The sequence below is a fragment of the Harmonia axyridis genome, chromosome 3 (genome assembly GCF_914767665.1).
Source record: "Harmonia axyridis chromosome 3, icHarAxyr1.1, whole genome shotgun sequence".
Taxonomy (NCBI): Eukaryota; Metazoa; Arthropoda; class Insecta; order Coleoptera; family Coccinellidae; genus Harmonia; species Harmonia axyridis.
In genome coordinates, this window is record NC_059503.1 from 37,691,436 (window position 1) to 37,763,524 (window position 72,089).

The 72,089-nt window shown below is 37.7% G+C and overlaps 6 protein-coding genes across 6 annotated transcripts; all 6 read left to right on the forward strand.

Moving 5' to 3' along the window:
• The first annotated feature begins 8,392 nt into the window (after nucleotides 1-8,392).
• LOC123675291 (piggyBac transposable element-derived protein 4-like) lies at nucleotides 8,393-9,129 on the forward strand. The gene has a single exon (XM_045610638.1). It carries the CDS (start codon nucleotides 8,542-8,544, stop codon nucleotides 9,127-9,129), a length of 588 nt encoding a protein of 195 aa, XP_045466594.1. The 5' UTR covers nucleotides 8,393-8,541.
• A 3,294-nt stretch (nucleotides 9,130-12,423) lies between these two features.
• On the forward strand, nucleotides 12,424-13,479 carry LOC123675292 (52 kDa repressor of the inhibitor of the protein kinase-like). The gene has a single exon (XM_045610639.1). It carries the CDS (start codon nucleotides 12,424-12,426, stop codon nucleotides 13,477-13,479), a length of 1,056 nt encoding a protein of 351 aa, XP_045466595.1.
• Nucleotides 13,480-14,356: 877 nt separating this feature from the next.
• Nucleotides 14,357-19,193, forward strand: LOC123675293 (uncharacterized protein K02A2.6-like). Its single transcript, XM_045610640.1, has 4 exons — nucleotides 14,357-14,555; nucleotides 14,625-15,044; nucleotides 15,207-16,589; nucleotides 18,910-19,193. Exons 1-4 carry the CDS (start codon nucleotides 14,357-14,359, stop codon nucleotides 19,191-19,193), a joined length of 2,286 nt encoding a protein of 761 aa, XP_045466596.1.
• A 14,556-nt stretch (nucleotides 19,194-33,749) lies between these two features.
• LOC123674504 lies at nucleotides 33,750-34,589 on the forward strand. The gene is made up of 4 exons (XM_045609393.1): nucleotides 33,750-33,879; nucleotides 33,960-33,992; nucleotides 34,052-34,248; nucleotides 34,307-34,589. Exons 3-4 carry the CDS (start codon nucleotides 34,078-34,080, stop codon nucleotides 34,484-34,486), a joined length of 351 nt encoding a protein of 116 aa, XP_045465349.1. The 5' UTR covers nucleotides 33,750-33,879; nucleotides 33,960-33,992; nucleotides 34,052-34,077; the 3' UTR covers nucleotides 34,487-34,589.
• Nucleotides 34,590-44,044: 9,455 nt separating this feature from the next.
• Nucleotides 44,045-47,490, forward strand: LOC123675294 (mucin-2-like). The gene is made up of 3 exons (XM_045610641.1): nucleotides 44,045-44,185; nucleotides 44,239-46,962; nucleotides 47,374-47,490. The coding sequence occupies exons 1-3, from the start codon at nucleotides 44,045-44,047 to the stop codon at nucleotides 47,488-47,490; spliced, it is 2,982 nt and encodes a 993-aa protein (XP_045466597.1).
• A 7,737-nt stretch (nucleotides 47,491-55,227) lies between these two features.
• On the forward strand, nucleotides 55,228-64,358 carry LOC123675295. Its single transcript, XM_045610642.1, has 4 exons — nucleotides 55,228-55,494; nucleotides 57,579-57,750; nucleotides 60,714-60,783; nucleotides 62,507-64,358. The coding sequence occupies exons 1-4, from the start codon at nucleotides 55,228-55,230 to the stop codon at nucleotides 62,679-62,681; spliced, it is 684 nt and encodes a 227-aa protein (XP_045466598.1). The 3' UTR covers nucleotides 62,682-64,358.
• Nucleotides 64,359-72,089: the final 7,731 nt, after the last annotated feature.

Here is a 72,089-nt window from a genome sequence, read left to right on the forward strand (position 1 = left end):
CTAAGTTGGCTAGTACTTCAATTCTTAAATCTGAGACATGACTTCATAGTAAATATTCATTTCTGTGGTTTTTTTTTCCACAATAGAACAGAGTTGCATTCAGCCAAAGTACCCAATTTTTTGAATTTCACAGATAATTTTTTTTTTTTAAGATCAAGTTATTCGAAAACGGCGCTTTGTACGAGAAAATATGAAGAATACTTTTATTTTTCAAATTAGCCAAATATTCTTCAATGAACGTTCAAATTACTATTAAGAGTTGGTTTCTTCGAATTTCTGGTATTTTTATGGTATGTTATGTTCATAACAAAGAAACAGAAGAATGTGTATGGAATCTGGTGTTCGGAGAAGATGTATCACATCAAAAAAAAGCTATATTTCAAAAATCATTTCCTTCGATACAACCATTTACGAGATATAGCAGAAAATCACATTTTTTTAACGATTTTCAACAGCCTGTATCTTTTTAACCGGGCCGAATCGGAAAAAATGGTAAAGGAAAAAAGTGTTTCTTTTGACCTCAGGAATCTTGGGTTAAAATATATGTACAAGTCAAAGACTCACCCTGTATATATATATATATATATATATATATATATATATATATATATATATATATATATATATATATATATATATATATATATATATATATATATATATATATATATATATATAAAATAATGATTAATATGTAAAGGACTCTTTAGAATTTGCAGAGTTCATAAATAACTTCCAAATATATCATTGGACGTAATAAATTTATTCGGAAACATCTCAAGAGACTTAATAATGAAGATCATCGAACAAAAATGGCATACAATAGAATAGAACACCGAAATTCCAAGAGAACTATTTATCGAATTAGTCAACTTCATTCTTACACATAACCAATTTTCATATAAAGATGAATGGTACCAACAGACTTTTGGATTTTCAATGCGTTCCGAGGCAAGTCCCATACTCGCACAATATATCATGGACGATTTGTTAAATGAAGTCATCAAAAAACTGAATTACAGATTAGCATTCCTTAAAAAATTCGTGGACGATCTCATTACTGCACTACCTGAGTCAGAAATAGAAAACACTTTGGAAATTTTCAATAGTTATGATCCAAACTTAAAATTCACGATTGAAAAGGAAGATGAAAAAAGACCCGTTTCATTCTTAGACACAAGATTACATAGAGTAGAAGGTAGAGTTCATTTAAATTGGTACAGAAAACCCACTGCCTCAAACAAAATGATAAATTACCACTCAGACCATCCAATGAAAATGAAACTAAATAGCATAAAGGAGATGAATAGAAGAATAGAGAAAATTTGCCATCCAACATTTATAAAAAACTCCAGAGGAATTGAAGAAGATTCTAGAAAAAAATTCCTATCCATCAAGATTAATATCGAAAATATTATATTCAACACACCATGACAACAGATGAAATTAAATGGAAGTGTTGGAATATAAACTAAAACTCACTATTTATATTCAGTTTAAGCCTTGTGGCGCCACCTACCCACAATATATTGAAATTGCCATTTACTCGATAAGAGTTCTACTTATATGGTCTGTAACAATAACCCTAGTAGTTCTGTAGTAGTTGTGTTAGTATGCAGGTACTTCGTTTTGTTCTCGTTAAGGACATACGTCCGGTTTTGTTCTAAGTTCGTGTTCTTAAATAAACCACACTTAATAATAATAGACTTTATTATTATACCTAAAAACACCTGTTCACCATCTCAGGTTATGGGTTCAGCTACGTCTTACTGCGTATCAGGTGTATTTTAGTTCGGTTGTGTTTATTTCGATTCAAACATGAACAGGAGTACAGGAACAAACAAAATGGCCGAGGTGACGCTACCGCAGCAAAGCGATGAAAGTTATCGTTCGGGGATAAGCATTCGAAAACTTTCTAGTGAAGAACAGTGGGAAACTTGGAAGTGGCAGATAGAACTTTGTTTAAAAGAACAGTGTATTTATTCGGTCGTGGATGGAACACGAAAGTGTCCAGCAGGTCCTGTCGGCGAAGAAGAGCCCTCCGATGCGTACAAACGTTGGCAAAGGGACAATGCTCGTGCGGCGCGAATAATAGGTACATCACTAGATGATGAGCCTTCGATCTATGTTCGCAAGAAAACCGACGCGTGTGATACATGGGAAACTCTCATATCTGTGTATGGACAATCGTCGCTGCAGAGATTATACACTCTTTTTGATGCATTCTTTGAAACGACAAAGGATGAGTGTACTTCTGTTACTAAACATACGTCCACACTGGCAAATTTGTTCGATGACCTGTGTATTGAATTGAAGAAGGGTAATCCAGATGCTAAATTACCTCTTTCCCTTCTTCACCACAGGATTTTCAAAACCCTAGGCCCCGAATACCAATATTATAGGTCGACATGGTATAGAATACCAGAGTCAGAGCGAACCACAAAGCTACTGATCGAAAATTTGCGATCTATTGAGAATTCACATGGAAATAACCATTTGGTTAATGCTTTTCTGACAAAATTCGATGAACCCAAACATGATTCGAAGAAAGATAAGAAGAAAGAGAAAAGAACATGTTTGTATTGCAAGAAGGTGGGACACATCATTGCAAATTGCCGTAAGAGAGCAGATGCCGAAAAATCTAGACTGCAAAATCCTTCCGATGCCAAGACCAGCAACTCAGGGTCATTTCTTGCATCGAGTTTTCTGGTAAACAAGGATTCCATTACAGCTGATTCCTGGATTTCGGATTCTGGCACAACCCATCATATGTCTGCTAATAAGCAACATTTTTTGACGTTCGAGAAATTTCCAATTCCACAGCGAGTTCATACTGCAGGTAGTGAGGTGATTTTAGCCTATGGATCTGGTCGTGTTGACATCGAGGTGCTCATAAATGGTAAATGGTCACCTGCAACAATGAATAATGTATGGTTCGTACCAGATGCTCGACATCAACTTTTCTCAATTCGAAAGGCTGCTGAACTTGGAAATGAAATCACCTTCAATAATAAAGGAGTAATTATTAAACGAAATGGAGAAATTTCCGCAAGTGGAAAATTAGTTGGCTCAGTTTACGTTATGAACCTCCGAGTGAAATCTCCTAATCTGCAAGTATCAGTTAACTTAGCAACTGCAGAAGAAGTTCTACAAGGTTGGCATGAGAGACTTGGACATCAAGACAAACGACATGTTCGCGAAGTATTGTCTCGATTCGGTATAGCAGTTAAGTGCTCGGACACTGCTTCGTTCTGTGATGGATGCATTCTCGGTAAATCACATAGAAAACCGTTTCATGCTCGTGAAGATCGTTCAGAAACAGTTGGTGAGGTGATTCACGCAGATGTGAATGGGCCCATGTCGGTAAACTCGATAAATGACTTTCGATATTATGTTGTTTTCAAAGACTACTACTCAAGATTTGTTCGTGTATTTTTTATGAAAAACAAATCTGAAGTTGTGGAACATCTGAGAGTCCTGCAGTGTCACACTCCGGTAGGACACAGAGTCAAAGTGTTTCGTTCGGATGGCGGTCGCGAGTTCGACTGTAACGCAGTGTTACGTGAATTACGTGAACGGGGTATAGAATTCCGGCTTACGTGTCCGTATACCCCGGAGCAAAACGGCGTCGCCGAACAATCAAATCGTCACGTAGTAGAATTGGCTCGTTCGATGCTCTCAGTGAGTAAGCTACCAAAAACTTTTTGGGCTCATGCTTGTGATACTGCAGTGTACCTAATCAACAGAACTGGAAAATCAAGTGTTAAAGGGAAAACCCCATTTGAAATATGGACAGGTAAAATTTTCAAAAGTTTCGATTATCTTAGAATTTTCGGTTCTGAGTGCTATGCTCAGTTACCTAAACAATTTCGATCAAACTTTGACGATAAAGCTTAGTTCGGGAATTTCGTAGGTTATGTCAATGACAAAGATGGGTACAAAATTTGGATTCCATCGAAACGTCGATTGATTAAAACGCGTAATGTTGATTTTCGCCCGGAAAAATTGTGTACCACGAGTAACACAATACAGCTTGAATTCGAATATTATGCTGATCCAGAGGAAGAAGTCGAAGTAAAGAAAATTGAAGAAGAAAAATCTCTCGAAAAATTAGCTCAACGTTCGAGAAACTCGTCTTCCGGCAAAGTTCGAAGACTTTGTAGTTGGCTATCAAGCTCGTCGAGCAGAAGGCAACAGCGCTCTTTCGTGTTTATCTGAAACAATCCAAGAGGAATTCACCCCAAAGAATTTTGAGGAAGCCACGGCAAGTCAAAATTCTGAAGAATGGATGAATGCTATGAAAGAAGAAATGAAGGCATTCACAGATAATAACACGTGGGACTTAGTTGATCTACCAAGTGGCAAACGTGCTATAGACAATCGCTGGGTCCCTCGTATTAAATACAAAGCCGATGGCTCCATCGATCGCTATCGCGCGAGTTGTTGGTTTCAACTTCCATAGTGAATTTGATATGGCTATTTTTATTATTTAGATGATCAAAGAAGTCTTGGAGAGTTTCGGGTCCATGTGGCCAAACAACGAAGACATCGTCCACACATCGAAGCCAGCAAATAGGTTTCAGGTGGAACGATTCGATGGCATTGGTTTCAAAATCTTCCATGTAAATATCAGCGATGGTGTTGAAATATTTACCCAGTACATAAGTAATATAAGTTGTCTTGTAGTATTTCTATGCGCGGCATGCGCAGTCGTATATTTATTCTGTGTAATTGTAAGATAGGCCATGTGCAAGCTATGCTCGCTCCCTTTTCTCGTTGGCCGTTGTTGAAGAGTATTATTGTATATTTGTCAGTGTGTTTACTACACAGTTATTTCCTATATTTTATTAAAGACTTTTAATTATTAAACAGTGCGTTTAATTCATAACAGATGGCTGGAGAAAGTGGAGATCCAATGGGTGCACCTTTCACCTGTTTGTAAAATGTACCTTGAAAGAGGAAGTACGTGTTCGACATGCAATGGTTTATAAGGGTCAATGTATCCTGGGGTATGTGATGTTTGGTTTCCAGTATTTCAAGGGACTCTTTGAGTGGAATATTGGTGAAGAGAGATACGACGGAAGATAACCACACCTACGAGAATATTCTTGTTGATGATACCTGGGGAGTAGAAATCAATTATAATAAGTAAATAATTTACTTATTATAATTGATTTCTACTCCTTTACTAACGAAGTATCAGATCTTTTTTCGCTGAAGTTGTTGATGTTCTTGTTAGTTGCTTTCTTGAGAGCTATTGAGTTGTGTTCAAATAAGATCTTTACAACTCTGTATTTCGGTTTGTACTATTTTTACATGTTTTATGATTGCCTTATTTTGACTGTTTTCTATTGCTATTGTAGAGTCCTGAAGAAGGTCCCCATCGGGATCGAAACGTCGACTAAATGAAATAAAGAAGAGTGACATTATAACACTTATCAATTTTCTCACACCCCTTATCTAACTTATTAACTTAATTCTGTATTAATGACTATCATAAAATTAATAGAAGGGGTCTAGAGAGAGACTTACGGTAACGTGAATGAGATGGACGATAATCAGCTGTGACGGGGCAAAACATTGCATCGAGTGCCTAAATATCACTACTAATGTGCATATTTTGCTCTGTAAGAAGTGCTGTAGTTGAATTAATTATCGTTCCTTGCAACAACTGAAGATAAGTAGGATCATATTTTTTATTTTTCATCATGGTTATATCATGTTCTGCATATAATTGTACGGAAAGGTTCAAGAAAGGTTGTGGAATATCTTTTTTCTCGTAAGTACTTGCGCAGAAATAATACGTAAATATATTATGTAGTACTTACATTCCTAATTCTACAGATTTCCCAGTGATTCAAAATTGAGATCTCAGTGGGTGTTAGCTATAAAAAGAAAAAATTTCCAGCTACCAAAATCCTCTACGTTATGCAGTAAACATTTTATTGAAAATGATATTGTGCGTAATTTTGGACAGATAAAACTCAGAGAAGGCTCCATTTCCTCAATATTTGATTTTCCGGAACATTTGAGAAAGAAGACTTCCTTACCTAGATCTCATAGAAAAAGACATATGAAGGCTATGGAAGATGAAAATGAACCTAGTGATAATAAAAGGCTCAATTTGGATATTACATCAACAAGGTAATTCAAATGGTGCGAATGGAGGTGTTATCAGTATTCCCTCATATTTTATTTCTCAAAATTAGGATATCAGTAAAGGTGATTGTATTGCGGAATCTCAAATTTGAAAAAAAAGCAAGATTCATGCAATTATTTCTTCAAGTACCTATGACTTTTTTGTAGGAGGCAAGTTCCTTATCATTTTGGAGATATAAAATATTCTGATTTGAAGTCAGCAGAATCGAAAATGACATGGAACATTGCCAACAGAAGTATTCAAAGAATCCGCAAGGAAATAATAAGTTACGATCACAAAAATATAAAATACAGAGCAAGATCACCACGTTAAAAAAACTGATAATACATTTGAGAAATTCCCGAAACATCTCACAAAATTGTTATGATATAATGCAGGTGAAAGAAACATTTGTTAGAATGTTTTTAATGATTAGAATTCAGTGAATGTTGAGGCAGTAAATGTAGTCAAATAGTCCTAACATTGTGTGGTAGTAGCTTCTTAGAATTAGTTAGTTTAAACTTAGTATTCGTAACAAAGGTCCTTCTTTTCAGAAATCAACTCTCATTAATTACAGTTGCATCATTTTATTCGATATTTACTTATTTTATCTGGGATAGAAATAAAAAATGGATTTGTTTAATAACGTTAACGATTTTTTTAAATTATTTTTGATCTCCCTATTTAACCTTCTGTTAGTCGCGTGCAAGGTCTATAGTTTTAGACCTACACACCTTGAGTAGCGTGCAAGGTCTATAGATTACACAGGTTGTCTCATAACTTAGATTGAAGAGTGGGGTAACACGTCATCCAATTTCTGTATCGCTATTGGCCGTCATTGACAGACATCGCCGTGGTGTTTTGTTTACCGTGTTTGAAGCTGGTTCGATATAATGAATTCTTATACTCCATCAATATCCATCCCTAAAAAAAAACCTTATGGAACTAACTTGGAGATGCAGAATGAAACATTGAACAAGATGTTGATAACTATTACTTCAATGAAATGTATTGGTAAACCGTTTCTCCAAGTTTATCAAAAAGACATAATAATGTCCATAAAATCTCTGAAGAGCCTGTTCGAAAGAATGAAGAAGAATTGTGATGTGAAATATATATTGACTCATAGATTGAATGGGGAAAATTTTTTCTCGCAGGTATTTATAATGATAATTTAGTAATAATTTGATGGTAATCTCACACCTTTTTTAATTTTAGATAAGAACTCGAGGAGGATTACATGACCACCCATCTCCATTGAATGCTTTATATAGAGTAAGAATGATCCTTCTAGGAAAAAATCCCGGTATTGTACATTGCCATGCTAATGTGGAAACTTCTCCAGGCATAGAGGATAATTATTATGTACTCGCAGCAGCATTAAAGCAAGCCAAAATGGGTGATTTGAAAATAGCTGCTGTAGAATCATCAAAAAACCTGAATGACACAATGGAGAGTGAAAGTACCACCTCTTCTAGTAGCATGAGTTCTTATTTATCGGAAAAGTATCAATCGGAGAAAGATGGGTTGTCATACATAGCTGGGTATTTAGCTAAAAAGCATAAGGAAAAATACCCACTTCTAGGAGACTATTCATATAAGAAGGACACTGCACATAACTACTGTATTCCCTCATGGATACAAAATCTATCCTTTGGAGGCTTAACACAGTCGTCAGAAGAATGGTCTCATCAAGTGATTAAAATGGACAAATATTTCCAAAAAATGCATAAGGATAAGTTTTCTGATTTAACTCTTTCAAGTACAGTGGTTCAAATTTTGAAACACGCTTTTTTTGTACGGTGCAGAACGGTGGGGTAAAATTTAAACCACCATATATTCTACCTAAAAGGGACACGGGTTTAAATCGTACACCACTATTGCGGACCGTTTATTGGGTTATACAGAGTATTATGATATCCAGAGTTTTGACTGGAAACGGTTGTTCATTCGAGAAATGCGTATGATTTGTATCATTCCGCCGCGGCCGGCTTAGGCGATATTCTTTTAGTGTGAAAACGTTATTCTTTTGAAAGATACTTTAGAAAACTAGTGGAATATAGTCTACAGGACTTATTGAAGGTATGTGTATATTTTTTTTGGTTCTGTACCTTGATTTGGTGCGTTTTGAATCACAGTTTTAGGTGTTCAAAAATTGTACCACCGTACTGCAGTGCATTATGAATAGAAGGAGTGAACCTCCCTCATTCAATTTGGTCGGAATGTCAGTAGATGAGTTTTACGATTAAATTGAGCGAATTGAGAATGGTGACTGTGTTTCGATACCTTCCAATAATGTTTCGGACAACGACAGCGACTTGGAAGACGATACGGTCGAATTACTGGAAGAGGAGGATGACAATGCAGAATTGAGCTTTCATTCAGATGAGGATGAATGGAACATGAGTGACAATTTGCCATTACAGACATTGGTCCAGATGCATAGGTCTCAAAATATAATAGAATGGGGCAATCTCCAGACTAGTGTATTCCCACCAGAACCATTTATTGCCGATACCGGTCTACCACAATTCATTAGAGATCGTGAAAGCCTGAATCCTTATGAAGCTTTCAATCTATTGATCACTGATGATATTTTGAATCATATGCTTTTTCAAACCAATCTATATGCGGAGCAGCAGTACCAAGTGTCTGCAAAACCTTATAAAAAGGCAGAAATGGATGAAATAAAAACTTTTTTGGGAATTAATATTCTGATGGGCCAAAAAAAATATCCCAGCTACAGAGATCACTGGTCTACATCTCCGGATCTTCACGATCCGTATATTAGCCAAGTGATGACCTTACATAGATTTGGATGGTTTCTCACAAATTTTCATCTGAACGATAATAGCGTAATTCCAGAACGCAGCAGTATTAACTATGACAAATTGTATAAGTTGAGACCGTTTCTGGATTCCTTAAAAAATAATTTTCAATTGTGCCTTCAACCCCATGAAAACATAGCCGTAGATGAGTCTATGATATAATTCAAAGGTCGCTCTTCCTTAAAGCAGTATTTGCCTAAAAAGCCTATCAAACGAGGCTACAAAGTATGGGTACTAGCTGATTCAACAGGGTACTGCTGGAATTTTCAAGTATATACTGGCAAGACGTAGTGGAAAAGAATTTGGGATCTAGGGTAGTCAAAACTCTGGCAGATCCACTTGTGAACAAAAATCATAAAATATATTTCGACAACTTTTTTGTCTCTGTGAAGCTAATGGAAGACCTTCTTGAGCTGAAGCTATTTGGTTGTGGCACAGTGAATACCAATCGTAAAAACTTACCCCAATTCAAATCAGACAAAAATCTAGCAAGAGGAGAATATGATTGGCACACAAGTAACACTGGTCTAACTGCAGTGAAGTGGCGTGATAAGAGGTCCGTCCACCTCTTATCAAATTATCACAATCCTACAGAAACTACAGCAGTGAAAAGAAGGGAAAAAGATGGAAAAATTGTTCAAATACCTTGCCCCGTGCTACTCACAGACTATAACAAACATATGAATTTTGTCAATAAGTTCGACCAGCAGAGAGCATGCTATGGAATTGACAGGAAAAGTCACAAATGGTGGCACAGAATTTTTTTCTTTTTCCTTGATGCTGCAGTGGTGAATACTTTCGTTTTATATAAATTGTATGATAAGTCACCTCCGCTCAAGTTGAAAGATTTCCGGAGGCAAATTAGTGATGGTCTTAAAAATATTCTCAGAAATCACAGTAAGTTCCAGTTTTTCCTTATTACTGTAGGTAATAATATGACACCCCTGTATGAAAATGTTCGTATTTACTTTCCAAAAATTGCAACTTTATGCAATTACCTAAATTGATTCGATTCATCATATTTCGAATTTGAATAAAATATTGTATATTAACATATCTATTACTATTTTGATCGTACCTATTTTAGGATTGAAGATATTAAAGGCTATTTAGGAGAGGCTACAAACGATGTACGCGATTAAACTAATAAGAAAATCCGTGAAAACCAACGATTTCATCGCAATCTAATGTTATTTATTTCAGTGTAGAAACTGGGTGACGTCACGAATGGTTGACGCTGATTGGTTGAAAGTTACGAGACAACCTGTCTAAATCTATAGACCTTGAGTCGCGTGTATCTCACAGATACATGGAAGATTTGCATAACGCGCCAAATCGTAGTTCAAGTGTCGCCACTGTCGACGGTACACTGTAGCTTCGGTAGAAACAGAGAGTGACGCATTTGTTTACTTGCTTGTGACGGTGACATACGAAGAATTTAAAAACCCTACTTTTGTATCTCATAGCATAGTATAAGGAATTCCTTTTACTAAGCTCATAGATACATGCGACTATTGAGGTATGTTTTAGCGAAAACGTGTTCATTCCATATTTGTGCTTCTGTAAGGAAATTAAAATGAATTTGTTTCATATCAAAATATAATACCTATCTATACAAAAGCATTCTTGGAGAAATATACATTCTTTCGCCTTTGTATTTGGTGGATACATGCGACCACTGACGTAATAAAATTAATTTTTTCAGGTCAAAAATTAATATGGCACTCAAAATATATGACTTATATAACGAAAATCATTGCGAAGAGTTGAGAAACATCCTATTACAAAAAGAAAGTGATTTTGAGGAGAAATGTAGAGATTGATGATGAAAAGAGCGATACTGACGATAGAGACGAAGATTCTGGGAGAGAACAGAGTGATTTTTCCGGTGAAAGAGATGGAAAAAACATCCTTTTTCCCAGAGAAAAAGAATACCTTCTCAAAATATACTTATTCAACTGCCTGGGGTTACTGGTCAAGCAAAAGGCGTATACGAAACTTGGAATATATTGATCGACGAAACAATGCTAAGAGAAATAGTCAAATGTACGAATAAATATATAGATAATATTCAAAAAGAGTTCAAGCGACCTAGATATGCTAAAATTACTGATATAATTGAAATGAAAGCGTTAATTGCCACCTCAATACTAAAACTAGATAACTCAAAAATTGACCATTTTTAGATATCTGGTCAAACCAAGTCAATGTTGTGATTACTTTCGAATGCAACAATCAGATTTCTCAAATTCGATAACGTCCACGTGGAGAGGAGGTGAAAAGTAAATATTTTCCTGATATCAGTGGCATGTAATACTAAAACCAGATATCTCAACTTGTCTAGTTCTACCATTACCCAATCACGAATTGTGTAAATGCTAAAACTGAATAACTTGATATATATACTTGTTGCACTATAATTCCAAACGCGCAATTTCAGTTGTCTAATCCTCCATGCCAAATTAGTAGTGTTGATATTGTTGATTCAGGTGGTTGCTAGTGAGTTCGTGTGAATCACAGTGAATTTCAAGATAATTTCAATACCTACAAAAACTACTCACAATACCTTGTAGAGGAACATAGGCGTAACGAGGGGGGGAGGGGATTATTGGGGACGTAACCCCCCCCATTGATCAGCAGGAAAAAATTTTTTTGGCAGAACAATAAAAAAATAACTTGGAAGATTTTGCTTTCTCAAAGTTGTTATTGTGGAATTACAGAAGTATCATTGTGATAATTCAGAGCCAATTCTGGAGATGAGGCTCTGAGAAAACATTTAGAAATAGTATCGAAAAATGCAGTTTATCTCTCACCAAAAACACAAAATGAAATTATTTTGGCTATTAACGATATAATGTTGAAGAAATTGGTTGAGATGGTCAATTCCGCGAAATGTTTTACTGTTCTTGCAGATGAAACGACATACATCTCAACACAAGAACAAGCATCAATCGGCGTTAGATACCTATACAACAATGATATTAAAGAAGATTTCCTTCAGTTTGTACCTGTTTCTGATTTAACTGGTAAAAACCTTGCGACAGTCATTTTGAAATCATTACGCGAGTTTGGAATTGATACAAAGTATTTGAGGAGGCAAGGATATGATGGGCCCGCTGCAATGAGTAGAAAATTCAGCGGAGCACAGGCATATGTAATGGAAGAGCATCCGACTGCCATATATGTCCATTGTGTATCCCATAGCTTAAACCTTGCTATAATAATAATAATAATAATGCCTTTATTGCAGAGAATAAAAAAATATTACAATTCCAAAAAAAAACATCAGAAAAAATCAATCACAGGGCGGAGTTCAGATGGTGATGAAGCCATACACCCCTGCTCTTCCACTCAAACCCTTAAAAACCTATAAGTGCATCATGTTCAATTTCTGAGATCAGAAATTGCTGTGGGACTGCAACAAAACTATGTGTGTTTTTTAACACCCCTAAAAGAATGGAGGTTATTACAAGAGCAATTGATAAACTGTTCCCTGAAGCCAAATCTACTCGTTTAAAACAACTCTGTCCAACTAGGTGGGTTGAGCGCCATGATTCAATATTACTACTTCAAGAAATGTTACCTGCTGTCCAGGAGGCTCTTGAAGAAGTTTCACATTGGAAGGATGTAGAATCAGCGTCGATGGCATCGCAGCTTTTATGTGCACTTCACAGTTCATCCTTTATGATCAGTTTGCAAGTGAAGGCTAGAGTATTTTCCTTAAGTTCACCCCTTGCTCGATTTTTGCAGCATGAACATATCGATCTTTTAAATGCTATGAACATTGTGACTAATCTAAAAGGGACGATAGAAAAAATCAGAACCAATGCTGAAGAAGAATTCGCAACCATATTTAACGCATCAGAGACTATAGCTGAATTACTCAGTACCTCAATAAAAGCCCCAAGAAGAACTGGACGACAAACTCTTAGGTGCAACATTGAAACCGACAATCCTCAATCATACTTTAAGGTATCCCTATTTTTGCCATTTTTAGATCACTTTTTAAGTGAATTAAATAGTCGCTTTCTGAAACATCAAGACGTACTGAAAAGTTTTGAGTGTCTTATACCGACCTCTACCAGTAATGCTGAAGTCACCAGAACACAGGAAGAAAGTTTTAAAACGCTCCTGAATTTCTATCAGGAAGATATTCAAATTGGTGATATCGCTGCCATTGGGGAACTCCATATGTGGTACGAGAGGGTGAAAGATTTGAAAATAAGCTCAAGAGAGGCAATCAATTATTACACTGCCTGCCATCAGGATGTTTTCCCAACTATCAACACCCTCCTGAAAACTCTTATCACTCTTCCTGTATCGACATCAACCAGTGAAAGGTCCTTCTCATCTCTTAGAAGATTGAAAACATACTTAAGGAACACAACTGGCCAGCAAAGGTTGAACGAGCTTGCTATGCTCAATACTCACAGAGAGCTAGATATCAATGCTGCTGAAGTGTTGGACGAGCTGGCAAAAACACCTCGTCGTCTTGAATTTAGACTTTCTTGAATGATTATATAGAGGAGCGTGATAGCAATTTTCACTTATGCATTTATATTTTAGAATATTTTCAATCTTTTTTAATTCTTACACGCATTTCATTGTTTATTAAGTGTAGCATTCAATAGTATAATATATATTGTGCCTGTATGATGAAATAATTTTTTTAGAAGAGTTTTTCACACAAATCTTCGAATGGAAACGATATCTATCCCCCCCCCCCCGCTTTTCACTTCAGTTCAGGTCACTCGCTAAAACTTGCCACTACCCATAACCCCCCCCCCCATGAGTCAACTCTAGTTACGCCACTGTAGAGGAAGGTTATTAGCTGAACTTGGTAAACAAAGTAAGTACTGCTGAATGGTTACTTTTTATAAAACCTTTAACAAGCTGCACATGGAGTGAGGTTAGGTGTAAGTGTTTAAAGTTTTTCCGAGATTCATTCGCGAATAAACCCATTTTCGATAATATTCTTATGCAATATCAAATATTGATTCTAGCAACACGATAAATACTATTAGCAGTCTTCCTACGCTATTTTCCATCGTTCGAGATAACCGCTTGGAAGGTATTCATGAGGAAAAGTGAAACATATTTCATTAAAAATTGAACTGTGATGTATTAAGTCAAATAAAGAAAAAGAATTGTTAGGTTGAATGTCAATTGGAAATGAAATGTCTAATTGTACACTTGTTATGGTTAAGAAATGGCGATGTGCTAAACAGATTTTTGTAATACACGTAAATTATCCGAATCTGCGTATTATTACTCTTATCCGGACACAACAGTTAATGGCGACGAGGATATAAAACCTGCAGTCGAGTCATTTTTGGAAAAATCCGTTTCCGCAATTTTCTACTGATCCTGGTGTCGACCACGCTTCACAATGTCTCAAGATAAAGCCCATCAATCCGAAATTGTGGTTGTGAGCAACAATATTTGTCAATTGAATGGTTTTAAAGTTGGCGACGACTTCGAAATTTTTGCACAATATTTTATTGCCAATGCAGTTGGAGACGACAGAAAAACTGCTGTTCTACTTACTCTGGTGGACGAAAACGTTTATAAAACGATTAAAAATTTATGTGATCCAGTATTACCCAAACAAAAAACCTATAAGGAACTCATCGAGCTATTGGAAACTCAATACTAAGCTAGAGTGAGTGTCTTCCGTAAACGTATTATATTCAATAATTTGAGACAAGGGGAAGAATCCATAAGCGAGTGGTTCGTTAAAATTAAACAACTTGCTGCCCCATGTAAATTTGGAAATTCTGTCAATGAAAGAGTCAAGGACAAGTTTGTAACCGGCTTGAGAAGTGGTCCTATTTTAGACAGACTTTGCGAGGAAACTGAAGATAAGCCCTTACCGGCGTTGTATGAAATTGCTGTTGGAAAAGAAGCAGCTTTAAAGGAGACAAGGGTGGTGGATGTTAACAAAATGAAGCCATACCACGAAAGGAAGAAATCAGTAGTACATCAAAAGGAGACGAAGGTGTCACCGAAGCACGAAGATAAGAAGAATGGTCCGAAGTGTTTTGCATGTGATGGTGTAGATCATGATTTCGCTAAGTGTAAGTTTAAAAAGTTTATTTGTAGAAAATGTAAGAAAAAAGGACATACTTAAAAAGCTTGCAAGGGGGAGGTACATTTAGTGGAGGAAACTGTAGAAGATGTGCATGTTTTTGAAATGTTTAATTTAACAAATGAGTATTCTAATCCTATTTTTGTTAAAGTTTGCTTGAACGGTAGATTATTTAAGATGGAAGTCGATACAGGAGCAGGTCTGAGTTGTATGCCATTTAATATTTATCTGAAGCATTTCAACAGTATTCCGTTGTCGGAAACTCAAGTTAAATTGAAAACGTATGATGGAACGGTTATTATTCCTAAGGGTTGTTTGAATTTGAAGGTAGGTATTAAGGGTATTGAACAGAATTGTAGTTTGATGGTAGTTGAAAATGGAAGTAGACTACTATTGGGAAGAGATTTATTGAGAAAATTTGATTTAGATTTAATTTCATTGTTTAGAGATATCAATTTACTTGAAAAAAAAGGAAACTTGGTTCAGTTGTTGGAAAGATTTGAAAATTTATTCAAAAATGAACTTGGTTTTTATAATGGTGCTGAGATCTCATTGGAGATTTGTCCAAATACTAAACCAATTTTCTGTAAACCAAGGCCAGTACCTTATGCTTATAGAGAAAAAGTAAAAGAGGAATTATCCAGACTACTAGAATTAGGTGTGATCGAAAAAGTGGATCATGCTGAGTGGGGTACTCCATTGGTAATTGCATTGAAGCCCAATAGCAAAGATATCCGGTTGTGCGCTAATTATAAGGCAACAATCAACAAATATTTAGTTGATGTGAATCATCCATTACCACTGATACAGACAATATTTGCTGCTTTACAGGGTGGTAAACAATTCACTAAGTTAGACTACAAAGATGCTTATAATCAATTGCAAGTGAACGAAAAAACAGGGTTACTTTTAGCATGGAGCACAGATTTAGGTATTTTTAAATTGAAAAGGTTACCATTTGGTACCAAACCTGCTTGTGCAATATTTCAATCAATTTTGGAAAAAGTATTAAGTGGAATATCGGGAGTAGTAGTTTTTATAGACGATATTGTTGTTACAGGTAGAACGAAAGAAGAACATTTACAAAATTTAGAACAAGTATTGAGTAGACTTGAGAAATTCGGTTTTATGTTGAATAAACAAAAGTGTGAATTCTTTAAAGACAGTATAACCTATTTAGGTCATCATATTTCAGTTGATGGTTTAACGAAAGATTTTGATAAAGTTTCAGGAATTTTGAAATGTTCTCAACCCAAAAATGTGACCGAAGTGAAAGCTTTTTGCGGAATGGTCAACTATTATCATAAGTTCATTCCAAATATTTCAGTTATTTTGAAACCTATGTATGAATTACGCAAGAAAAATACTCAATTTAAATGGTCGTATGAGTGTAATAAAGCATTTGAGTTAATAAAAAAAGAATTAGTATCCGATAAAGTTTTAACGCATTATTGTTTGGATAAGCCTTTGAGGTTATCTTGTGATGCATCATTTTACGGTATAGGAGCTTGTTTATCGCATGTAGAATCCTATGGTAATGAAAGGCCCGTTTGTTATATTTCCCGAGTATTAAACAAAACACAGCAAAATTTTAGTATTACACACAAGGAAGGATTAAGTGTTGTAAGAATGCAATTAATACTAAGTTTGTTTTTATAAGAAGAATTTATGTTAGTTTATTTTCTGTGTCTATTTCTCTGATTCTCTGTGATTAATTTTTGACATTATCTGAATCGTTCAATATATTGAGGTTATATCGCTGTTTAAAATAATAAAGTAAATCACTCGTTATAAGTACTATTTTATATAATCCAACTGGTTATGGGCCCAGGAAGTACATTTAAAATAACGAGGAATATCCAGAATTAATTATTTTCATGAAAATTCTGGTAATTTAAGCAAAATTTCACATATAACCTAAAAATGGCACATGCTTTGGACAAGTTAGTCGTCGAAAAATATGGAATAACGCAATTTGATGGGACTGGATATGATCATTGGCGATTTCGGATGGAAATCTTATTAGATCAGCACAATGTGAAAGAGTGCATCAAGGAGGAACGCATTACCCCTGACGAAGCATTCCTGAAGCTGGACAAGCAGTGCAAATCACTCATAATACAATGCATTTCCAATTCCCAAATGTAATATGTAAAAGAAAAGGCCACTGCCTTTCATGTGTGGAATGCATTAGAAAAGGTATTCCAAAGAAAAGGAATTGCATCACAACTTTACCTACGGAAGAAATTATTAACCATGAAGTTCAGTGAAGATTCACTAGAGAAATTCTTTGTAATGTTTGATGAAATCATCAGAGAACTAAAGTCTGTAGGGGCAAAACTGGAAGAAACCGATGTGGTTTGCCACCTATTATTGACTTTACCTAAAAGTTTCGACAATATATCATAGTTACAGCATTAGAAACGTTAGATCCTGATAAATTAACCCTGGAATTTGTAAAAGGCAAGCTCCTGGATCATGAAATGAAAATGATAAATAGTTCAGATCCACCAGTTGATTCTGCTGCCTTTTTGAATCGTTAACAGAAAAAAGGACATTGGCGTGGAGAAACAACCAATCATGGGAATAAAAGCAGCTCTTTTCAATTCAAATGCCATAATTGTGGGAAGAAGGGACACACAAGAAGTCGATGTTGGTTTCCAGAACCAGCGTACTCGTCGGATCATTCCGAATATATTCCTGATGGAAGTGGAGATTCTTCAGATAATGACTCACTCGATAATAACTCACTAATTTTGAACGAAACTAATAGAGAAAACATTCTAGTGGGTATGGAAGTATTTCCGGAAGTGACAGTTAAATCAAGAAAAAGTGTATTGAAACCACATAATAGTAAAAGAAATGTAGCGAAAAGAAAGAACTTGTGGTGAAGAATACGTGTCTTCCAGGAAAAAAAAGTACCAGTAGCAACAATGAAACTGCCATGCCCCGCTAGTTGTAGAAATAAATGTTCTCTGAAACTGGAAGACTTTTGATATTCAGAACATAATGGGACCTTGCAAATTATACACGGCAACGTGACTTCATACACAGTGACACAACAGAATCGGAGACACCCTGGAAAACTCGTGAGAATTCTAAACGTAATGTGTCCATAAGTTATTTTTCACCAATGAATGGAAAAAATAAAGTTTGCGAAACAATGTTTATAAATACGTTAGACATTAGAAAAGGTGTAGTCGATGTAGCAATGAAAAATCGAACTTAGGGAAATACTAGTCAAGGTGATAAAAGGGGAAAGTTCGCGAAAAAAGTGACGAATCCATCCATCGTTGGAAATATTAAATCATATATGTCTGGATGTTAGGAATTCGGTTTCTGAGCCGATATTTGAGAAAAGAGTGAAGCTCTTTCTGATGGACCTAGGCACAGAATATCTGACCTTCAAATTCGGTCAACTCTCTGTTACTACATCTTCGTTTGTCTTGTTAAAACTTGCCTTCCAAATACGCTTGAAAGAATGGTAAAAAAAGGAAAAATATATATATTTTTTTTGTTCAATTGTGTTTCGCATATACTGGCTTTGTCATTCTGCACTGTTCATAAAATTGAGAAAAAAATTTAATTTGGTTGTTCACCCCACGGATAGGCGTAGCCTTTGTGGGAATTTTGTTTGTTTGTAGATTGTATAATATTTCTTCAAATAAATTTATTATTATTGTATCGAAAAATTTCCTTCTGTACCGTTTCCTACTTGCAATCTACGTGATGAGAGAAATGAAGAAAAAGCAAGCGACACACACACACACACACAGCTACATCAACGCTAACATTATCTAACTTAGACCAATTGGTGTCTAGCTCCCTCAGACACTATTCTTTTTCTTCTTCAGGACCTGAAGATTTTATTGAAGAAGCTGTTACCGAACAACAAAATGTTTTTGAGGATAATCAGGGGTCCGGTTTCGAAATGAAGTTATTGGATGATAATGACATAGATGATCCAATTTTCGTTTCCGGGACAACATCAGACAGTGAGTCTTGCTCAAATGATTCGTTTGTAGGTGCTTGCGACGTGCGTCCGAGAGACGTATTCAATCCAGTTTCTTTAGTTCCTTATACTGACTCAGATGATTCAGAAGATTATGGAAGTACTGAGGCGCAAAGAAACGGATGAAAAATGAAAAAATAAACTGGAAAAAAAAATGTAAGGAAGAAGAAGAGGCTAAGTGGAAAAGAGTATATCAATACAAAAAATCTTGTCATCAAAGCGAAATCTTTAAAGCATCCCTGCCATGCTAATTGTCGTTTAAAATGCAAGCTGAGGTTCTCAGAGGAGCATCGTTTGAAAATACATTCTGAGTATTGGGATGGTGAGAGAACCTGGGACTCAAAAATGCAATTTGTCGTGTCATCTATAAAAACAAAAGCTGTTTTTAGTCAACGAATTCGAGATGACTCAAGGAAAAGTAAAAAAAGAGGAAATTGTCTTGCAAAACCTTTCTCCTCAATACACTGTCAATTTCTGAAACCTTCATGAGAGTTGCCTTAAAAAAAGCTAGCGAGTCTGGTTCGATGACACCAAATCTTAGGGGGAAGCACATTTCTGCAAATAAGTTACCAAGTGATAGCTTGGAAAGAATCAAAAGCCTCATTTCCAAGTTCCCCGTATATCAAAGCCACTGCAGCAGAGAAAGATCGAAACGAGAATATTTAGGCAATCATTTAAATATTTCTATAATGCACTCAATTTATGTAAATGTAATTTTATTGCGTCGTGCTCTAAACGTCCATTTGTTGTGAGAAGGATGCTCCTCGAAGATTTTCTAGATTTTTTTACTTGAGGAATAAGGACGCCCCATTTATTTCGAAGAAGAAAAATGGTGACAATGAACCATTTTTAATATCACATGCAGTGTGGTTACAGCTTCGTCAAGATAATACCAAGTTCAGTTTCAGTGAAGATAATTTTAAAACTGTCGATCTCAAGAGAAAGCGGAGAGAAAGAGGGATTGTTTTACCGGCATCCATCCCACCAATGAGATAAACGAAAAAAAAAAGATAAGCAATGAGAAATACAGAGATCTCATGAATTTATTGCAATGGGTTCCTGTAGAGTACAGATCCTTTTTTGAAAAAATTCCACATGGAGAAAAGGAAGGGAACTTTCCTGAGGATGACTCAACCGCTTTAGATTAATAGTTTTGGTTATTACCTGTGGATTTTGTCAGGCTATAAAACCATATCACAATTTTGTACACATGTTAATTTTTGTACCGATTTTTTTTTATATTACAAATATTGTTATAATGATTGCTGTGTAGTATTTATTAACATACCTTGTCATTAAGTGTCCTAAACCTGGTTTCATAAGTACAGCCAATATAGCGTAACTCCAGTCTCAAGTACTAAAACGATTTTATGAGCACAGTCAAAAAAACGTAAGTCCAGTCGCAACTAAATAAGACGTCAATTCTAAACAAAATATCTGTGTATGGCCAAAGTTTATACAAATTTAATAATAACAATAATTTTTTGCTGGCTGACTCAATTATTAGCTTTGCAACCAGACCTAGAGTACATTTCTTACAGTTTTGGTGCTCTCCTGAAAAGTTAGTCTAGTGTGACTTACGTTAGATATTTTATAGTTGAAGAAATTTCGTATTTTGACGTTGGCCTGATGATGGCAATATAGCCGAAATCGATCGCCAATAGATTTTTCAAAGAAAGTTTAGTGTGTTTTTGCGTTCCTCATTAACGGATTGAAGGATACCAACGTTGAAGAGATTTTCAATTTAAAAAGTTCATTTTTGAATGAAGGATCAGGTTATGGTTCAAGAGAAATCCACCTTAATAAAAAACATGCTTATTTCTATCAATTACAAATGCAAATAGTAGTTACTGGTGCAAACTATTTTGATTTTGTGGCTTGGAATCAAGAAGATTTTTATTGGAAAGGATATTATTCGATGAAAACTTCTGGAAAATACATAGCGAAAAGGCACTGTTGTTTCATTAAAGAGTCATCATGCTAGAACTTTCGGCAAAATATTTCACAAAAAAAAATCGATAACTGAAACCGAACCACAACGTTCGACTGGCAACGCACCAGATACATGAACTAGCAGTTCAGACGTTTCTCTGTCGATAACAGGAAATTGGTGCAAATGCAAGAATAGTGCTAATGGATCCAAGAATTGCAGTATGGATTGCTACACTTAGCAATCCATACTGCAAAATTGTATGGTTCCACCCCAAATGCATTGGTATTAAGAGAAAAATTATTAAACAGAAGTGGTTTTGCACAAAAGTAAATTTCGCAAAAAAGAATAAACTGTAAATATCAATCAACTGTTTAATCATTTCAATGTATTCAAATATCTTGTATATGATTTATTAGTATTTTATTCATCACGTTGACTGAAAAATGAAATAATGCATGAAGGAAATTATATAAATGAAATATTCAATTACAATATAATCACAGAAATAATAACATTTATTAATTATTCACCAAGGGAGGTTAACCGTCTTACGAGTGACAGCTCTTCCTAATTTTCTCTCCAAATTTCGCTAATTTTGGGTAAATTTTTGTACTAACAATCAGAAAACTCTACTAACTCAGTGTTGTGTTTGTGGAAACTATTGGTAAGTCCATTTCTAAATTTTTTCTCACCTTCCTGATTTCACATAAAGGGTTATAAAAAACGGTAGAGTGATAACGAAATAATTTAATACGAACTCAATGGACTGGTCGTCGGGGGATCCCCCGGAGGATTCTCCAGACCCCCCTGGGGATTTTTCCACCTCAAGTCAAAGCAAAATCTCTCGCCCTAAACCCCCACTCTCTCCAAAAGTATTTGATCGCTTAACTAAAGAGTCCCAATCTACTTTCTCTTCTATCCTAACCAAGGTACCTGAAGAGTCCTCTTCTCAGTATTCACTAGCAGATGTTGCATTACTTTCTAGGGAAATCAACAGTGTCATAGATATATTTAAGGATGATTCAGAATTATTTGCAGAAGCCTCATGTGCTTCTCAGACAGTTTCTACGCTTTTATCCCGTCTTTCTGAAAATTCTCAGTCTCCAAACAACAAACCCCAAAGGAAGAAAATATCTCATACTTACTCCATCGGTGACTGTGGCCCCTTTATGGTAATTGTAGAATCAAAGGCAAACGACAATATTGGAAATATGCACCCGATGAATTTTGGTAAAGAATTAGTCCGACTCAAGGTTCCAGGCGTCAAAGACGTGAACAAAAAAGGAAAAAAAAGAATTTCTGTAGAATTCACTAACCCTCTTAGTGCCAACGAATTTTTGTCAAAAAAATCCTTTCATCAACGACCCCAACATCGATGTCTTCGTTCCTTCACGAATGGTTTCTAGCAGAGGTGTCATAAGAGACGTAGGATCTGATATAACTGAAGATGATATACTAAATCACTCTCATTCCAGAATAAAAATTATTGGTGCCCGCCAATTGAATAGAAGAGTCACCAGAGAGGATGTCACTTTTTATATTCCTTCAAACTCTTGGGTTCTCACCTTCCACGGCAAAATTTTGCCTGAGAAGATAGGTATTTTTGGCGTTATAAGACATGTGAATTTGTATGTTGGTCCAGTGATCCAGTGCTACAATTGTTTAAGATACGGCCACACAAAGGTAAACTGTAATTCCCCTAAGGAATCAAGTAAATGTCGAAACTGTGGTGAAAAACATGATGAATCAGAGTGCCCCAATACATCAAACCCCAAATGCTTTTTTTGCCATGGTGATCATGCTGCCACAGATAAAAAATGTCCGGAATACTCCAGACAAAAACAAATTAATAATCTAATTGCTCTTGAGAACATCTCATACTTTGAGGCGATGAAATTAGTCCCAAAATCATATGCTGACAATCTTCCTGATAAGGAAGCAGTGAACCCAGTCACCCGTCCATCATCTTTCCCCCCCTTGGTGCGTCAGGAAAAGAGGTACAACTCCCCTCAGGATGCTACACTAATATCCGTCCAGAACAGAAACTCTCTCCTCCAACCCAGTCACCCAAGAACATCATATTCAACACAATTGAAACGAAGAAAACTTCCCCAATCCCCTGGTTACAATAGGGAAGCCCACAATAACCAGCTTCTCCACCTATCCCTTCCTCTCTCCCCAATTCCTTCAGAAAAATCTAACCTCCCAACAATTCCTTCACAAAAATCTAACCTCCCAACAATTCCTTCAAGAAGTCTTCCCAAAATATCCCTATCAGACGAAGACCTTTTCAAAATTCTAGCACAACGAATATCCAATAATTTTGATTCTGAGTTAGTTAAGAGCCTTATGAACTTTTTGACCAATAATCAACCATCGACATCATCTTCTCAGCTTCCTCAAAATATAAATAAATCTGTTAATCCTGTCCCCACTGTTCCTAATAAATAAACATCAATTATTCCTCTATACCACCTATTTTGCTGTCAGTTTCATTTCCCTCTCTAATCCTAATGTTTAAAATCCTACAGTGGAATATTAGATCTCAAACATCCAACAAAGACAACCTACAATATAAAATAGAGGAATATCATCCGAACATAATACTCCTTTCAGAAACTTGGCTGAAAATCGACCAAACCTTTAAGATACCAGGCTATAACATAATTAGACAGGATAGAAGTACTCGAGGAGGCGGTATAGCCTCGCTCATTAAAGATAACCTGCTTTTCACTGATCATGTCCTCAGTTTATCTCCCCCAGATGGTGTCAACATTCATGCATTTAAAGTTGACTACCTTTCAATTGTGAACATCTACTGCCCTCCAAATATTGTTCTTCCGTTAGATTTCTGGCATAATCTGACCTCTGCCCTCATTTCTCCCTATCTCATCTGGGGCGACATTAATGCTCAGAACCCCTCCTGGGGCTCTCACAATAGAAACAGAAATGGAAATATTCTTGAACAGTTCCTGCTATCAAGCGATTCATGTCTCCTCAACGACGGATCTTCTACAAGAGTCACCCCTCCAGATAAGTCCAGCTCACCAGATATTTGTCTCTGCTCCCCTGATATTAGGATCGACGCTTCATGGGAGGTTCTCCCAGATCCAGGTGGGAGTGACCACTACCCCACTTTAACGACAATTATGGATCTCAACTTACCTGAATTACCTCAAAACTTCTTTTCAACCTCCAAATACAACATTAAAAAGGCTAACTGGTTGTTGTTCCAGGAACTAATTATCCACGAGATCGAACGACAAGATATTCAAGGTCTGGATGATATTCAAGCAATAATTTTATCTGCAGCTGATCGTTCAATTCCTGTAAAAAAACACCCTGAAAAACTCTCCAGCTATAGGGTTCCCTGGTGGGACGACGAGCTAACCACTCACGTAAAAAACAGGTCAGACGCCTATAAAAAATACCGCCTCAATCCCACATTAGAGAATTACTTGAATGCAAAACATAAACAAGCTACAACCAAACGAAAAATCAGAGAAAAGAAGAAAACATCCTTCAGAGAGTTCTGTGGAAGCCTGTCAGTAAAAGATAGTAAAAATCTTTGGAGAAATATCAGAAGATTTCGCTCTGGAGTCTCCACAAGCCCGTCAAGACGAGCCTCTCCTTCTTGTGGCAGAGAAATCCTCTCTAGACTCTGTCCATCTCCTCAGCTTGATTTGAACGAAGAAGATAGAACCCCTCTTAGGAACATGAATCCTCCGCCAGGTAACCACTCCATGTTATTCTCTCCTTTTACTTTATGTGAGATGTCGAAAACCATCTCACCGTAAAAAGGACTCCGCACCTGGTAAAGATGCGATAACGTACTCAATGTTAAAGCATCTTCCCATTCAGGCCAAAAATGTTCTTCTTCAGGTATACAATAGATTATTTACAGACCCCAATATTCCTCCATCCCTCAAAGAAACAATAATTGTTTCCATTTGCAAACCAGGAAAGCCCCCCCACGACCCCAACAGCTACCGTCCCATAGCCCTCACCTCCTGTTTGCTAAAAATTTTTGAGACCCTTATGGCGTCAAGATTGGAGAGAGTTTATGAGCTAAACGTGCCATCAAATGAACCTCAATATGGCTTCCGAAAGGGCAAATCGGTGACTGATGCGCTGACTGCTATTACAGTCCCAATTTACTCGGCGTATGCAATGAATGAAATAACTCTTGTTGTTTTCTTGGATGTTAAACAAGCTTATGACTCTGTAAACTTTGATATTTTAAAATCAGTTTTAATGGCAGAGGGTGTCCCCCTCCAGATTATTAATCTCCTACGAAACCTCATAGTTGATAGAAGTATTTTTCTACTTGACCCATGTCTCAACGAACTAATTGGTCCGGTATCATCTTTCCTAGGCTTAGCTCAGGGTTCCCCCGACAGCTGCCCTCTGTTTAACCTCTTTGTTAAAGGTCTTTCTTCCTTTCTGAACATCCCAGGAGTTGAAGTACTTCAATACGCAGATGACACTACTGTGAAAGCTTCGGGAAAAACATTCAAAGAAGCCTTTGAGAATATGTCCCAGGCATTAGCCCAGGTTGAGGAATGGACACGAAGTAGAGGCCTAACCATTTCGGCAGAGAAATCTCAAGCAATGTGCTTCCACAAGAGAAAAATCTTGGTCAATCTCCCTACTCTTTATATATTCGATAATGCCATCCCCTGGAAAACCTCCACCAAATATCTTGGAGTTACTTTACAGGTCAACATGAATTGGTCCCTCCATATTGAAAACATGCGTTCGAGAGCTACTAGGAACATCAATGTCATGAAGTCGTTGTGTCGGACATGGTGGGGGTCACACCCTCAAACCATGTTAACAATTTATAATGCAATCGTCCTTCCCTTTCTTGACTATGGATCTGTCTTTCTGGGCAGATGCTCCAAGTCTGTTCTCTCTCGACTTGATAGGGTCCAATATTCGGCTATCAGAGTAGCACTAGGCTACATGAAGTCCACGCCTATAAATGGCCTCCTCGCAGAGAGTGGTCAACTTCCCCTGTCCTACCGTCGCATCTGGTTGGCGATCAAGTTTTTGTCAAAGCTAGCTAAGATTTCTCCAAATCCCCTTCTCCAAAGGCTGTCACAACTTTTTTCTTGGCGTCATGCATGGGGTAGTAGACCTATGCCCCCTATATTAGAAGCTCTCAATATGCTCCCAGAGACTGGCTCCTTCTATTCCTCTCCCCTCCTTCCTTGTTTCCAGGTTCCCTTGTGTGTCCACTATCTTGACGTTCCCTATTATTCTTTGAACCTTCGTAAATTGGACTTAGACAATTCAGGTTTGTTCGATGAGAGATGCAGGGATAAATTCCCCGATTTCTCTTTGCTATTCACTGATGCCTCAAAATCGCGAGACCAGGTTGGTATTGGTATATATAGCCCTGGAAATATTTCTTTCAGTGGGAGAGTCCCCTCAAGCTTTTCCATTTCATCTGCTGAACTCCTCGCGATTGATAAAGCCCTATCCATTATTGAGGGAATGACTGATGATGTCCTCATCATTTCTGACTCCAAGTCCGCTCTTGAAAAACTAAAAGGTTGGTTCCCCCATTCCAGTAACGATCACATAACTCTGTCAATTCGAAATAAAATTCACCGCATCACCCAAACTAATCGACAAATTAAATTTGTGTGGGTTCCCAGCCACACAAACATCACTGGTAATGACCAAGCAGATCGCCTTGCTAAAGAGGGCAGTAAAATGTCCCATACCCTTACTATTAAGGGCGATATAAAAGAACATTGGCCCACATTCAAACGCAATATATGGGAAAGATGGAAGACGGAATGGAAGCAAACATCTCTTCATAGAGGTCACCTTTATTCGACCATGATTAACGTTGGTCATTTTAGTAGAAAACCCTGGTTCCACTCATTTGCTGATCTCCCTAGAGGTAATATCACATCAATGAACAGACTCAGAGCAAATCACTGCTGTTCTCCTGCTCATTTGGCTAAAATACAAGTTAGGGATGATGACCTTTGCGAATGCGGAGAGAGAGGGGACTTACAGCACATTTTCTTTTCGTGCTCTCTAAATGATATCAAGTGCAGAAATTTATATGATGACCTCTGTAAGATATACGCTGATCACAACTTCCCACTTAATATTCAAGATTTGATATTCTCTGAGAATGTACTGATATATAGGTCACTCTATGGTTTTTTAAATTCATGTGGGCTTAAACTGTAATGTTTTTTATACAAAATACTAATAATCCCTTCATCCTTTCAGTTCCACAAGTGTTGTCTTTTGTACCGCTCCCCCTGCCCCGGAGCTGGAAAAATACCAACCTCTAATAGTATTGATTGTATTGTACATTGTTCTAAGTTCAAAATAAAAGATAATCTAGTTTAACAAATCTCTCAGTTACAACGAAATGTTCCATGTGTAGATGGCCTCGCTGCCAAGCACAATAAAAGAAGAAGAAGAAGAAGAAGATTAATTATTCATTGGTGAAATTTCTAAAAATGTTTACCCATTTCTTAATTAATATGTGTGCTAGCTAGCAGAATGAAATAAAGAGTATTTTTACATAAACTCTCGAAACAATTGACGGAACCAGCGATCAAGAGAAGACAATTGATGGGCATAGAAAATGAACCTGAAAACTCCCAAGCCTTAGAGCTACCAAAGAGCGATGTCCCCAAAAAAAGAAATAGGTGTGATACATGCTATACAAGCGAAGAAGACCCGATTTACTAAATATTCCTGCAAGAAATGTGAAAAATATTTATTTCTTGAACATTGTGTTCATATTCATGAAAATTTTGCTTGAATTTAATATTTCTGATTTTTCGAGTATTTTTATTTCTGTTTATTTGATTTAAAGGACCCCGCACGGTTCTTATGGAAAATGGGTCCCAGTCGAATTGGCTGAAAATTTAGTATAATGTAGTTTATGAAGTCCTGATCAAATGTCTCCATGGGCACAACAAGATCTAATTTACAGTTTTTGAGATACAGGGTGTCAAACATGCAGAGAGAGGGTTGTTACTTACCTTTAGAAAATCAATAAGGTGGCGATTTTTTTGTTACAAAAAGTTGAAGATAATAATTACAATCTCAATATTGTCGACACGACTTGTAATAAGAAGTTATAAGTTTTTTTATTTCAGCTATGTTTATACCATTTCTCAAAATCAATTCGATGTACAACAGGCACTGATTACAGTATAATATATCCAAAGTCACTTTGGGGTACGCACGCAATCAACCAAACATTCTCTACCCCTTAACCCAATTAATAGGATCTGTTCACGATGCAGGAAACAGACCCCAACCACAAAATTTTGTTCGTTAGGTTTAGTTTTTTATTTTATATCTACGTACGTTGCTAGTCTGATTTCGTGAAAAAAGAACCACCCTATGTAAATAGCCTTAGAACTTTTCCATACAAAACGTATCGACATCCCCATTACGTTTTTAATTTTATGAGACCCTCAACACCGGTCTGTCGATGGCTTTAGCTTTGAATGCACCTCAAATTGCCATGTTGTTTTGAGATTAAATCAGTTACAGTAATTGTTTACTAATGGCGTTGCGATGTTACAGTTTTACTGTTCCCTTAGTTATTCATTATTCTCATACAGAATATACATTTTCTAAATTATGTATATCCTACATACAACATTATTATATTGTATTATATATTCGAGCAAAGATCCTTGTACTTCCAGAGCTAACGCAAAGCGACACTGATGATGGAGGTACACCTCCGAAACCGGTCCTTTTCAAAGCTACTGTGTTAATTTGAGATGAGATCACGTACCAATTGTCTGTATTAAGGTTTACTGTTTCCTCAATGATTCCAAGTTTTCATACAAAAAATACATCTTTGTAGGCCACATAATAAATAATAGTCATAGCTTTTTGTAATAATGTCAGCCACATTTCTCATAATATGAAGTGTATGCAAGATGAAAAAAAATGCTCTATTATTCTATAATTAGTCTTGTATGGTTTTTGGGACATGCTTCGCAGGCCATCAACCAAACATTCGCTCGGCCTACCCCCTAACCGAATTAAATGATCCGTACAAGATGCAACAAATAGACAAGAGCTATAGAATATTGATCATATTATATTTGGTTTTCTACTTTTATGTTTAATTTTTTTATATGTTCCTGAAAAAAATTAAATTACTACAACTAAAAAAGTGGAAGACCCCGTATACCCAGCAAACCATGTTGTTATATGCGCCTTACCGTTACATAACATCCCTAAGAAATGAGGTACATACCTGATACATCTCAAAACTAATGTATCTGGTACATAACATTTCATATATCCACGAGATTATCTGAATTGTTCATGTATCATATACGTAACATTTTTATATTACTGAAGTTACATATATGATATATATTCAGGTTTCATGAAGGCTATATTGATCAGTTATATACGTGTATGTAAGATAGTTACGTATCATATATCATATATGTAACATTCGTAATATATATGTTACATTGTTAATATTACGTAAATGTTATATAAATATAGCATATTCATGATATATATTAATCAGATCTACACAAGTACGTTTCATAATTACATATAGTTTTTTCAAACCCAATGAAAAAATGAAATTAAATTGAAATTTGAACTGCTTCTTCGAGTGACAATTTAAATTTCCCGCATTCTCTAGGTGGCGCTATAAACATTGTGAACCGTATTTTGGATTCGCGCTAAAAGACAAGTGTAAATTTCCATTTACGAACTTTATCCTACTTTTCATTACTCTCGTAGAAAAGAGAAATATTTCTATCAGAGATTAATCTTTGATTTCTATTATATGTGATAGTTACTTGTTCTATTGTATTGATACAATAATAATATATAAATATATATATATATTATTCTTAGACATTAGTTGTTTTTTATATTTTCGTGAAAACGTGGACGTGAGGAATATTTGCAAGGTAAGTGCATTTATGTATACTAACTAGGTAACTACATTTAAATATACAGGTCTCTATAAAAAAGGAAAGTGAGAGATTCTATGGGCAATTTCAAATCCTATAAGCATGTGACTGCAAACGCTTTATTTTCGAGATACCGGTGTTTCTTATCGTAGTTCTAATTTTTTGTAATGATTATACCTACTAGTTTATTGAATCTTAATAAATCTCCGCTACATATTGGATAAATATAAGTACCAACGCATCGTCTCACTTTTATAATAAATTTAATCGTCACAGCTTACTCACTGGATCTTTGTAATAATTTGAATTTTCCTGAAGATTATACTAGAGAATTGTTTGAATTTTTTTTTCGAAATCGGTAGTAGGTACGACAAAACTACAAGAAACTAAAAAATGTAGCACTGGAGCAATGTTGCTCTTTCATATTTCTAAACTGCCAGTGCGGTCCACCATAAAAAAGTTCTGGAGGGAAGAAAGTGCAGGGCACTGTTCCTGAAAAAATATCACTCTGTATATTTGCATTCAAAGTTAGCATATAACATGATGAAAACTTCAAATTGAAACATCTATATATATATATATATATATATATATATATCTTCTGAAAGGAATAAGTTGCTTGAGGTGGAAATTTGAAAAAAAATTAAAGTTTAACATTGTATTTCGAAAACAAAGCGTTTGTGTGCCCACGTTCATTGGACTTTTTTTGAAATGATAATAGAAATCTGTAGTTTTCGTTGCTACCTCCCTGTATAAATGTTCAATAAATTTACAAATTACCAGATCGAAACTTCATTTTATTAAATCTATTATTCTTCATTGTTCAAAGATGCACCGAACAAAGCAAAGAAAATTGGTAACAGAGCTATCTACAGGACAGAGACGTAGATTGATAGCTGCCCAAAAAAAATATTTTCTTGGAAATGAGACTAGAACTCCTACTTCTGTGTCTGCTATTCCTGCTGATAGTTGTCCATCGAGTTCCAAACAAAATATAGAAAATATATCTTCTTTGGAACAAGAAATACATTCTAGTGATTCTAATAGTTTTAGTAAAATACAAAGTGACACTCATACTGCTCAAATCGCTAGCTCTATTTTAAGTCCATCTAATGTCGTATATAATAATAATCTTTGTGTAAATGATGATGAAACATTTACTACATCACTCCGTTCTTGTTTCATTAAACATAATATTTCGCAGTCAGCTATTAGTGATATTTTGAAAGTGCTGGTAAATCATTGTTGCAAATGATCCTTTGGATGCAAGAACTTTCATGAAAACGCAGAGGAATGTTAGTTCCAAGATAGATAATGTCAATGGGGGGCAATACTGTCATGTGGGTGTTCTGGATATAGAGTGTGCCCTCTTGAAATCAAACTAGATTTCAACATAGACGGTCTTCCAGTCTCCAAAAGTATAAACGGTCAGTTCTGGCCAATACTGGCTGCAATCCATGATGACTTTTATTCACACCCGTTTCCTGTAGGAATTCATTATGGAAATAGCAAACCCTCAGATTCTAATTTATTTTTGAAACCTTTCGTTGAGGAAATGAAAATCTTGCTTGACAAGGGTTTGGATTACAATGGTCACCATGTACAAATTAGGGTCAATGCAATAATATGTGACTCCCCTGCTAGAGCCTTTATTTGTGGAATAAAAAGTCATACTGGATTTTTTGGATGTCCCAAATGTGAGACTGAGGGTGACTTTATTGAGAATAGACTAGTTTTTCCAGAATTAACTGCGAAATTAAGAAATAACTTTTCGTTCAGAAATAAAAGCCAGCCAGAACACCACAAAATTGATACTATACTTCAAGAGCTTGACATTGACATGATCTCACAAATACCTTTGGATCCAATGCATTTGGTTCATTTGGGAGTGACAAAACGGTTACTTCAATTTTGGGTACAGGGAAGAATGGATGTTAGGATGAATAAAGCGAGGCTTGTAGAAAGCGAGTTGCGTTATTCAAAATTGAAGGAATTCATCACTAATGAATTCTCCCGTTTACCTAGGCCTCTTTCAGATGTAAATAGATGGAAGGCAACTGAATTGAGGCTTTTTTTGTTATACACAGGGATAGTTGTATTGAGGGATTCTCTGCCAAAAGCTATGTACCACTATTTTTTATCTTTATCAGTAGCCATTCGGATTTTATCCAGCTCACATTTATCTCATTTGATTTGTTATGCAGAAGAGAATTTGAAATATTTTGTTCAAAAGTATTCATCTTTCTATGGAAAACAATATCTCAATTTTAATGTACATTGTTTGATACATTTATGTAATGAAGTTAGGAATTCTGGACCAATTCAGAATTTCAGCGCTTTTTAATTTGAGAATTACATGTACCAATTAAAACAAAAGCTTAAAACTTCAGGCAAACCACTTCATCAGATAGTGAACAGATTAAATGAAGCAAAATCTTTGGACATTGAATCATCTGAAAATAAATCTTATCCAGAGTTCCATATCTCAGGTCAAACTGTCAAACTGATAGAATTTTCAAATTTCTCCATTTCTTCAAAAAAACCTAATAATTGTTTTATATTGAAAAGTGGTAAAATTATAATTATTGAGAATAAGAAGATCGAGGGCACTAAAGTGTTCATAACTTGTAGATATTTCACAAAATATCTCGATTTGTTTAGAGTACCATGTCAATCATCTTTGGTTGGAATATTTACAGTATGCCTTGAGGATTTGAGTGGAGTTGTTAATATTGAATTTACTGATGATATATTTTCAAGCAAATGCTTGCTACTTCCAGACCAAGCAAATAATAATTATATTGTAATGAAGCTGGTTCATTGCTGAATTTTATTTTTTGTGTAAACCTTTTGGGTTACGTTCATTAAATGCATATAGTAATTTTCTTTATCTGGTTGGTTGTTGTTTTATTGAAAGTCATTTATTAAATCAAATATCTATTTGTAATTTAGTTCAAATTTTTTTTTCTCTATTCATTCAAAACTGAAATTCTTTTTCAAACCTGGCTGACCTTCTAAAATGAATTATAATGAAAATTTTGCTCAGTTGGGTTTCAGAATACAAAATGGCTTACGCAGTATTCCATTTTATCGAAGATGATGTATTCAGTGAAGTTCCTGTAAGTTGGCTGAATTCAGACAATACTGAATGTGTCTGGCCCCCGAATAATCCTAAAAATGTTACAAATTTAATAAAAATGAGAGCTGCCCCCAAAAGTGACTGGCCCTCTCACAAAATAAATTTGGAGGGAATATATGGTAAGTTTATATAATATTGAACAATGTATTATGATATGTGAAGTAAATGGGCCTTATTCTATGGGATATTATCTTCATGAGCATTTACTTTTTGAATCACTCCTTTAAAACATTAAATTTTTCCAGAAAATATGAAAAGGCGATTAAAAAAGCAGGGAATAATGATTATACTTCTTCTGCTGATGAAGTTAGAGGAAGGGGGATGAGAAAGAAAATTCCTCAGTACTCTTCAAGTGAATTAGGTGGTAATTAGTGATGTGTGTTAACCTTGTTCAATAGTTTCAACTGATATTGACATTTTCAGATAGTATGACTTCACCTCCTTTCATAAACTTACAAGGGACTGAAGTGATATGGAAGCAGTCTGATAATGCATTCAGTATGACTGGCATGATCTCTGATGAACAGATTATTGATGGTAAGATTAGACGTTGCATATCAAAGGAAAATATTGCTCGCTCAAACTGTAGCAGAAATAAACTGATAAAATTATTTTCTACCGATACCCTCACATATCAAAACATTGACCATGTAACTTGTAGTTGAAATATATCTTACATTTCTCATGTTTCAGTAAATTCACTTGAGGACATTACCCCATTCCACGATGAGGCTATAAATAAAGCTAGCTCTAGTACACATCACATCACCTGCGCCAGCACTCAAGCAGATTTCGGTAATTATACTATATACTTCATTGATGTAATTGATATTCGATTTGATTAATTTTCAACTGAATATTTGATTTTCTGTTAGAACCTTATGAAAACAAGTTGGAGAAAAAAATTGGTAAGTATATAAACCCAAAAACATTTGTTTGTATGATAATCAGAAAAATTATATTGCAGATGCACTATTGGCTTTGGTCAATTCAATGTCCATAAAAATGGAAGAAATGAATGAAAGGCTCAAACATATAGAAGTGACCCAACAACCGAACACTGCCAATTTAAAATTCTTTCTGGAGAATCTTCCATGTGATAGCATGGAAGATATGAAAAGACTAAATGACCTGCTGGAGAAGGAGGAAGAGAAAAATAACTTTGTAAGTTAACTTTTAGTTCTCTATATAAAGAACTAATCATTATTTTCATCTCTTATAGATGAACTACCTTCAAACATTTGGCGGTGCACACCCTAAAGATAGGGTGAAGAGAATGATGAAAACTATTATGACAAACAAGCTAGCATTGAGTTGCTCCTGGCTGGGCTTGAGGAATAATATAAGAGCAAGTGATTTCCTCTGCATAAAAATAGCTCAAAGTAAGATTCTATGGTATTAGGTATGCTGCTTTTTTTCATTTTGAATTCAGTTCAATGCTATTAATTTTAAGGTTTTATTGTCACTCTTTTTTCTCCTTTCAATGACCTGCAAGAAATTATTAATTATTTTAGTTATTTTCAAAAGGAAATTATATTGAAATCCTTCTATAACTGATGATTTGGATCCCTTCAATTTGAATTTTGAAAAAAGTTCTAAAAATAGATCCAAACAAATATAAATCTCTACTTGAAAATAATAATGTTTTTTACTTATTCTGCAAGTCTACGAGCTTTTGCGTTTGACTGAGTTTGTTTGAAGAATTACATAAAAATTATGTAATTATTAATAACCCTGTATACGGAGTCTTATAACTTCTTATTACAACTCGTGTCGACAATATTGAGATTGTAATTATTATCTTCAACTTTTTGTAACAAAAAAATCGCCACATTATTGATTTTCTAAAGGTAAGCAACAACCCTCTCTCTGCATGTTTGACACCCTGTATCTCAAAAACTGTACATTAGATCTTGTTGTGCTCAGGGAGACATTTGATCAGGACTTCATAAACTACATTATACTAAATTTTCAGCCAATTCGACTGGGACCCATTTTCCATAAGAACCGTGCGGGGTCCTTTGGAAATAAATAAATTTTCATGATTTCATCCATTTTTCGACAGGAAATCGGCAATGTATCTATAAGATACATGCGCGACCTATAATGAAAATTTTGGGGCGCGACTAACGTAAGGTTAAATTGCGTTTTAACACAACGCATTTACGAGTACATAGGTACATTTCATTCAACGCGTTCTTATGAAGCGCGCATTGTCAAAAGCGCGTCATGTGAACCTGTTCTGGTCGGGATAAGTTCTCTTTGACATTTAGGGAAGTCGAAAAATCGCTTCAATAATTCACAGGAACCGAAAATTATCCAATCGGTAGATGGAACAAAGATTTTGAGGATGTGGCCGTGATAACGGATTGGTTAGATCTTCGAAATTTTGTATTCGCCAAATGATCTATGTATGTTGATAATGTAACGAGACATTTTTGAGGATATTCTCGTGGAAATTTCTGTGGACAGTATTATGAACATTTTTGTGGTCATATTTTTGAATGCCAGTTACGAGATTGCAGTCAAGGAAAATGGTCCAGATAAGCTTGGAATTCTTTAAAAATGCTTTTGAGCTACTGACCACCAACATTAAATCCTTGCAGAATCAAATGAAGGACAATTTGAGTCAGCAGCTAATTCGAATAGATGGAACGAGGAAGATAAAGCTACAGCCTTAATTGTTTTCTTGAGAGAAGAAGCCCTGAATGTCCTTCAAACGATGCCGCTAAACCAACAAGCTAACTATGAAGCTTTAACAATCAGGCTCCAGATGAGGTATAGTGATCCAACAAGTATATAACGCACAGATTAAGAGCCGTGCACAAAACACTAATGAAAGCATACAGGAGTTCGAGGCTGATATAGCAAACGTTTGAAAAAATACTGAGTAAAATTCTTAGAAGGATCATAGACGCCCCATGGTTCATCCAAAACAGCGACCTCAGACAAGACTTCAAAATAGATACCTTGATACAAATCAAATCCCAAAACTGTTGGAAAAGTTTGTGAATCATACTAATCAAACATTGGTAGACCCTAAACTACGACCAGAAGACCCTTCGAGAATAAAGCGTCCGAAATTAGTGCTACAAGAAGAGGGAGAACACAGTTAACTCCATCATCATAGGCGTACACTTCTTCGACATATTGATACTAGATAGATGCACGGATATTCTCAATAGATCTAACCCTAATTTAATATGAAAATAATCCATTGCATAAGCTTGCTAAAAACAATAAAACACCTCATGCTGCAAAATTTTTAAAAGAAAAGGGGGTTAATGTTAATTTCCAGGATGAATTCGGCGAAACACCCCTACACATCTCGGCGGATAATTATTGTAAAAAATATACCCCACTGTTCGAATTGCTTTTGAGAAGATAGGAAAATAGTGAATAATAAAGGAAGAACCTTCTTCGACATATTGATACTAGTTAGGTACACGGATAGAAGACAACAAATTCTGAGACATCTAATTATACTAGAATTCAATGAAAATTTTCAATTCAGTGTTGGGAGAATCCACTTTGAAGATGTATGATTCCATGTTAATTGTAGAAAAGAATTGAACCTTTTGGAGTCTCGAAAAATACCACCATTTCAACATATTGATACTAGATAGGTGCACGGATAGAAGACAATAAATTCTGAGACATCTAATTATACTAGAATTCAATGAAAATATTCAATTCAGTGTTGGGAGAATCCACTTTGAAGATGTATGATTCCATGATAATTGCAGAAAAGAATTGATTCTTTTGGAGTCTCGAAAAATACCACCATTTCAACATTTTGATACTAGATAGGTGCACGGATAGAAGACAACAAATTCTGAGACATCTAATTATACTAGAATTCAATGAAAATTTTCAATTCAGTGTTGGCAGAATCCACTTTGAAGATGTATGATTCCATGATAATTGTAGAAAAGAATTGAACCTTTTGGAGTCTCGAAAAATACCACCATTTCAACATTTTGATACTAGATAGATGCACGGATAGAAGACAACAAATTCTGAGACATCTAATTATACTAGAATTCAATGAAAATATTCAATTCAGTGTTGGGAGAATCCACTTTGAAGATGTATGATTCCATGATAATTGTAGAAAAGAATTGAACCTTTTGGAGTCTCGAAAAATACCACCATTTCAACATTTTGATACTAGATAGGTGCACGGATAGAAGACAACAAATTCTGAGACATCTAATTATACTAAAATTCAATGAAAATTTTCAATTCAGTGTTGGCAGAATCCACTTTGAAGATGTATGATTCCATGTTAATTGCAGAAAAGAATTGAACCTTTTGGAGTCTCGAAAAATACCACCACACATCAACCCCCATAGATCAATCCTCAAACACGTCACCTGAGACAAGAGACAAGGACACATCCACCACCACAGAGAAGACTCCATACAACTGTCTCGCCCCGTCTCTCACTGCAGAAGAAGAGAACTGTTTGGCATCTCTAAATAAATGTATATCCTCTGTCATGCATGGTAGGTTTCCCTATGAGAAGATAGTTAGAGAGCCTCCCTCCGGAGCTAACAAAAATATTGTTGTAATCGAGGCATCCACCGTGTCAGCCAACCAAGGGTCTAATAAGAGGAAGAGGGTCTTTTGCTCTGCTGCCGTAAATGGCGTGTGCTCTGAGGGTATTAGATGCAAACTGGCACAGTCGCCCCCACAAGCACAGTCACCACAAGCAGTGTGGCCTCCACTGCGGTCACAAGAAAACGCAGGAGGTCAGAGACTGATGATGCAACACCGCCACCCGCAAAAGTAAGGAAAATGGGACCGCCAGTCTCCTGCTTGGAATCACCAAGATCGAAGATACCAACTGGCACAGTCGCCCCCACAAGCACAGTCACCACAAGCAGTGTGGCCTCCACTGCGGTCACAAGAAAACGCAGGAGGTCAGAGACTGATGATGCAACACCGCCACCCGCAAAAGTAAGGAAAATGGGACCGCCAGTCTTCTGCTTGGAATCACCAAGATCGAAGATACCAACTGGCACAGTGACCCCCACAAGCACAGTCACCACAAGCAGTGTGGCCTCCACTGCGGTCGCAAGAAAACGCAGGAGGTCAGAGACTGATGATGCAACACCGCCACCCGCAAAAGTGCGGCAAACAAGATCTATGGGACCGCCAGTCTCCTGCTTGGAATCACCAAGATCGAAGATACCAACTGGCACAGTCGCCCCCACAAGCACAGTCTGCACAAGTAGTGTGGCCTCCACTGCGGTCGCAAGAAAGCGCAGGAGGCCCAAAACTGCGGATGCAACACCGCCACCGGCAAAAGTAAGGAAAATGGGACCGCCAGTCTCCTGCTTGGAATCACCAAGATCGAAGATACCAACTGGCACAGTCGCCCCCACAAGCACAGTCACCACAAGTAGTGTGGCCTCCACTGCGGTCGCAAGAAAACGCAGGAGGTCAGAGACTGGAGATGCAACACCGCCACCCGCAAAAGTGCGGCGAACAAGATCTATGGGACCGCCAGTCTCCTGCTTGGAATCACCAAGATCGAAGATACCAACTGGCACAGTCGCCCCCACAAGCACAGTCACCACAAGTAGTGTGGCCTCCACTGCGGTCGCAAGAAAGCGCAGGAGGTCAGAGACTGGAGATGCAACACCGCCACCCGCAAAAGTGCGGCGAACAAGATCTATGGGACCGCCAGTCTCCTGCTTGGAATCACCAAGATCGAAGATACCAACTGGCACAGTCGCCCCCACAAGCACAGTCACCACAAGTAGTGTGGCCTCCACTGCGGTCGCAAGAAAGCGCAGGAGGCCCAAAACTGCGGATGCTACACCGCCACCGGCAAAAGTAAGGAAAATGGGACCGCCAGTCTCCTGCTTGGAATCACCAAGATCGAAGATACCAACTGGCACAGTCGCCCCCACAAGCACAGTCACCACAAGTAGTGTGGCCTCCACTGCGGTCACAAGAAAGCGCAGGAGGCCAGAGACTGCGGATGCAACACCGCCACCGGCAAAAGTAAGGAAAATGGGACCGCCAGTCTCCTGCTTGGAATCACCAAGATCGAAGATACCAACTGGCACAGTCGCCCCCATAAGCACAGTCACCACAAGTAGTGTGGCCTCCACTGCGGTCACAAGAAAGCGCAGGAGGCCAGAGACTGCGGATGCAACACCGCCACCGGCAAAAGTAAGGAAAATGGGACCACCAGTCTCCTGCTTGGAATCACCAAGATCGAAGATACCAACTGGCACAGTCGCCCCCACAAGCACAGTCACCACAAGTAGTATGGCCTCCACTGCGGTCACAATACCAACTAGCACAGTCGCCCCCACAAGCACAGTCACCACAAGCAGTGTGGCCTCCACTGCGGTCGCAAGAAAACGCAGGAGGTCAGAGACTGGAGATGCAACACCGTCACCCGCAAAAGTGCGGCGAACAAGATCTATGGGACCGCCAGTCTCCTGCTTGGAATCACCAAGATCGAAGATACCAACTGGCACAGTCGCCCCAACAAGCACAGTCACCACAAGTAGTATGGCCTCCACTGCGGTCACAATACCAACTAGCACAGTCGCCCCCACAAGCACAGTCACCACAAGCAGTGTGGCCTCCACTGCGGTCGCAAGAAAACGCAGGAGGTCAGAGACTGGAGATGCAACACCGCCACCCGCAAAAGTGCGGCGAACAAGATCTATGGGACCGCCAGTCTCCTGCTTGGAATCACCAAGATCGAAGATACCAACTGGCACAGTCGCCCCCACAAGCACAGTCACCACAAGTAGTGTGGCCTCCACTGCGGTCGCAAGAAAGCGCAGGAGGCCCAAAACTGCGGATGCAATACCGCCACCGGCAAAAGTAAGGAAAATGGGACCGCCAGTCTCCTGCTTGGAATCACCAAGATCGAAGATACCAACTGGCACAGTCGCCCCCACAAGCACAGTCACCACAAGCAGTGTGGCCTCCACTGCGGTCACAAGAAAGCGCAGGAGGCCAGAGACTGCGGATGCAACACCGCCACCGGCAAAAGTAAGGAAAATGGGACCGCCAGTCTCCTGCTTGGAATCACCAAGATCGAAGATACCAACTGGCACAGTCGCCCCAACAAGCACAGTCACCACAAGTAGTATGGCCTCCACTGCGGTCACAATACCAACTAGCACAGTCGCCCCCACAAGCACAGTCACCACAAGCAGTGTGGCCTCCACTGCGGTCGCAACAAAACGCAGGAGGTCAGAGACTGGAGATGCAACACCGCCACCCGCAAAAGTGCGGCGAACAAGATCTATGGGACCGCCAGTCTCCTGCTTGGAATCACCAAGATCGAAGATACCAACTGGCACAGTCGCCCCCACAAGCACAGTCACCACAAGTAGTGTGGCCTCCACTGCGGTCACAATACCAACTAGTACAGTCGCCCCCACAAGCACAGTCACAACAAGCAGTGTGGCCACCACTGCGGTCACAAGAAAGCGCAGGAGGCCAGAGACTGCGGATGCAACACCGCCACCGGCAAAAGTAAGGAAAATGGGACCGCCAGTCTCCTGCTTGGAATCACCAAGATCGAAGATACCAACTGGCACAGTCGCCCCAACAAGCACAGTCACCACAAGTAGTATGGCCTCCACTGCGGTCACAATACCAACTAGCACAGTCGCCCCCACAAGCACAGTCACCACAAGCAGTGTGGCCTCCACTGCGGTCGCAACAAAACGCAGGAGGTCAGAGACTGGAGATGCAACACCGCCACCCGCAAAAGTGCGGCGAACAAGATCTATGGGACCGCCAGTCTCCTGCTTGGAATCACCAAGATCGAAGATACCAACCAACTGGCACAGTCGCCCCCACAAGCACAGTCACCACAAGTAGTATGGCCTCCACTGCGATCACAATACCAACTAGCACAGTCGCCCCCACAAGCACAGTCACCACAAGCAGTGTGGCCTCCACTGCGGTCGCAACAAAACGCAGGAGGTCAGAGACTGGAGATGCAACACCGCCACCCGCAAAAGTGCGGCGAACAAGATCTATGGGACCGCCAGTCTCCTGCTTGGAATCACCAAGATCGAAGATACCAACCAACTGGCATAGTCGCCCCCACAAGCACAGTCACCACAAGTAGTATGGCCTCCACTGCGATCACAATACCAACTAGCACAGTCGCCCCCACAAGCACAGTCACCACAAGCAGTGTGGCCTCCACTGCGGTCGCAAGAAAACGCAGGAGGTCAGAGACTGGAGATGCAACACCGCCACCCGCAAAAGTGCGGCGAACAAGATCTATGGGACCGCCAGTCTCCTGCTTGGAATCACCAAGATCGAAGATACCAACCAACTGGCACAGTCGCCCCCACAAGCACAGTCACCACAAGTAGTATGGCCTCCACTGCGATCACAATACCAACTAGCACAGTCGCCCCCACAAGCACAGTCACCACAAGCAGTGTGGCCTCCACTGCGGTCGCAACAAAACGCAGGAGGTCAGAGACTGGAGATGCAACACCGCCACCCGCAAAAGTGCGGCGAACAAGATCTATGGGACCGCCAGTCTCCTGCTTGGAATCACCAAGATCGAAGATACCAACTGGCACAGTCGCCCCCACAAGCACAGTCACCACAAGTAGTAAGGCCTCCACTGCGATCACAATACCAACTAGCACAGTCGCCCCCACAAGCACAGTCACCACAAGCAGTGTGGCCTCCACTGCGGTCGCAAGAAAACGCAGGAGGTCAGAGACTGGAGATGCAACACCGCCACCGGCAAAAGTAAGGAAAATGGGACCGCCAGTCTCCTGCATGGAATCACCAAGATCGAAGATACCAACTGGCACAGTCGCCCCCACAAGCACAGTCACCACAAGCAGTGTGGCCTCCACTGCGGTCGCAACAAAACGCAGGAGGTCAGAGACTGGAGATGCAACACCGCCACCCGCAAAAGTGCGGCGAACAAGATCTATGGGACCGCCAGTCTCCTGCTTGGAATCACCAAGATCGAAGATACCAACTGGCACAGTCGCCCCCACAAGCACAGTCACCACAAGTAGTATGGCCTCCACTGCGATCACAATACCAACTAGCACAGTCGCCCCCACAAGCACAGTCACCACAAGCAGTGTGGCCTCCACTGCGGTCGCAACAAAACGCAGGAGGTCAGAGACTGGAGATGCAACACCGCCACCCGCAAAAGTGCGGCGAACAAGATCTATGGGACCGCCAGTCTCCTGCTTGGAATCACCAAGATCGAAGATACCAACTGGCACAGTCGCCCCCACAAGCACAGTCACCACAAGTAGTATGGCCTCCACTGCGATCACAATACCAACTAGCACAGTCGCCCCCACAAGCACAGTCACCACAAGCAGTGTGGCCTCCACTGCGGTCGCAAGAAAACGCAGGAGGTCAGAGACTGGAGATGCAACACCGCCACCGGCAAAAGTAAGGAAAATGGGACCGCCAGTCTCCTGCATGGAATCACCAAGATCGAAGATACCAACTGGCACAGTCGCCCCCACAAGCACAGTCACCACAAGCAGTGTGGCCTCCACTGCGGTCGCAACAAAACGCAGGAGGTCAGAGACTGGAGATGCAACACCGCCACCCGCAAAAGTGCGGCGAACAAGATCTATGGGACCGCCAGTCTCCTGCTTGGAATCACCAAGATCGAAGATACCAACTGGCACAGTCGCCCCCACAAGCACAGTCACCACAAGTAGTATGGCCTCCACTGCGATCACAATACCAACTAGCACAGTCGCCCCCACAAGCACAGTCACCACAAGCAGTGTGGCCTCCACTGCGGTCGCAACAAAACGCAGGAGGTCAGAGACTGGAGATGCAACACCGCCACCCGCAAAAGTGCGGCGAACAAGATCTATGGGACCGCCAGTCTCCTGCTTGGAATCACCAAGATCGAAGAAACCAACTGGCACAGTCGCCCCCACAAGCACAGTCACCACAAGTAGTATGGCCTCCACTGCGATCACAATACCAACTAGCACAGTCGCCCCCACAAGCACAGTCACCACAAGCAGTGTGGCCTCCACTGCGGTCGCAACAAAACGCAGGAGGTCAGAGACTGGAGATGCAACACCGCCACCCGCAAAAGTGCGGCGAACAAGATCTATGGGACCGCCAGTCTCCTGCTTGGAATCACCAAGATCGAAGATACCAACTGGCACAGTCGCCCCCACAAGCACAGTCACCACAAGTAGTATGGCCTCCACTGCGATCACAATACCAACTAGCACAGTCGCCCCCACAAGCACAGTCACCACAAGCAGTGTGGCCTCCACTGCGGTCGCAACAAAACGCAGGAGGTCAGAGACTGGAGATGCAACACCGCCACCCGCAAAAGTGCGGCGAACAAGATCTATGGGACCGCCAGTCTCCTGCTTGGAATCACCAAGATCGAAGATACCAACTAGCACAGTCGCCCCCACAAGCACAGTCACCACAAGTAGTATGGCCTCCACTGCGATCACAATACCAACTAGCACAGTCGCCCCCACAAGCACAGTCACCACAAGCAGTGTGGCCTCCACTGCGGTCGCAACAAAACGCAGGAGGTCAGAGACTGGAGATGCAACACCGCCACCCGCAAAAGTGCGGCGAACAAGATCTATGGGACCGCCAGTCTCCTGCTTGGAATCACCAAGATCGAAGATACCAACTGGCACAGTCGCCCCCACAAGCACAGTCACCACAAGTAGTAAGGCCTCCACTGCGATCACAATACCAACTAGCACAGTCGCCCCCACAAGCACAGTCACCACAAGCAGTGTGGCCTCCACTGCGGTCGCAAGAAAGCGCAGGAGGCCAGAGACTGCGGATGCAACACCGCCACCCGCAAAAGTGCGGCGAACAAGATCTATGGGACCGCCAGTCTCCTGCTTGGAATCACCAAGATCGAAGATACCAACCAATTGGCACAGTCGCCCCCACAAGCACAGTCACCACAAGTAGTATGGCCTCCACTGCGATCACAATACCAACTAGCACAGTCGCCCCCACAAGCACAGTCACCACAAGCAGTGTCGCCTCCACTGCGGTCGCAACAAAACGCAGGAGGTCAGAGACTGGAGATGCAACACCGCCACCCGCAAAAGTGCGGCGAACAAGATCTATGGGACCGCCAGTCTCCTGCTTGGAATCACCAAGATCGAAGATACCAACCAACTGGCACAGTCGCCCCCACAAGCACAGTCACCACAAGTAGTATGGCCTCCACTGCGATCACAATACCAACTAGCACAGTCGCCCCCACAAGCACAGTCACCACAAGCAGTGTGGCCTCCACTGCGGTCGCAAGAAAACGCAGGAGGTCAGAGACTGGAGATGCAACACCGCCACCCGCAAAAGTGCGGCGAACAAGATCTATGGGACCGCCAGTCTCCTGCTTGGAATCACCAAGATCGAAGATACCAACTGGCACAGTCGCCCCCACAAGCACAGTCACCACAAGTAGTAAGGCCTCCACTGCGATCACAATACCAACTAGCACAGTCGCCCCCACAAGCACAGTCACCACAAGCAGTGTGGCCTCCACTGCGGTCGCAACAAAACGCAGGAGGTCAGAGACTGGAGATGCAACACCGCCACCCGCAAAAGTGCGGCGAACAAGATCTATGGGACCGCCAGTCTCCTGCTTGGAATCACCAAGATCGAAGATACCAACCAACTGGCACAGTCGCCCCCACAAGCACAGTCACCACAAGTAGTAAGGCCTCCACTGCGATCACAATACCAACTAGCACAGTCGCCCCCACAAGCACAGTCACCACAAGCAGTGTGGCCTCCACTGCGGTCGCAAGAAAACGCAGGAGGTCAGAGACTGGAGATGCAACACCGCCACCCGCAAAAGTGCGGCGAACAAGATCTATGGGACCGCCAGTCTCCTGCTTGGAATCACCAAGATCGAAGATACCAACTGGCACAGTCGCCCCCACAAGCACAGTCACCACAAGTAGTAAGGCCTCCACTGCGATCACAATACCAACTAGCACAGTCGCCCCCACAAGCACAGTCACCACAAGCAGTGTGGCCTCCACTGCGGTCGCAAGAAAACGCAGGAGGTCAGAGACTGGAGATGCAACACCGCCACCGGCAAAAGTAAGGAAAATGGGACCGCCAGTCTCCTGCATGGAATCACCAAGATCGAAGATACCAACTGGCACAGTCGCCCCCACAAGCACAGTCACCACAAGCAGTGTGGCCTCCACTGCGGTCGCAAGAAAACGCAGGAGGTCAGAGACTGGAGATGCAACACCGCCACCGGCAAAAGTAAGGAAAATGGGACCGCCAGTCTCCTGCATGGAATCACCAAGATCGAAGATACCAACTGGCACAGTCGCCCCCACAAGCACAGTCACCACAAGCAGTGTGGCCTCCACTGCGGTCGCAACAAAACGCAGGAGGTCAGAGACTAGAGATGCAACACCGCCACCCGCAAAAGTGCGGCGAACAAGATCTATGGGACCGCCAGTCTCCTGCTTGGAATCACCAAGATCGAAGATACCAACTGGCACAGTCGCCCCCACAAGCACAGTCACCACAAGTAGTAAGGCCTCCACTGCGATCACAATACCAACTAGCACAGTCGCCCCCACAAGCACAGTCACCACAAGCAGTGTGGCCTCCACTGCGGTCGCAAGAAAACGCAGGAGGTCAGAGACTGGAGATGCAACACCGCCACCGGCAAAAGTAAGGAAAATGGGACCGCCAGTCTCCTGCATGGAATCACCAAGATCGAAGATACCAACTGGCACAGTCGCCCCCACAAGCACAGTCACCACAAGCAGTGTGGCCTCCACTGCGGTCGCAAGAAAACGCAGGAGGTCAGAGACTGGAGATGCAACACCGCCACCGGCAAAAGTAAGGAAAATGGGACCGCCAGTCTCCTGCATGGAATCACCAAGATCGAAGATACCAACTGGCACAGTCGCCCCCACAAGCACAGTCACCACAAGCAGTGTGGCCTCCACTGCGGTCGCAACAAAACGCAGGAGGTCAGAGACTGGAGATGCAACACCGCCACCCGCAAAAGTGCGGCGAACAAGATCTATGGGACCGCCAGTCTCCTGCTTGGAATCACCAAGATCGAAGATACCAACTGGCACAGTCGCCCCCACAAGCACAGTCACCACAAGTAGTATGGCCTCCACTGCGATCACAATACCAACTAGCACAGTCGCCCCCACAAGCACAGTCACCACAAGCAGTGTGGCCTCCACTGCGGTCGCAACAAAACGCAGGAGGTCAGAGACTGGAGATGCAACACCGCCACCCGCAAAAGTGCGGCGAACAAGATCTATGGGACCGCCAGTCTCCTGCTTGGAATCACCAAGATCGAAGATACCAACTGGCACAGTCGCCCCCACAAGCACAGTCACCACAAGTAGTAAGGCCTCCACTGCGATCACAATACCAACTAGCACAGTCGCCCCCACAAGCACAGTCACCACAAGCAGTGTGGCCTCCACTGCGGTCGCAAGAAAGCGCAGGAGGCCAGAGACTGCGGATGCAACACCGCCACCGGCAAAAATAAGGAAAATGGGACCGCCAGTCTCCTGCTGGGAATCACCAAGATCGAAGATACCAACTGGCACAGTCGCCCCCACAAGCACAGTCACCACAAGTAGTGTGGCCTCCACTGCGGTCACAAGAAAGCGCAGGAGGCCAGAAACTGCGGATGCAACACCGCCACCGGCAAAAGTAAGGAAAATGGGACCGCCAGTCTCCTGCTTGGAATCACCAAGATCGAAGATACCAACTGGCACAGTCGCCCCCACAAGCACGGTCACCACAAGCAGTGTGGCCTCCACTGCGGTCGCAAGAAAACGCAGGAGGTCAGAGAGTGGAGATGCAACACCGCCACCCGCAAAAGTGCGCCGAACAAGATCTATGGGACCGCCAGTCCGGTTCAATATGGATATATATAAATTCAGGTTCTATAATGTAAAAATATAGTGGCATGAACGCTATCACATGTCAAGGAAATCCAATGAAGAGATATCAATTCATTTAAGAATTGCCAATGGAAGATCCCATTGAAGATCATTAAAATATGCGTATTCCTTTTTACCAATGGCCCTTTGATAATTGTTGCTTTCTTGATGGACAACCTAACCTCCTTCAAAATTCTAATCATATAACTCTTATGGATCATTGAACTATGGTGTCTAAACTGGTGAAGAAAACAGAAAAAACTGGTTGATAAATTGAAAAAGTGTAGCTTAGTGAATGGAAGAGCCATATCATAATAAGACAGAAATAAAATTCAAAGAATCCTTTCAGTATAGTGTAACGAGAGAGTGCCCTACGCCACTGCCTTTTTCTGGAACAGACCCGAAGCGTCCAGGCAAAGCTAGAACGATCAAGTGCCTTCTAGAGAGAGATGCCAGTAGTTTTTAAAATTTAAACCAATTCTAATGCAGAGGAGGACACAGTCGACGGGTTGACTCTCCAGTGCCGTACACTCCAGTAGATATAAATAGTTGAAATAAATTAGTGTAATAGTTTAAATAAATCATCTGTAAATAGTTGTTTATAGTTGTGTAACTGGAATAAATCAGTTTAGTAAAAAGTACAGATTTAATTAACCGAAAAACGTTACAATATGAAGAATTTTAACATCACAGTTTGTATTGTAACTTTCAAAATTGGAACCAATTTCTCAGCCAATGTGTAAGACACTTTCAAGTCACTATTTTTTTAAACTGTACATGACATGAATGATTGATTACAATTGTCTGAAAAATTTAGATACTATTTGTACACTCAGGTTTTCTATTTTTTTAATGAAATGCTTTTATACTATTTACTATTAAATTTCATATAGTATTTTGCCCATAACAGCTTTGATTCACTCACGAAAAGCATTTTTCCATGAAATTATTTTTAATTTGTGATTTTTAAAATTTTCTTGCATTCTGTTATTTGCTTTAAGTAGTTAAGAGGTGAAGAAATTCTTAAATTTACTCTTCTGGATATATTTTTCAATTAAATACTCAGTGAAAATTCTATAAAGCAATTAGAATTTATTAGATTATTTATTACTCATTGAAGAACAAAAAACAGATAAAAAAATACTTGATTCGAAAATAGAATATAAATAAACTAGGTATGGATGGAATGCCAAGACTTTGTTTACAGATCTTTTTCATATAGCTTGATATAATCTAACTTCAGTCGTGCTCCATGAATTTTTGAAATTCATCATTTGAGCTGTGAAGACATTATTTCAATTATCTTCAGAAAAAGTATTAATTTAGCAACCCAATTTTAAAATAATTCCCCCTTCATAGATTTATATAATCCCCACGATCACCACTGTCAAAATAAAATATCCTGGTAAAAATCCATCAATCCAGCATTCAAAATAGTGCTCCTTCTACTTTTATCCTTGGATTTGTTCGCTGATGACAGTCAAATTTATTTTGGTTTTCACCCGGATGAGGCTCAGACTGCGTGCTCTCTTATCAATGGTGATCTGCTCTCGATCATAGAATTCGCCAAAAATCACAACCTCCATATTAATCCCCAAAAATCGAGCCTAATCTTTTTTGGTAGTAAATCTGCAATTGCTAAGCCTAATATGCCAGCTATTACTATTATGGGATTAATTCTGCAGCCTCAGGAAGTGGTGAGAAACCTCGGCTTATATCGACGCGTTCAAGCCAAAACGACGTAAACGCCATTTTTTCAAAAATGAGTTTTTAGTTGCACTGAATTGTCTTAAGCGCCTTCTCCTAATAGAACCTTAGATTTAGCCCATAAAATTGACTCTTTTCCTCTATATATCGATTTAAAGTTGCGTAAGCGCCAATTTCGACTAAACAGAATTCGTCAAGTGTGTTTACTCCAGTCGCAAGCGACAGTAATGCATTGATCATTATAGAGAAAACATCGTCCTCGTTTTTAACAAACTAACAACGGAAACTGTGTGTTAGTATTGAGGTAAGTGATTCAAGTGATCATTAAAAAGTTTTTTTTTAATATTTTTTAATTATTTCTTCATATTCTGCAAGTTTTTGTATTTAATTCGCACATTTTTATCGTGTCGCTTATGCCAAAAAAGAATGTTGATTTATAGTATGGCATAAGCGCCTTTTTGTATAGAAATGTTCGGTAAGCAATTTTCGTGAGATAATTATTTACAGAAGTGTCTATTTTAGTCATTTTTTAAACTTATTTAGTGGTGATAGGTGTATTTTCAAAAATCAGTGTAAAAATTTGAAATATAAACATGTTTTATCTTCTATTTCAGCTTTTTATAGTTAGCGCTTATGCCGAAAAATGTCCTATAGAGCCAAACGGATGTTAATGCTCATCAAAGAGTCATCAAAAAAAGAAGTAACTATTTCCTCGACAGTTCCTTTGAGGGAAACATCACAAAAGAAGATGGTTCTGGAAGCTATCAACCATGATGTTATTTTTGACGACGTAATGTTGGAAAATCAAAGAATAATATCACCCCTGGGGTCTTCCAGTCTAGAGAACCATAAAGACTACTCTGAACTTGTGACGAATAAAAAATCGTTAGAAGTTCCCCAGGATGTTTCCAGTTTGAACTCATTAACGTTTTCACAAGAAGAGCATCAATTTATTGACGAAGGAAACATAGAAAATCTGATTCTGATAGAATTTCCACTTGTCGGAAATCAGATGTTTGTCAATCAGTTAGACGAAATAGACAACAAAAACCAAACAGAAAAAATTGTGACTGTCATTGAAGACTCCAACAAATTTCTTAATCCTTGCAGTGGAAAGTTTTCGATTTCGCCTGAGAAAAACATTCGGTCTCCTGGCAAAGAAAACAATTTAAAAGACCTGATTCCTAATGTAGGTGAGTTGAAAAAAATGGTTGAAACATCCGGTAAAAATCCCATATGGTATAGTGCCATATGGTAGCAGCGAATCAGAAAGTGATCAAAACCCAGATATCGAAGGAGTGTTAGTGAAGTTAGTTAGTGAAGCAAGCAATAGAAGGGCAGAAGAAATAAATGTGAATCGGATGAAAATTGAGAGAAAAATAAACCAAACAAAAAAATTTAGTAGCAGCGAATCAGACAGTGATCAAGAACCAGATTATAAAGCAGGAATTAGTGAAGCCAGTAGAGGTTTAGAAGAAATAAAAGAAAAATGAACCAAAGAAAAAAATATGCCGGAAAAAAGTACATGAATTACAAAAATGATATTCAAGCTGGAAAGAAAATGCGAGAAAATCCATGTATCTACAAAAAATGCAATAATTCATGCAAAAAATTTTCAGAAAATGAAAGGCAAATTTTTTAAGTGAATGTATTAATACCGTACAAGTTAAACGTCGCAGAATCTCAAATGTTTATTTTAAACGTCTTGTTACGCATGAGTATATCTTTTTAAAGAACAATAAAAAAGCAAAAATATGTCAGCAGTTCTTGTTAGCAACTCTTAATATATCTATCTCAAAGATTATTACGAACTGTTACAGAAAATAAAGTACGACAAATCTTTCCTAATGGCCTTGATAGAAGAGGAGAGCATGCCCCAAAAAATAAAACATCTGCTGAGCAAATTAAAGTATTCAAAGACTTCGTTGAATCCCTTTCAGCAATTCAGCAAAATTTCATTTATCAATATGTCGTTGCCGAATGAAGACGTACTAGAGAATCGCTCCGCGGTTTCTCGTAAGAATGTAGATCAAGTGGATAAATTGTGTAATTTTTGTAATAGAAAGGTGATTGATTTCGTTCGATGTTCAAAATGTATCGAAATTTTTCATCCGTCCTGCCTAGTTAGAGATGCAAACAGAGGATCAACTGTGTGCCAACACGAAGCCATTAGATCCGAAGAAATGTTTATTCCCGAAGATTTACGCATGGAAAATAAACAACTAAAACAACAGGTAGAATATTTGAATGAAAAGAATAAAATTCTATATGAAAACAATAAATTGTTGCATAGTGTTATAGAGAATTTCTATTAACAGCAATATAAATAATAATGATAAACAACAAAAAAAGACGAATAACATAAACAACAAAGAGGTCATTTCCTACGCCGACAAAGTATCAGGTGAAGGAAAGAGAGCTGAATTCAAGAAAGACGCAGAAGTCACAGAAAGTCGTAAAATGACACATTCCAATTTGAGGTTAAACAAACAACAACAAACAGTTAACGTGAATGTAAACAAAGAAATGGAACAAGATGAAAATTTTAGTGAAGTGAATGGAGAAGAATGGAAGCGAATAACATATCAAAAGAAAAAAATCAGACCGTCTAACCCTATGAAGTTGAAGAATGAATTAGTCTGCAATGGATCAAAAACAAATAATCAAGAAAATACTATTTCGGGTGCTATAAAAAGGAAATGGCTTTTTGTAGGAAGAATTGCAGGAAAAGATGTAAAGGAAGAAGATGTGGAAAAGTTCTTGAAGAATACTGATGGACTAGGAGATATAATAGTGAAAAAACTTGAAACAAAAGGTTCAAATTCTGCATTCAGTGTAGATTTAACAAAAGATGAAGATTATAAAACTGTATACAATAAGGATTTCTGGCCAGCAGGTGTAATACTGAGAGAATTCTCATTTAAAATTTTTTTTTTCAAACAGAAAGGGAGCAAATTCAGGCAAGTAATAGATTCCCAAAAAATTTCTGTATAATCCAACAAAATGTTCAAGCCTTAAGTACAGCTTTCAATAAATTCAATTTAGTAATAAATAAAGAAAAACCTGATCTATTCGGAATCACAGAACATTGGCAAGATATTAATGAACTTACAGCATTCCATTTTGAAGAATATGAATTGGCTTCAAGCTTTTGTAGAGAGAAAGGTAAACATGGGGGTTGTGCTCTATACATACACAACTCCTGCACTTTTAATGAGAGAATCGATATAACAACAATCAGTGTTTCCAATATTTTTGAGTGTTCAGCAATCCAATTCAACTTAGGATCAACTAGAATTATTGCAGTTTGTATTTACAGGTCTCCTCAAGCTGATGTTAACATATTCTATGAGAAAATAACAACCATTCTTCAGAAATGTTTACAGGAAAAAGCAGAAATTCTAATAATGGGAGATTTCAATATAGATATACTTTCTGATAACAATGAAACACGTGAGTTTATTTCTATTGCAGAATATTTCAGTTTAAAGTTCACTATCAAAGAGCCTACACGTTTAGTCTCAAGATCATGTTTGGATAATTTCATAACGAATATAGAGGCAGAAACAAAAGTAAATGAAAATCATATATCGGATCACTCTACCTGTGTTTTCAGGTTTGCTCAAGATGTAAATGAAGGTATTAGCAAGACAAAATACTTCAATCGAAAAATAAATGAAGAAACAACAGCAAAATTTCTAAATTGCCTCTCAGAACAAAATTGGCAAGATATTTTTGAATTTGAAACACATGAGGTGAATGAGATGTGGAACAATTTTGAAAATAAATTCAAAATTTTATTTAATGAATGTTTTCCTTTAGTGAAAAGAACTATGAGATCAAAATCTAACAAATTTATAGAAACTCCAGATTTAAAAAAAATGAAAAATGTTTTAGATTATTTGCTGATTGCATCAACAACGAGACAGGATTTGAAGAGCAGTTACAACAGAATGAAGAAGAAATATGATAGGGCTATCTCAGAAGCAAAACGTGCTCATACAGGCAAAACAATAGCAACATCCGACAATAAAAGTAAGGCAACATGGAGATTAGTAAATTCATTAACAGGAAAAAAACATAAAAACAATGAATGTCCCATAAAAACAAATAATCCTAAACAATTGGCAGAGGAATTCAATGAATTTTTCGCTAATGCTGCACCATCGTTAGTTAAAAATCTCCCGATGAAACCACCACATAAAAATAAAAAACAGAAAACCATAAAAAACTTCTTTTTTGTCTTTGACATTACAAATGCAGAGGTGATGTCAGCCTTAAAGAAATTGAAGAACACTAATACATGTGGTTATGATGAAATTCCAGTTAGCTTGTTAAAAAATTGCATCTCTCAGATAGTATCTCCATTAACACATATCTTGAACTGTATTTTTAAGGAAGGAATTTTTCCAGATGCTCTCAAGGTAGCTATTGTGAGACCTCTATTCAAGACCAAATGGAGATTGCACAGACACTAGGGAACGGATACTACGGATACTTATTCTTTCACATTACGCAAGGCACTTTTGTTGCCACGGAACTGACCCAGACGTGTTGAAAAATTCGCAGAATTCATCCCTTATTCTTTTTGCCTCTACTGTAGAATTGCCTCTGGTTTTTCGAAGTTGTACCATATCTTGAATGTCTTGTCTCCATGACCCAGGTTCCATAGCACCAGTCACGATATCGTATCTGTCAATATCCTGAAGTTGCAAATATTTGGCTTTGTTTTTTGAGCACAAGTAGTTGTGCAAATGGCAACATGCTATTACGAATTTTCTAGCTTTCATTGGTTTAAACTTAATGGTATTTTGAATTAAGTTGAATTAAGGAACCCAGCATTATTTAACATTGAATAAATAAGAATTTACTTATTAACTTATTTATTATTATTATTTTATTTATTATATTTATTTATTCATTATATTATTTATTATAATTGCTGTTGTGCTTAAAGCTCGTAAACGTTCGTTCACTGTATTTTAATATTTTGTTACAGCAACCGATTCCTGATGAAGACCTCAACTTGGAAAGTGTAGGGTCCCCTGCTGACGTAGTTACAACATGAACTCTCAAAAGAGCCATCCCTGCACACGGGTAAAAAAGGGAAAGGTGGGCCAGACAGCACTGATCAATTAGTGGGACCAGTGACTGAATATTTTAAGCGACCTGAGAATGAAGAAGATATTCTCGCTAAGGGGTGGGCTATGAAATTGAAAAAAGTTAGCTCCAGACCAACGACGCTTCGCAGAGAAAATCATAAATGACACGCTTTTTGAAGCAGAAATGGGCACCTTGACAAGGGAAGGAGTTCGTTGTGGAATCTACCCTAATTGGTCACCCTCGCCTCCTTTGTCGTCATGTTCTTCAGTAAATAGTTGGCTAAGGTACCCCCAATCAGGGCCGTCAAAGCACAGTCCAGTACAAAGCCCATCATACCAAGGGCAACACCATGAAATGTCTCATGAAGATACTGCTGCTGCGCTTTTCTCCTCATTTACTTCAATGTGAACTTGTGCCCTAGGCCTAGATATTTCCAGTTCAGTACTAATTAACATAACTTGTATTATTTGTAATTTTTTATTTTTTTTTATTTATTTTTAAATTTTGTAATTTTAATAATTATTAAAAATTTACATTTTATCACTCTAGTTAAGTTTGCAAAATGTTTGTAAAATTATGTTTCCTGTTTTTCACCTCGGATGGCGAATTATTTTGCATGTTCAAGAATGTTTAAGTTTTCTATTTTTGTACTTTCCTAGAAAACCCCATGAGGTTATAATCCTTATAGTTACAAATTTCAAGTTCCTATTCCTATATTAGTTCCTAGAAAGTACCTGCGTTTTTATTATTTAGCGTTTTTTTGTTATTTTTCTGTTTACATTTTTAGATTTTTGTTTACATTTTTATATTTTTATGTAGTTCTTAATTTTAAGAAATTTTGTGAAAGAATGTTTTATTTTTAGGTTCCTCATAAAAACTCACCACCAACTTTTTTTTCTTTTTATAGTCCTAAGCGCCATAATTTTTAGCATTTTAGGTACGGCGTTTCGTTGACCTTGAGTTTCACTATGAACTACTGTAGTAAAAAAATGACAAAAACAACCGAACTTCCCACTCTTTCTAAAAGGTTCAAAACGCATGTGATTTGTCAGATTCACCCATTCAAATTTTTGAATTCACCCGACTGCTTATATTCAACTCCTATTCTCTTTGAATATTAAATACCAAGCAAAATTTAACAAAGTATTCAAAATACCTGTTTTTTAAAAACATTAAATATATTTCTTTGAATTAAAACAACAAAGGAACTAAATATTTTATTATTTATAATATATTTGGAATTAGTAAATATGGAAGCCGATCAAGGTAAAATATGTACGAAGCAAGATATCAAGGGATTTCTACGAATTCCATAAGATTCTTCAGATTTCCTAATCCAGTTTATAAGGACCGAGTGATGCAATGAAAATTGGCTTGTAGTGATGACATAATAATGAACAAAGATGCAATGTTGTTATATTCAAATAACAAAATATGCAGTACCCACTTTGATGCCAACCTAGTGACAAATCACTATTTATCGAAAAATGCAATTCCAACATTGAATCTGTTCCAAAAACCAAGAGGAATAGATGTTCAAACCCAAACAGAAGATAAAATGGGAACCGAAGGAAAACGAGTTGCACATATAGAAACTCAAACAACTAAAGAATTATCTCACCAAACACCAAGAAAAAGAAAGTTGAGGCATCTAATTGAGGTAATATAGTTATACATTTGGAGAATATATAGTCAATAAAAAACCTTATTTTTCAGTCAAAGGATAATTAAATTAAAAGAATGAAATTAAAGACATTCAACCTCAAACAGTCTATTCATCTGCCAAAAAAATTTGGAAATATAGCCAAAATAATCAGTGATCTCAATAATAAAAATCTAAAAGGAAGAAGATATACCAAGGAATTTAAACAGCATGCCCTTTCATTATATTATTTCGGGCCTTAAATTTATAAAATAATGGTTGCCATATATAATTTTCCATCAGTATCTACATTGAGAAGAATGACAGAGAATATTCATAAAGGAACTGGTTTAATTGATTTTATATTCAGAAGTCTCAAATGGCGACTAGAAGGTGAAAGTAAAGAAGATAGGATGTGTGCTTTAGTAATGGATGAAGTATCGATCAAAGCAAATTTGCAATATGATACGAAAAATGATGAAATTGTGGGTTTCCACAATATTGGTTAGCATTGAGAGCTGAATTTTTCCATTTGCTGAATACTTGATATATGTATATAGAAAAAGTTTTTACAAAACCTTTTTATTTCAGGCAAAGAAAAAAATATTTCCCAGCAAAAAATGCCTTAGTATTAATGGCAAGAGGAATAAACGATAATTGGAAGCAGCCACTAGGATATTATTTTTTAAATACATCCTGTAGTTCAACAGACCTGAGTGGAATTATTGGAGATTGCATCGACAAAATGGTTGAAATAGGACTTGATGCAAGAGTCCTAGTGTCTGATTTGGGCTCTAACTTTGTTGCATTTTCAAAAAATTTAGGTGTAACTGATAAATGTACTAAATTTGATATGAATGGAAAGGAATTGCTATATTCATTTGACGTCTCACATTTAATGAAGTGCATGAGTTATGTATTATTGAAATATGAAGTGGAATTTGAAGGAAAGATAGCAAGATGGAAACACATCGAAGAATTATATGAATTAGAAAAAGAAAAGGACTTGAAAATGACAAAAATTAATTGATGCACATGTATATCCAAATTACTTCCAGAAGATAAAGGTGAAATATGCTACTCAAGTATTCTGTTCGACAGTAGTTGCAGGTGAAATATTATTGAATAGCAAACAATACAATACACATTTGATTGTGAATAATATTTTCTTTTTATTTTCAAGCTATATCTACTTACATAGCAAACGGTCAAATGAATGCATCAGCAGCAAGCACAGCATCTTTCCTGGAGAAATTTGATCAAGTCTTTGATATATTAAATTCTAGTTCAACAACCACAATTAACCAGTTTAAGCAACCTTACAATGGAACTGGATATCAGGAAAAATTCCTTAGGACAATGTTGGATGGTTTAAAAATATGAAAGTTTTCTCAAAAACAAACACAGGTAAGAAAAATATAACAGGAACATTTAAATCCATAACTTGTTTTCAGATTACAATTAAAAGTGTTATGTGTCTTTGGGAAAACTTGAAAAGCAGAGGGACTTCATCAAATCAGGACAAGGCGATTAAACCAAGATTGCCTTGAAAATTTCTTCGGTAAGATAAGGCAGCAAGGAGGCAGTTCAATAAATCCAACACCAATTCAGTTTATGCATGCATTCAAAAAATTTTCTTGTATGGATTTACTGGATTGTGCAGACACATTTAATTGTGCTGCTGATTTTGACAAACTCCTGATGGGCCTGATAAAAGTAGTACCAGAGCCACTGGAGCCGAAAATTATGCTTCCTAAGAAAAACATCTATAAGGTATACAGCCCTTGACAGATGGTTGATGCAACCATTAGGGCTGCATTTTTATACATTTTTTGTTATTTCCCGAATTGCTTTTATTTTCATAGGGTTTTTTCAGAATTATATTTTTGTTCTAACAATCAACAAACATTTTAATTGAATCAATGAATGGGGGGTATATTATTTCGTCAGAAAATCATTTTCTTTTTCAGATTTATGTACCTCTTAAATTGATTCAATATTTTTTCGTTGATTTATTTTTTAAGCATGTTCTAAATATGCCTGGTGAGTGAATCATTGTATTGTTGTTATTCTTGTTTAGTTATTTATTTATTGATTTCTAGATAACAAATGCAGATTTCAGAAGGAATGATTTACCTTCAAAAAATGTTGAGCATTACATCAGTGGGTACCTCCTGCGAAAATGCCTGAAGAAGCATTCCTGCTTGATTTGTGAAGAATATTCAAGATCAAATCAAATATTGGATTCTACCAACTTGTTTAGCCACTTTAAAGGTACTTCTTCTGAATATTTTTTTCGTTAATAAGATTTATATATATTTAGGGGCAGGCGCGGATCCACGGGGGGGGAACTGGGGGAACGTTCCCCCCCCAAATGGCCCGGGCACCTCTTAAAATTTGCCGGCCCGTCTAGAATTTGACATACTAAGGCTCAAATAATTACAAGATCAAGCAAAAATGTAATTTGACGCAATTTCTGAAACAAAGATGTTGAAAGTACGGATACGGAATGGAAATGCAATAAGGTTAGAAATAATATGAATATGGACCAATATATAGGTTCAAACGTTCCGCAATAAACACGTACACGTTCAAAGATGCCGCAATTGGGTCATAAATATTACTGTCGCGCGTCGGCATGTGATTCTCTGCTTACCCCGATTTCCAAGAGTTTTTTTGCGCTTCATAAATCTTGTCGGTATCTCTTTGACAAACCATCTATTTTTGTGTGAAGTGTGGCTTCTTTGATGGGTATAGATCTTCAGGCGTTATCTCTGATATTTCAGCAATTGTTTTTAATTTCAATTCACCAATCAGAATTATGAACCCCAAGAAGAGGGAAAGGGAAAAATATATGAATACCTACTACGAGTGTAGACGACCAGAATAAGCAGTTGTTTTCTATTTATTAATTTGTATATTGTGAAATTTTTTTGTGACCCCAAAATATAATTGTTGTATTGTACTAGGAAAAATTTAGTCTCAACAAGGCTTTGATGTTCTTATTTTTGTTCACCTGCCCAATATGAATATAAACCTCTGTTTGTATAATGGTAAAGATAAAAATATTTCATTGGTATTCAACTAATGTTAAATGAATGTAATTCTACCAATGCAACAATTTTTGACATGGTGCTGTAGTAACATCTGGAATCGAACAAATTTTTATTAAAATCATACCTCAAACTTTGGCTTTTTGCATTTCAAATCACGTTGAATCTAAATCTGCAATAAAAAATTAGTTTATCCGCCTTACGCTAGCCTTTTAGTTCGTCGAGAGAGGAGGGGGCGAGTGTGATTTTCCCCGGGGCCATGATTATTGGTAGCCTGTAATTTTCAGAATTCCATCAACAAAACAATTCCTGAGTGATTTTTTTTTACTTATCACATGAAACATAACAAGACGTTGAATATTTATTTTATATCGGGTCGAGGCCCTCCGCCTACCCTTAACATTATCTATTCCTCTTATTCGGGTGTAATGATGTTTTGAGTTACCTACTCAATACGAGGTTTACCTACGATGCAGTCTTTTGGAACGGATGGCAATAAAAAAAGACAATTATGAAAGAATAATAACACGTGCATGCGAAATATTTCCTCTTTGTTAGTACTTTGGAAAAAAGGACCTGAAATATGATCTTCAATAAAAGCAGGCCTACTTGCCAATATATTTCCTATTTTGTTCATCATGAGAAATATTTAGCTTTGTTGAATAATCATAGGAATGGATTGCTAAAATTGGAGGTATAAAGGAATATGAGAGATTCCTTGGATAATAAGAAAGGCCAATAAATATGGGCCCGTTAACGCTTTGTTTTCGAGATACAGAGTGTTTCTTGTAAGTCTTGTAATCTATTTTTTTGTGATGATTATACCAGTTTATCAAATCTTTCTTCATCTTCGCTACAGATGCGGTAAATAAGTATCAAAAATTATAATAAAATTTATTCATCATAGCTTATTAACTGGATCTTCGTTATAAGTTGGCTTTTTCTGAGTATTAGGTACTAGAGAATAGTTTGAAATTTTTTTCTAGAAATCAGTAGCAGATAGGACAGAACTACAAGAATCCAAAAAGTGTAGTACTCGATCAAAGTTTCTTTTAACATTTTTCTAAACTACCTGTAGTCTTCCAAAAAAAGTTCTGGAGGAAAAGAGCGGGCACTGTTCCAGAAAAACTATCACCCTGTAGATTTGTATTCAAAATTAGTATACTCGTATCACATGATGAAAACTTTAAATTAGAATATCTATGCCAAATTCAAGTTAAATATCTTGTAAAGCACAGGTGCTATGAGAAAAAACTTGAAAAAATCAAACTCCAAATCTGGAAAACAAAGAGTGAACCTAGTGTCATTTCAAGTGGTCCATTTTGAAGTAAAAGCTTGTATCTTTCTATGATTAAATGACATAATCTACTGAACACAAGTGACATAGAAAATGTCAAAAAACTAATACACTTTGTTACTTTATACACTGTGTCCGTAAAGTATGGAACAAATTCATTTTTAGCTAAACAGACCATTTTAAGAAATAATCGTGAAACACGTCGATTTTTTAATTTAATTTACCGTATTTTAAAATGATAATCTAATATACAAGGTGAATCACTTTCGAGTAATGACGTCACTGTCATTTTTTTTAAATGGAACACCCCCATTTCGTCTCAATTTTCCGATTACTTTATCTGAGCTGATTCCAAAAATGTATCACATGTTACTTCCAATTGGTCCTGTACCAATTGAAATCAATATGTGATACAGTTTTGGAATACAAAACTATGTATTTTTGTCCATCCTGTACCAATTGGAATCAAAATGTGATACATTTTTGGAATCAGCCCAGCTAGAGTAATCGGAAAATTGAGACAAAATGGGGGTGTTCCATTTGAAAAAAATGACGGTGACGTCATTACTCGAAAGTAATTAACCCTGTATATTAGATTATTATTTCAAAATACAGTAAATTAAAATAAAAAATCGACTTGTTTCACGATTATTTCTTAAAATGGTCTGTTTAGCTAAAAATGAATTTGTTCCATACTTTACGGACACAGTGTATAATTTGAAAATACAAGTAAATGTATGGGGACATTTTTTATTCTATTCATTTCATCTTCAATACATTTTTTGAAAACCCATATTAATAAACGGCAAAAAAATGACGTCCCAAAATGGCGGAAGTATCGAAAAGTTCCCCCCCCAAAAGTGGATCCTGGATCCGCGCCTGTTTAGGGGATGCTATTAAATATGGAAGAGGAGGAGGAAACTATGGAAAATTGCTGTCACCAGAAGATTCTTTTGTGTAATATTTTTCATTGATGGAGAAAACATTGATAGAAAATACAGCATCAGTAGCATTAGGAAGACCAGCTGAGCAGTTATTTGAAAAATTGGGAATTATACCTTTTGAACTGTTACGTGCTCAAATTTGTTTTGGAATTTTCCGTAATTTATAGGTTAATGTTATTGTTTATGTTTCGTTCTGCGTACATTAGCGCTACCGGTGACAACTGTCGATCACAATTATTCGAGTGGAAAAAATTGACGGGCCAGGGACTCTGTCATTATGGAAAATTTTGGTTAGGAGCTGATGGTATCATTTGCGATTTCTCGAATTCTTGACTCAGAGTCATCCATTGTGGGATTTATTTCGATTATCGTATTTTGTGCATTATTCACAATCCAAGCCTTTTTTCGTTTTGGAGTAACTGGTATTTTCCGTATTTTTTTCGAAGGAAACTTATTTGAATATTCTACTGCTCTAATTGCATGTGGTGATCTTTGGAATTTTCGTCAATCAGGTATGTTTCGTAGTATATAGTATATAGTAGTTCTGCAATGCCTCTCACCATCTGATATTTCCTGTTCGATAGTTATACTGGGTTGCATTTGGTGAAATTTGGTTGGAATTCACTGAAAAATTCCACGCAGTGGAAAAGAAGTCTAATTGACTGCCCCCGAACAACTGGGTATGTATTGAAAAGTTCCTCGTTCTTTCTATTGTTTGATATTGGTCAATTTTTACTCTACGTGATAAAGATTAAACCCTTTAACTTTGTCGAAATCTCATTTACACTCCTTATCTACAGGGTGTTAGTAGAACGTCATTGTGTCATAACGTCTTAGTGGAGCACCACGTTTCTGCGTAGTCCTGTGAGATTTTCGCTGAGTTATCTACAACTCTGGAGATCGATTTCAAGGGACAGCCAACTTGGAATCGAGGAGATTGGGGAAGTATAGAGGAGTAGTTCCTGAGAGGAGAATCATCAAGTTGCGGACTATTGAGGATTTTAACGCAAGTTCTGGACTGTTGAAATATCTGTTTTTACTGATATACTATTTGTGAAGAACTTTATTACCACGCAGGTTCGAACTGCGAAGAGTTTCAGTTTTATGAAGATAAGATTATTTCGTTACCTTTTTCGATATACCATTTACAATTTAGGTTATTTTCATATTTCATATTTACAAGTAAGGTTATTTTTCATGCAAATAGAGAAAGTTATCATTAGTAGGATTACAATCCTCATTGTCTGACGACATATCGCCTATATATACCAACAATTATTTCATTTGTAAGGTACAGATTGAACGTATTTTTTTTTTTAAAGAATAATTCCGCATAAATTGTTACCATACTACGCGCATGCGCCTGAGCTCAAGCGACGCGACGCGGTTGATATTTGATTTCCTCAATTTCATTTCCACTTTCTCACTGTTGTGTATCAGTGACCCCCTCCTTATCGTTCAATTGCGACCAATTTGCTTTTATTTCTTGTCAACGCCAATTGGCAGCTGTATCTTGGGCTACCTGTATAAACCTTTCTATCATTACACTCTTTTGGTAAATTTTAGAGTTGTTTGTTCTGACTAGAGGGTATTTTCGGGAAGAAATTTACCTGGCGCCCATTTTATCAACTATTATATCTTACCATCTTGAAGAATCCCCCCCGTCTCCACTGAGGCAAGCCGCGGATACCTAAGTAGGTAGTTCAGGTAAAACCCTTAATTTTGAGGTAACAAAATTTGGAGGTTACACGCCCTTGTCCTGAATTTCCTCAGTTATATTTGATACATTTATTTATAAGAATGAGAATTTATTACATCACAAAATATGCAAATAGAAATTTCCAGTCTGCTGAGAGTAACAAAAGAAAAAATAATAAATCAAGAAAGTTGCAGATATTGAATCATAAATGATGACAGGAACAGTTTGTTTTAGAACGGCTTCCGGAAGGAAAATGATGAAGATGAGAGTGACATTCATGCCTTGCGCAAATGCGGCTGGAACTCATAAACTTCAATTGCTTGTTGTCGGAAAATCAAAAAACCCACGGGCATTTAAATCAACACATCTTCCTGTTTGTTATCGGGCACAAAAAAATGCTTGGGTTACGAAAGACTTGTTTCTTGAGTGGTTTAAAACGGAATTCGTTCCCGCGGTCCGCCGTCATCTTTTGTCTGTTAATTTGCCTCCTCAGGCACTGTTATTGTTGGATAATTGTCCTGGGCATCCATCAGCAGATGAACTTGTCTCTGAAGACGGCCACATTTTTGCAATGTTCCAGCCATCTAACACCACGGCGTGTATACAACCAATGGATCAGAACGTTATACAAAATGTGAAGTTAAATTACCGCAAACCACTTTTGGTTAACTTTCTTGCATTATGTTCTGAAAACCTCATGGACTCATTAAAATCGATAACTTTAAAGGATACAGTTTTTCTTTTGGCTAATTGCTGGGCCAATGTTAAGACATCGCTAATTAACAAATCATGGAAGAATTTGCACCCTGAATTTCTCACTGATAATGACGAACCAAAAGATGATGTTCCTTTAGCCCAGCTTTTTAACAGGTTGAGGGGACCCAATGATCCTCAAATAGGTGAGGCAGAAGCTCAAGAATGAGCTGCTGGTGGTGCCGAAAGCGAGTTACATTCGTACGCGTACGAATACTCCTCGTTAGATTTTATCAACCACCAGTATATCAAAATTCAATATTTAAGAAATAAAATATACCTAGTATCTTTTAAAATTATCGCACAGACAGCATACTTACATATCTTCTTACATTCTACTTCTAACAGAATGAGATATTTTTATTAAGTCAACCTTATACTTTCCTATAATTAATATTTTATTGCAGAATCATGGTGCGAAAATATAAAAAAAGGGTACGCGTACTCAAGAAGTGGATGAAGAGTCTATGAAGTTACCAATTGATGATATAATTCAAGAAAGTTGGAAAGCAGAGTCAAGAAATTTAAAGATGGCTCTAACGCCGATGTACCCTTACGAACTTTCCATTCAAAGTTCATGAGTCTACAAGTCTTCTCCATGGAAGAAGAGGCACGCTTAAATGACTATATTACTCATTGCTGCAAAATGCATTATGGGCTAACGAAAGTACAAATTCGGAAACTTGCCTACGAATACGCGAAAGCGTTGAATTTAAAATATCCAGCGTAGTGGGACGAAAATCAAATGGCTGGCTTAGAGTGGATGCGTAAATACAGGGAACGAAACGCCAACCTCAGTCTGCGAAAGCCAGAAAACACTAGCGCTGCTCGATCATTCGCGTTCAATAAGAATGCAGTCCAAGAGTTCTATAAAAATTTTGCTGATGTATCACAGCGACATAATTTTGCTGCCGACAGGATATTCAACTTTGACGAGTCCGGCGTGTCTACTGTTTTAAAAACTTTAAAAAGTTTTGGCTCCTAAATCACAGAAACAAGTGGGACAAATCGTGTCAGCGGAAAGAGGCGAATTGATAACATTTGGTGGTATTATTGCTGCAAGTGGAAATACTATCCCTCCGCTTTTTGTATTTCCACGGGTGCACTTTCTTGAAGGTGCGCCCGAAGGAAGCCTCGGAGCTGCTAATAGAAGTGGGTGGATAAATGCGGGCATATTTGTTTCATTATTAAAACACATTCAGGCACACACACTGAGCTCTAACGAGCATCCGATTTTACTGCTATGTGATAATCACGAAATCCACATCAGCTTAGAGGCTATAACATTTGCATTATTGTTGTGTCTTTTCCGCCGCACACTAGTCATCGATTGCAACCCTTAGACGTTGGAGTATTCGGCGCATTCAAGGAAAAGTTGAAAATAGCGTTCCTTAATTGGCATATGTCGAATCCAGGCAAAACGATCAACATTCATATTATTCCTAAATTGGTGAAAATATTTCTACAATTCTTCAACCGCCAAAAATATCACAAGTGGATTTGAAAAGCCAGGTATATGGCCATTCAATGTATGCTTCAAATAATTCGGTAAATGTGCCATCTAATCCAGAAACAAGTACTGTCGCTCAAGAACCACAACCCTCCACCAGCGTGCCATCGACTGATATGAATGAGTCAGATATTCGTGAGCAGTCGCCTTCTTTGCTCCAAAATCCGTAAGACATTGTTTCCGGAACTGGCGAACCTATCCATTCCACTTGTGCCGCTGAGGCACAACCTGAACTCAGTTCTTATCTTCCCATAACACCAGAAGTCATAAGACCTTATCCTACAGCTGCTAGAACCAGAAAAACCTAATAAAATAAAGAAAGAAAACCGGCAAATCCCGTATATATACACCTGAAAAAACTGAACTAGAAGAGAGACCTAGACAGAAAGAATTGAAAAAAAATAGAACAGGAAAGGAAAGCCACAGCTAAAGCTGTGAAACGTAGTTGGAAGGAACTTAATTCAAGACAAAATAAAAAGAAAGCTAAGAAATTGAAAGCGATGAAGATTCAGAGGAATCTGAAGGATCGCAATTTAGCTAGATGGCTGTAAGTGGTAGTCGAAATAAATATATCATAGATGTCATACAATTAGTTTAGGTACTTATTTGTGAACATAACGCTATTGACATGTTAGTCGATTTGTATCTGCATCATAAAGTTGATTTGCTTGTGAACAGCTGCTTGCAAGGCAAAAACGGAAGGGATTTCTGCATCGGATTGGGACTGGAGGCGATAAAAGGGTTCATTACGATAATCCCAAGCGCATAAAAGCATGGGGATATCCCGGCCATGCTTCAATGTCGACGGCCAAACCGAATATTCTCGGTTCTAAGGTCATTCTCAGTATTTTGTGGGACCAGCTTGGCTTAGTGTATTATGAGTTGTTAAAACCGACTGAAACGATCACAGGCCATCGTTATCGAACACAATTAATGCGTTTGTGCCGAGCATTGAAAGACAAATTCCCGCAATACAACGAAAGATAAGATGAATTGATTTTACTGCATGACAATGCTAGACCCCATGTTACGAAAGCAGTCAAGATATACTTGGAAACGTTGAAATGGAAATTCCTACCCCACCCGACGTATTCTTCAGACGTTGTTCTCTCGGACTTTCACTTGTTTCGATCAATAGCACACGGCCTGGCTGACAAGCATTTCCGTTCTTATGAAGAAGTAAAAACTTGGATCGATTAGTGGATCGCTTCAAAAGATGACCAGTTTTATCTACGCGGGATTCGAACATTGCCCGAAAAATGGGATAAAGTAGTGACCAGCGATGGGCAATACTTTGAATTATAAATGTATAACCAGTTTTTTACAATAAAGCCTCGAATTTCGCAAAAAAAGTTGTACCCTTTTGTATTTGTTGTATTATAATATTATTTACTTATCAGGGTTCCAACCATTCAGATAGAAATTTAAAAAAAAAATTAAATAGTCAATCGATTGTTCAATATGAAAAAAAAGACAATTGGCAACTACAACACAAAATCTAATTTGGTCTTTGAACCCTTTGAAAACGTTGTAATCACAGCGTCCTCGTCAACATCAATGTCCCTATGAATGCTCAGGAGGACTAAACTGAATCTGATGTAAATCTCGGAAAAACCAGATAGAAAAAATCCCAGGAATATTTGCACAAATAACAACAAAGGGTAAACACATCATCAAACATTCAAACGAGCCGACAGTTGAGTATCATGCTCGAAACTAAGAATTTTGGAAAAACAATAATTATGAATTGAAAGCTTATGCAAAATCTCTTTATATATTTGGAGTTTTTTCTTATATTTGTATATTTTGAATGCAATTAGGAAACAGGATGATCTCCTTTCAACTCTTTCAAGATAAACACATTATGTGGAATACATCCTGATATCACGAGGAGACAAATTAGATCTAGTCTGACCGTCTCCAATAATTTCAATCGACGAAATTGTTCTTTTCTTTTCACAAAACACATTCAAAAATTCTTCGATATCAGCTCCGTTAGCTCCGTCATCGTTCGGCAAAACAAGCGTCCCTCTTGCTCCGTGGTCACATGATGTATCAACCGTTCGCACCGCATGCTCCACACCGGTGTGGATTTGCCGAACACAGTAACTGTAAGACTTGTTTCACACGTATTCGGTCAGTGCATATTCGATTCGTTTTCGGTAGCCGCCGGAAAAGTGTGAAACGGTGTGTGTTCGGTACCTAATAGATAACTGATAGAACCTAAAGCCCCCTCGACACGAATGGGTTTCGTTCGGTTTCCATTCGGGTCCAGAGTTCACAAAAGCAATTAGTCGTTTACACACATACGGTTTAGTTTCGGTTCGGTCACGTTCTCGGCAGAGGAAAATATTATTTTATTTTCATTTTCTCATTTTGAATTTTCTAATTTACATTTGGCAATGTCTGATTCACTTGACATTGTTATTGAGCGGCTGATTACATCAGTCCAATCACCTGTGATGCAGTGGGACAAAACGAGTGAAAAGTATTAAGATAAATTTGAATACAGACCTTTAACTTCAAATGTAATTCATCAAATTTTTGTTTTAGGAATATTCACTATAACTATAGAATAAACGAACTGAAAAGAGGCAGAATGAATAATCTATCTACCTTTCAAATACCCATGGCTTATGTTGCATCATAAGTGATCGTAATATCAAATCTAGGTGTAACATCTTTGAGAAATCAGGTTCTAAGATTTCCAAGGTTTATCAATACTTTTTTCAGTTGAGCAGCAAATTATTCTTCTATTCCATAATTTGTTAAGAAATACAATATATGATCAACAATTATATAGGGTGTATATATTTAGAAAACATGGAAGTACACCTTTTGAAATTTAAAAATTTGGTTGATAGTAGGTTATTTTTCATAATTTATAAAATAATACAATATATAGGTTGCATAGATTTAGAATACCAAATAGTGATTTCTTGAGAAAGCCCCCTATTGAATAGAAGGTATTCTTCATAATTTATAAAGGAGTGCAATATACAATTAATGAATGCAACAATTCGAAGGACCAATTGGACATTCCTGAAGAACTAAGTCGTTTTTAGAATCTGAAAATTGTATTTTACATACTCTTCCGTTGTATATTTCAAGGTCAAAAATGTTTTACGTTTCAGTATATTTTTTTCTTCGTTTATTGAACCTGATGAAATTCGTGTTTGATCCGTTGAATAAAGTATACGATTCAACGGGTCACTGTGCTCTCCTAAACTTATATTTAATTAGAACTGAGAAACATTACATAAACGTAGAAAATTACAACCCAAAGCTTCGAGCAACAATATTCTACGTTTCAGTAACTTTTTTCTCTTCGTTTATTGAACCTCATGAAATTCGTGTTTGATACGTTGAATAAAGTATACGATTCAACGGGTCACTGTGCTCTCCTCAACGGATTTTTAATTAGAATTGAGAAACATCATAAAAATGTTGAATATGACAAGCCAAAGCTTCGAGCAACATACATTCTACGTTTCAGTAACTTTTTTTCTTCGTTTATTGAGCCTCATGAAATTCGTGTTTGATCCGTTGAATAAAGTATACGATTCAACGGGTCACTGTGCTTTCCTCAACGTATATTTAATAATAACTGAGAGACATTACATAAATGTTGAATATGACAACCCAAAGCTTCGAGCAACATATATTCTACGTTTCAGTAACTTTTTTTTTCTTCGTTTATTGAACCTCATGAAATTCGTGTTCGATCCGTTGAATAAAGTATACGATTCAACGGGTCACCGTGCTCTCCTCAACGTATATTTGATTAGAACTGAGAAACATTACATAAATGTTGAATATGACAACCCAAAGCTTCGAGCAACATATATTCTACGTTTCAGTAACTTTTTTTTTCTTCGTTTATTGAACCTCATGAAATTCGTGTTTGATCCGTTAAATAAAGTATACGATTCAACGGGTCACTGTGCTTTCCTCAACGTATATTTAATAATAACTGAGAGACATTACATAAATGTTGAATATGACAACCCAAAGCTTCGAGCAACATATATTCTACGTTTCAGCAACTTTTTTTTTCTTCGTTTATTGAACCTCATGAAATTCGTGTTCGATCCGTTGAATAAAGTGTACGATTCAACGGGTCACAGTGCTCTCCTCAACGTATATTTGATTAGAACTGAGAAACATTACATAAATGTTGAATATGACAACCCAAAGCTTCGAGCAACATTTATTCTACGTTTCAGTAACTTTTTTTTCTTCGTTTATTGAACCTCATGAAATTCGTGTTTGATCCGTTGAATAAAGTATACGATTCAACGGGTCACTGTGCTTTCCTCAACGTATATTTAATAATAACTGAGAGACATTACATAAATGTTGAATATGACAACCCAAAGCTTCGAGCAACATATATTCTACGTTTCAGCAACTTTTTTTTTCTTCGTTTATTGAACCTCATGAAATTCGTGTTCGATCCGTTGAATAAAGTATACGATTCAACGGGTACCTGTGCTCTCCTAAACGTATATTTAATTAGAACTGAGAAACATTACATAAACGTAGAAAATTACAACCCAAAGCTTCGAGCAACAATATTCTACGTTTCAGTAACTTTTTTTTCTTCGTTTATTGAACCTCATGAAATTCGTGTTTGATCCGTTGAATAAAGTATACGATTCAACGGGTCACTGTGCATTCCTCAACGTATATTTAATAATAACTGAGAGACATTACATAAATGTTGAATATGACAACTCAAAGCTTCGAGCAACATATATTCTACTTTTCAGCAACTTTTTTTTTCTTCGTTTATTGAACCTCATGAAATTCGTGTTCGATCCGTTGAATAAAGTATACGATTCAACGGGTCACTGTGCTCTCCTAAACGTATATTTAATTAGAACTGAGAAATATTACATAAACGTAGAAAATTACAACCCAAAGCTTCGAGCAACAATATTCTACGTTTCAGTAACTTTTTTTTCTTCGTTTATTGAACCTCATGAAATTCGTGTTCGATCCGTTGAATAAAGTATACGATTCAACGGGTCACTGTGCTCTTCTAAACGTATATTTAATTAGAACTGAGAAACATTACATAAACGTAGAAAATTACGACCCAAAGCTTCGAGCAACAATATTCTACGTTTCAGTAACTTTTTTTCTTCGTTTATTGAACCTCATGAAATTCGTGTTCGATCCGTTGAATAAAGTATACGATTCAACGAGTCACAGTGCTCTCCTCAACGTATATTTGATTAGAACTGAGAAACATTACATAAATGTTGAATATGACAACCCAAAAGCTTCGAGCAACATATATTCTACGTTTCAGTAACTTTTTTTTTCTTCGTTTATTGAACCTCATGAAATTCGTGTTTGATCCGTTGAATAAAGTATACGATTCAACAAGTCACTGTGCTTTCCTCAACGTATATTTAATAATAACTAAGAGACATTACATAAATGTTGAATATGACAACCCAAAGCTTCGAGCAACATATATTCTACGTTTCAGTAACTTTTTTTTTCCTCGTTTATTGAACCTCATGAAATTCGTGTTTGATCCGTTGAATAAAGTATACGATTCAACGGGTCACTGTGCTTTCCTCAACCTATATTTAATAATAACTGAGAGACATTACATAAATGTTGAATATGACAACCCAAAGCTTCGAGCAACATATATTTTACGTTTCAGCAACTTTTTTTTTCTTCGTTTATTGAACCTCATGAAATTCGTGTTCGATCCGTTGAATAAAGTATACGATTCAACGGGTCACTGTGCTCTCCTCAACGGATATTTGATTAGAACGGAGAAACATTACATGAATGTTGATTATGAATAAATGTTGAATATGACAACCCAAAGCTTCGAGCAACATATATTCTACGTTTCAGTAACTTTTTTTTCTTCGTTTATTGAACCTCATGAAATTCGTGTTTGATCCGTTGAATAAAGTATACGATTCAACGGGTCACTGTGCTCTCCTCAACGTATATTTAATTAGAACTGAAAAACATTACATGAATGTTGAATATGAACCCTAAGCTTCGAGCAACATATATTCTACGTTTCAGTAACTTTTTTTTTCTTCGTTTATTGAACCTCATGAAATTCGTGTTTGATCCGTTGGATAAAGTATACGATTCAACGGGTCACTGTGCTCTCCTCAACGTATATTTGAGTAAAACTGAAAAACGTTACATGAATGTTGAATATGAACCCTAAGCTTCGAGCAACATATATTCTACGTTTCAGTATTTTTTTTTCTTCGTTTATAGAACCTCATGAAATTCGTGTTTGATCCGTTGAATAAAGTATACGATTCAACGGGTCACTGTACTCTCCTCAACGTATATTTAATTAGAACTGAAAAACATTACATGAATGTTGAATATGAACCCTAAGCTTCGAGCAACATATATTCTACGTTTCAGTAACTTTTTTTTTCTTCGTTTATTGAACCTCATGAAATTCGTGTTTGATCCGTTGAATAAAGTATACGATTCAACAAGTCACTGTGCTTTCCTCAACGTATATTTGATTAGAACTGGGAAACATTACATAAACGTTGAAAATGACAACCCAAAGCTTCGAGCAACATATATTCTACGTTTCAGTTTTTTTTTCTTCGTTTATAGAACCTCATGAAATTCGTGTTCGATCCGTTGAATAAAGTATACGATTCAACGGGTCACAGTGCTCTCCTCAACGTATATTTGATTAGAACTGAGAAACATTACATAAATGTTGAATATGACAACCCAAAAGCTTCGAGCAACATATATTCTACGATTCAGTAACTTTTTTTTTCTTCGTTTATTGAACCTCATGAAATTCGTGTTTGATCCGTTGAATAAAGTATACGATTCAACAAGTCACTGTGCTTTCCTCAACGTATATTTAATAATAACTAAGAGACATTACATAAATGTTGAATATGACAACCCAAAGCTTCGAGCAACATATATTCTACGTTTCAGCAACTTTTTTTTTCTTCGTTTATTGAACCTCATGAAATTCGTGTTCGATCCGTTGAATAAAGTATACGATTCAACGGGTCACTGTGTTCTCCTCAACGGATATTTGATTAGAACGGAGAAACATTACATAAATGTTGAATATGACAACCCAAAGCTTCGAGCAACATATATTCTACGTTTCAGCAACTTTTTTTTTCTTCGTTTATTGAACCTCATGAAATTCGTGTTCGATCCGTTGAATAAAGTATACGATTCAACGGGTCACTGTGCTCTCCTCGACGTATATTCAATAAGAACTGAGAGACATTACATGAATGTTGATTATGACAACCCAAAGCTTCGAGCAACATATATTCTACGTTTCAGTAAATATTTTTTTCTTCGTTCA

Excerpts from the sequence above, each read along its gene's own strand:
- LOC123675293 (XM_045610640.1), top strand. The coding sequence starts at position 14,357 with ATGTCTCAAGATAAAGCCCATCAATCCGAAATTGTGGTTGTGAGCAAC. Across the intron at positions 14,556-14,624 it reads TAAAACGATTAAAAATTTAT|CTAGAGTGAGTGTCTTCCGT; the intron begins GTGATCCAGTAT and ends CTCAATACTAAG. Across the intron at positions 16,590-18,909 it reads ATCGCATGTAGAATCCTATG|GACCTGAAGATTTTATTGAA; the intron begins GTAATGAAAGGC and ends TTTCTTCTTCAG.
- LOC123674504 (XM_045609393.1), top strand. The coding sequence starts at position 34,078 with ATGTCCATAAAAATGGAAGAAATGAATGAAAGGCTCAAACATATAGAA. Across the intron at positions 34,249-34,306 it reads AGGAAGAGAAAAATAACTTT|ATGAACTACCTTCAAACATT; the intron begins GTAAGTTAACTT and ends CATCTCTTATAG.
- LOC123675294 (XM_045610641.1), top strand. The coding sequence starts at position 44,045 with ATGGCCTCCACTGCGATCACAATACCAACTAGCACAGTCGCCCCCACA. Across the intron at positions 44,186-44,238 it reads CAACACCGCCACCCGCAAAA|ATCGAAGATACCAACCAACT; the intron begins GTGCGGCGAACA and ends GGAATCACCAAG. Across the intron at positions 46,963-47,373 it reads CAACACCGCCACCCGCAAAA|TATAGTGTAACGAGAGAGTG; the intron begins GTGCGCCGAACA and ends GAATCCTTTCAG.
- LOC123675291 (XM_045610638.1), top strand. The coding sequence starts at position 8,542 with ATGAGTGACAATTTGCCATTACAGACATTGGTCCAGATGCATAGGTCT.
- LOC123675292 (XM_045610639.1), top strand. The coding sequence starts at position 12,424 with ATGGAGGTTATTACAAGAGCAATTGATAAACTGTTCCCTGAAGCCAAA.
- LOC123675295 (XM_045610642.1), top strand. The coding sequence starts at position 55,228 with ATGAACAAAGATGCAATGTTGTTATATTCAAATAACAAAATATGCAGT. Across the intron at positions 55,495-57,578 it reads AGTTGAGGCATCTAATTGAG|ATAACAAATGCAGATTTCAG; the intron begins GTAATATAGTTA and ends ATTGATTTCTAG. Across the intron at positions 60,784-62,506 it reads TCACCAGAAGATTCTTTTGT|TTTGGAGGTTACACGCCCTT; the intron begins GTAATATTTTTC and ends GAGGTAACAAAA.